General features: G+C 44.3%; 4 protein-coding genes and 1 long non-coding RNA gene across 5 annotated transcripts; 4 read left to right on the top strand and 1 right to left on the bottom strand.

Annotated features, from left to right (window-relative positions):
- The first annotated feature begins 25,215 nt into the window (after positions 1–25,215).
- LOC103696150 (kinesin-like protein KIN-7A) lies at positions 25,216–33,394 on the top strand. The gene is made up of 15 exons (XM_008777684.3): positions 25,216–25,477; positions 26,505–26,767; positions 26,890–26,979; positions 27,073–27,173; positions 27,346–27,459; positions 27,535–27,616; positions 27,736–27,803; positions 27,895–27,954; positions 28,043–28,167; positions 30,634–30,832; positions 30,957–31,088; positions 31,224–31,316; positions 31,417–32,349; positions 32,441–32,769; positions 32,896–33,394. Exons 2-15 carry the CDS (start codon positions 26,527–26,529, stop codon positions 33,221–33,223), a joined length of 2,895 nt encoding a protein of 964 aa, XP_008775906.2. The 5' UTR covers positions 25,216–25,477; positions 26,505–26,526; the 3' UTR covers positions 33,224–33,394.
- Positions 33,395–44,454: 11,060 nt separating this feature from the next.
- LOC103696147 (putative glutamine amidotransferase GAT1_2.1) lies at positions 44,455–46,627 on the top strand. The gene is made up of 4 exons (XM_008777682.4): positions 44,455–44,623; positions 44,768–45,501; positions 45,799–46,005; positions 46,103–46,627. The coding sequence occupies exons 1-4, from the start codon at positions 44,533–44,535 to the stop codon at positions 46,334–46,336; spliced, it is 1,266 nt and encodes a 421-aa protein (XP_008775904.2). The 5' UTR covers positions 44,455–44,532; the 3' UTR covers positions 46,337–46,627.
- A 3,313-nt stretch (positions 46,628–49,940) lies between these two features.
- On the top strand, positions 49,941–53,164 carry LOC103696148. Its single transcript, XR_602353.4, has 4 exons — positions 49,941–50,236; positions 50,982–51,088; positions 51,935–52,650; positions 52,805–53,164. It is a non-coding gene; the product is annotated as an uncharacterized LOC103696148 (long non-coding RNA).
- A 1,183-nt stretch (positions 53,165–54,347) lies between these two features.
- On the bottom strand, positions 54,348–60,320 carry LOC103696149 (LEAF RUST 10 DISEASE-RESISTANCE LOCUS RECEPTOR-LIKE PROTEIN KINASE-like 2.1). Its single transcript, XM_026800790.2, has 4 exons — positions 59,316–60,320; positions 58,391–58,495; positions 56,663–56,698; positions 54,348–55,521 (listed from the first exon to the last, which is right to left on the bottom strand). The coding sequence occupies exons 1-4, from the start codon at positions 60,244–60,246 to the stop codon at positions 54,488–54,490; spliced, it is 2,106 nt and encodes a 701-aa protein (XP_026656591.2). The 5' UTR covers positions 60,247–60,320; the 3' UTR covers positions 54,348–54,487.
- A 1,466-nt stretch (positions 60,321–61,786) lies between these two features.
- Positions 61,787–64,449, top strand: LOC120110655. Its single transcript, XM_039126235.1, has 3 exons — positions 61,787–62,656; positions 62,746–64,204; positions 64,385–64,449. The coding sequence occupies exons 1-3, from the start codon at positions 61,787–61,789 to the stop codon at positions 64,447–64,449; spliced, it is 2,394 nt and encodes a 797-aa protein (XP_038982163.1).
- Positions 64,450–70,717: the final 6,268 nt, after the last annotated feature.

The raw sequence follows: 70,717 nt of genomic DNA, 5'->3' as shown, positions 1-70,717 counted from the left end.
CCTTCGGTCTGAAGAACGCTGGCGCTACTTACCAGCGCCTCGTCAATAAAATCTTCAAGGAGCAGATCGGCCGGAACATGGAGGTGTACGTGGACGATATGCTGGTAAAGAGCCGCCATGCGGATCAGCACATTGCGGATCTGGAGGAGACCTTCGCCACCTTGCGGAAGTTTCGTATGAAGCTAAACCCAGCGAAGTGCGCCTTTGGTGCTTCGGCCGGGAGGTTCCTCGGCTTCATTGTCAACCAGCGGGGGATCGAGGCCAACCCGGACAAAATCAAGGCCATCCAAGATATGTCCCCTCCAACCAAAGTGAAGGAGGTTCAGGAGCTCGCTGGGAGGGTCGCCGCGCTCGGACGATTTGTGGCAAAATCGGCCGAACGCTGCCAACCGTTCTTCAAGGTTTTGAAGCGCCCGAAAGACTTCCTCTGGACGGCTGAATGTCAAGTGGCGTTCGACCAGCTCAAGGAGTACATGGCGTCTCCTCCCCTGCTGTCCAAGCCGCAAGAGGGGGAGATGCTCTACCTTTACCTGGCGGTCTCTCCAACCGCAGTCAGCGCAGTACTGGTTCGGGAAGAGGCAAAACTTCAGAAGCCCGTGTACTACACCAGCCGAGTCCTCCGGGATGCCGAGACGCGGTACACGAAGGCTGAAAAGATCGCCTTCGCGCTGCTGACTGCGACCAGGAGGCTTCGCCCCTATTTCCAGGCTCATTCTGTCACCCTTTTGACCGATCAACCACTGCGGCAGATCCTCAGCAATCCTGAGAATGCGGGACGGCTGGTGAAGTGGGCAGTAGAACTTGGTGAGTTCGACATCCGCTACCAGCCCCGGCCCGCCATCAAGGCCCAGGTGCTCGCGGACTTTCTCGCTGAGTGCACTGTGCAGGAGGCGGAACCTAGGCCGCCGGAAACACCCAGCCTCGATCTCCCGATCTGGACGCTCCACATTGACGGGTCGTCGAACCCTGAAGGTGGAGGGGCTGGGCTGGTCCTTACCAATCCCGATGGAGTGATAGCCGAGTATGCCTTGAGGTTCGGATTTCCAGTGACCAACAATGAGGCGGAGTACGAGGCCCTAGTCACGGGACTCAAACTCGCCAAGGAGCTCGGCATCCGGCGTCTGAAGGTCTTCACCGACTCCCAGCTGGTGGTCGGGCAGGTTCGAGGGGAGTTCGAGGCACGGAGCCCGACCATGCAGAGCTACGTCCGGAAGGTGCAAGCACTCATTCCCGACCTCGGCAGTATTGACATTCAGCAGGTCCCAAGGAGCGAAAATGCTAGGGCCGACAGGTTGTCCCGCTTGGTGGGCGCTGAGGCACACAACTTGTCAAGGGCGATATACCTGGAGACCCTAGATGCCCCGAGCATCGGCGAGGCTGAAGCGGTAATGGCAATTGATCCGGAACCATCTTGGATGGACCCGCTTGTAGCTTACCTCGCCGAAGGGATCCTCCCCGAAGATGAAGATCAAGCTCGGCGACTTGTTATGAAGTCCGCCCACTACGTACTCTACGAAGGGAGGCTGTATCGGACCTCGTTCACCGCCCCCCTCTTAAGGTGCCTCCGCCCTTCGGAAGCGGCTTACGCCCTCAGCGAAGTCCACGAAGGCATCTGCGGATCGCACCTGGGGGCTAGGTCCCTGGCACATAAGATCATGAGGCAAGGCTACTATTGGCCGACCTTATTGGAAGACTCAAAGGATCACGTACGGAAATGCGACGCCTGCCAGCGCCACGCCAACATCCAGAGAGTCCCCTCTGTTCCCTTGGCGCCAATCACCGCCCCCTGGCCCTTTGCACAGTGGGGAATGGATATCCTCGGACCATTCCCCATCGCTTCGGCCCAGCGGAAATTTTTGATTGTCGCCATCGACTACTTCACCAAGTGGGTGGAGGCAGAGCCACTGGCCACCATCACGGAGGCGCAAGTCCGGAAGTTCGTAAAGAAGAACATCATTGTCCGATTTGGGGTACCTCGGGTCCTCATCTCGGATAACGGTCGACAGTTTGATAACAAGCATTTCCGAGACTTCTGCGAGGAGTTCGGGATCGAACATCGGTTCACGTCCGTGTCGCATCCCCAAACCAACGGCGAGGCCGAGGTCACAAATCGGACAATCCTCCAAGGTATCAAAGCGCGGATCGGACGGACGGGGCAAGCTTGGGTCGAGGAACTCGAGAATGTCCTTTGGGCGTATCGGACTACGCATCGGACTCCTACCGGAGAGACGCCTTTCAGCCTAACCTATGGCACGGAAGCCGTTGTCCCCGTAGAGCTCGGACTTTCCTCACCTCGGGTAGCCGCACACCGACCCGAGGCCAACTCGGAGCAACTCCGAGGGAACCTGGATCTCTTGGAAGAAGCAAGAGAAATGGCGCAGGTTCGGATGGCAATGTATCAGCGGAGGGTGGCCCGATATTACAACTCCAAAGTCCGACCGAAGCTTTTCAGAATTGGAGATTTGGTGCTGAGGCGAGCTAAGGCATCTCAACCTACGGAAGGTGGGAAGCTAGCGCCGAATTGGGAAGGCCCGTATAAGGTTCGTTGGATAAACCGACCTGGCTCCTACCAGTTGGAAGCCCTAGATGGCCGAGAAATTCCAAGGGGCTGGAATTCCGCTAACCTGCGGATGTATTACCAGTAGAACAACAAGGCCAGAAAGACAATTTGAAAAGGTGCAACACTTTTCATTTCAATAATTTCTGGTTACAATGGCGTGCTCGTGTGATTACAAGGAATTCCCAGAGGGGAATTAGGGAGTAAAGAAAGCAAAGAAGAGGTGGAGAATCCGTGGAGCTGAGGACCGAGGATCCCAAACCCTCAATCCAAAGCAGCTGCAATCCCACCGGAAGTGGGTGCTTCTAACCGGAGGCGCCATCCAGCACCTCACCAAAAAGACGAGGAGCCGCCGCAGAAGAAGCTCCCGCTGCCCCCAGGGGAACGCCGCCTCCAAAGGATATTCCCATCCTCCCCAGTGGTAGGAAAGAGAAGGAATACGAGGGGGAAGAGCATATGGAGGCACGGTCCCGGACTGAGCGTCTGGTGCAGAGCTCGATCGGGAGGCTGAACTTCAAGGAGGGGAGATGTGATCCCGGATGAAACGCCTAGAGCGGAGCTCCGCCGGGAAGACCCTCCTTGTTGATCCCAGATGAAACGGCTAGTTGGCTGAAGTCGCAAGGGGAGCGTCTCCCCTTTCCTTCAACAGGAGTCTCTCAGTCATATGCCAAGGAGGAGGTCCGCGATCCATGGCAACCTGAACAGCTCCGGCTTGGCAAACTCCATCGTACCTGCACCTGTATTTATAGCCAAACTGCGGCCCCCTGGTCGTTCCGATGCGGGTGGCTCCAATAAATGCAGGCGCATTGAAACCGGAGCCGTTCCGGCTCCCGAGGCGTATCTCCCCGCGATTTCCTAAGCGTCATTCTCCTTAAACCGCATTCTTTGTGCAGGACAATCCGGGTGTCATGTACCCCTAGGTCCACATATCTCCGCTCGCGCCCAGGCCGTATCCTCCTCGAAGAACCCGCGTATCGCGGCCGCTCAACTAACACTCCTCGCAAGCAGCAGCTGGCGATCCGATTTCCCAGGTAACGCATTAATTAGCGTTTAATGCCCTTCTCGTGTTCCCCCAGGCAACGCTTAGAGAAAAGGAGAAACATGATCGCGGCTGGCCACGGAGAAACCCCGTCGGGCAGCGAGCGACAAGCGCACGACCAGCGAGCGGAATTTCCCGAGGCTCGGCCCTCGGATGCCTGGCTAGCCCGATGATCATCCCGGGAGCAGACTAGCCTGAAGCCCCGACCGGTCGCCTCGGCTTGCGCCAGCCTTGGCCGACCAACGAGCGGAATTTCCCGAGGCTCGGCCCTCGGATGCCTGGCTAGCCCGATGATCATCCCGGGAGCAGACTAGCCGGAAGCCCCGACCGGTCGCCTCGGCTTGCGCCAGCCTTGGCCGACCAACGAGCGGAATTTCTCGAGGCTCGGCCCTCGGATGCCTGGCTAGCCCGATGATCATCCCGGGGGCAGACTAGCCGGAAGCCCCGACCGGTCGCCTCGGCTTGCGCCAGCCTTGGCCGACCAACGAGTGGAATGTCCCGAGGCTCGGCCCTCGGATGCCAGGCTAACCCGATGATCATCCCGGGAGCAGACTAGCCTGAAGCCCCGACCGGTCGCCTCGGCTTGCGCCAGCCTTGGCCGACCAACGAGCGGAATTTCCCGAGGCTCGGCCCTCGGATGCCTGGCTAGCCCGATGATCATCCCGGGAGCAGACTAGCCGGAAGCCCCGACCGGTCGCCTCGGCTTGCGCCAGCCTTGGCCGACCAACGAGTGGAAGGTCCCGAGGCTCGGCCCTCGGATGCCTGGCTAGCCCGATGATCATCCCGGGAGCAGACTAGCCGGAAGCCCCGACCGGTCGCCTCGGCTTGCGCCAGCCTTGGCCGACCAACGAGTGGAATGTCCCGAGGCTCGGCCCTCGGATGCCAGGCTAACCCGATGATCATCCCGGGAGCAGACTAGCCTGAAGCCCCGACCGGTCGCCTCGGCTTGCGCCAGCCTTGGCCGACCAACGAGCGGAATTTCCCGAGGCTCGGCCCTCGGATGCCTGGCTAGCCCGATGATCATCCCGGGAGCAGACTAGCCGGAAGCCCCGACCGGTCGCCTCGGCTTGCGCCAGCCTTGGCCGACCAACGAGCGGAATTTTCCGAGGCTCGGCCCTCGGATGCCTGGCTAGCCCGATGATCATCCCGGGAGCAGACTAGCCGGAAGCCCCGACCGGTCGCCTCGGCTTGCGCCAGCCTTGGCCGACCAACGAGTGGAATGTCCCGAGGCTCGGCCCTCGGATGCCAGGCTAACCCGACGATCATCCCGGGAGCAGACTAGCCTGAAGCCCCGACCGGTCGCCTCGGCTTGCGCCAGCCTTGGCCGACCAACGAGCGAAATTTCCTGAGGCTTGACAACCCTCGGATGCCAGGCTAACCCGACGATCATCCCGGGAGCAGACTAGCCTGAAGCCCCGACCGGTCGCCTCGGCTTGCGCCAGCCTTGGCCGACCAACGAGCGGAATTTCCCGAGGCTCGGCCCTCGGATGCCAGGCTAACCCGACGATCATCCCGGGAGCAGACTAGCCTGAAGCCCCGACCGGTCGCCTCGGCTCGCGCCAACCTTGGCCGACCAACGAGTGGAATTTCCTGAGGCTTGACAACCCTCGGATGCCAGGCTAACCCGACGATCATCCCGGGAGCAGACTAGCCTGAAGCCCCGACCGGTCGCCTCGGCTTGCGCCAGCCTTGGCCGACCAACGAGCGGAATTTCCTGAGGCTTGACGGCCCTCGGATGCCTGGCTAGCCCGATGATCATCCCGGGAGCAGACTAGCCGGAAGCCCCGACCGGTCGCCTCGGCTTGCGCCAGCCTTGGCCGACCAACGAGTGGAAGGTCCCGAGGCTCGGCCCTCGGATGCCAGGCTAACCCGATGACCATCCCGGGAGCAGACTAGCCTGAAGCCCCGACCAGTTGCCTCGGCATGCGCCAGCCTTGGTCGACCAACGAGTGGAATTTCCTGAGGCCTAACCCTCGGATGCCTGGCTTGGCGCCGGAAGAATTTCCTGAGGCCTAACCCTCGGATGCCTGGCTTAGCGCCGGAAGAATTTCCTGGGGCCTAACCCTCGGATGCCTGGCTTAGCGCCGGAAGAATTTCCTGAGGCCTAACCCTCGGATGCCTGGCTTAGCGCCGGAAGAATTTCCCGAGGCCTAACCCTCGGATGCCTGGCTTAGCGCCGGAAGAATTTCCCGAGGCCCAACCCTCGGATGCTTGGCTTAGCGCCGGAAGAGTTTCCTGAGGCCTAACCCTCGGATGCTTGGCCTAGCGCCGGAAGAATTTCGGGAGCCAGGAGTCAGCAAGACGCTACCGAAAGTTAAAAGAAAAAGAAGGACGAAGGCGAGATGAAGAAACATTCAACTTGCATTAATTTTCATTGTTTCAGGGCCGAGGCCCATACAATTTGGCAAACCGAGAACGATTGGCACTGCGGTGGTCCAAACCGAGAACGATTGGCACTGCGGTGTGAACGGGGTTCCGTCTGAGTTGTCTTGGTTGGTGTTGGTTGCGCTCCACCTTCCGCCAAGAAACCTGCAAACAAGCCTTGCACCACCACCAGGGTGGTGATGGCCCTCCGACGGTCAAGTCAGAGGAGATTGGAGGAGGAGGAGAGGTGATAATCGCAAGTAAGAGAGTGCTCTGGGAGATATTGCTCACCTCCCCCCTTTCTCCCCCCAGCCGCATATATACCTGGCTGGGGGGTCTCTCAGGGGGGTTCGTTATCGTGGGGCACGATGGTGTGGCCACTGACATGGCCGTTATAGGGCGTCGTGGAGCAGCACCGGGTACGGCCACGTCAGGGCATAGTGGGGCTCCGCTTTGTACGGCTGATGCAGGAGATCGTGGAGCAGCATCGGATACAGCCGTTGCAGGGAGTAGTGGAGCAGGAGGCCGCGGCGTGCCTCTGGGGAATAGCCTGTCGTTATCAAGAGATCTCCGACTCGGGGTCGGAGCGCTGGATCAAAGGGCAGCCGACTCGGGGTCGGGCTGCGGAGCCGAGGATATCCGACTCGGGGTCGGATTGCTGGATCAAAGGGCAGCCGACTCGGGGTCGGGCTGCGGAGCCGAGGACGTCCGACTCGGGGTCGGGCTGCGGAGCCGAGGACGTCCGACTCGGGGTCGGAGCGCTGGATCAAAGGGCAGCCGTAGTCTTCCTGGGCGCGCGTGCCGGTCACGTGGGGCATGGCGGCTTAGTTCCCCCGTAACAGTAGCCCCCCACTTCCGAGCCTGGAACCAGAAGGGGAACAGGTGAAGGGAGTGATGTTTCGGGATTGCCGCCGTTCCTCGGAGAGGCGCGCGCGCTTCGAGCTCCCCGCCCTTTTTATGGCGTATGGCGGTTATTGCTGACCTGGCAGTCTGAGGACTTCGGCGGACATCCTTCCCTAATGGTGTCGATTCGCCTTTGGGGCGCGAGCGACCCTTCGGCAGCCAGGCGTCCTCTGGCGTCATTGAGGCGTCACTTGCCTTTCCGCCTATTTAATCGGGGGCCTTTCCCCGTCCGTCTTCTTCTTTACAGATATTTTCAAGTTTCCCCTTTGCGCTGCTGTTGCTGCCGTCGGACTGTTCACTCGTTTCTCCTTTGGCGCTCTCGGAGCCGTTCTTACCTCTTTTCCGGTGAGTTTTCCCCATTCTTCTGCTTAGGGCTCTCCATACTTTCCCCTCTTATACTAGTGTACTCCAGTCGCTCCGGTCTTTCCCCCCTTCCGGTCCCCGTCCTAACCGTAGGTTTATTGGCCATTAGGAATGGGCGAAGTGAGAGCAGACCAAATTAAGTCGGAGCTGGTCGCCACAGATTTAGACAGACTCGTGGCTCGGTACCACCTTCCCGAGGCCTGCAACGCCACGCTCCCGGGGCCTGAGGAGAGGATGTCCCATCCTCCTCCAGGGAAGATCGCCATCAATGAGGGCATTCTCCAGGCCGGGTTCCGCTTTCCCCCTTCGGACTTGGTCATGCAGGTGCTACGGGGTTTAAGAGTGGCACCGACGCAACTGGTGCCGAACTCGTGGCGGGCCCTGACGGTCTTCCAGGTTCTCTGCCGTATGCACGAGATCCCCGCCACCCTGAATGTTTTTTGGGAGTTCTACAGCCTGAGCGGCCACCCCCAGGACAAAGGGTGGTGGTGCTTCGCAGCGCGGCGAGGATGCGGCCTTGTCAAGGAGGCTCCTACCTCCATTCACAAATGGAAGGAGCGCTTCTTTTTTGTTGATGCAGATCCCTCTTGGGAAATCAGGGCGACCTGGGAGACCCCGATGAAGTCTCCGATCGGCCTATCGAGACTGTCAAGGGAGGAGTCCGATGGCTTGGCCGCCTTGAAGGGGTTGGTTGCCGAGGGCCAGCTCCCCCCGGTGGCCCGCCTTATTTCCGAGGATACTTTGGTGAATGTCGGTCTGAGCTCGGTCCCCACCGACCGTGAGTCCGCCACCGATTCTTTCTTGACTTTTTTCCCTTCTTTCGTCCCGTTCTTTCCTTTGGTTTCTCCGTCTCCGACTATCCCGTCCTTTTTGCAGAGATCGACGACGTCATGCGGTCGGTGAAGACAAAGGCTGTTGGTAGGGCGTCCCTGCTGGAAGCAGCCCAGAGGAGGAAACGAGCTCTTCCGAGCGGGGCCCCACCGGCGAAGAAGTCCCGTAAGGAGGTGCCTCCGACGCCGACCGACGAGTCCGGGCCCACCGATCAGGGAGACGTCGTGGGCACGGACCGGCAGCTGACGCTGTATCAGCCCTCCGGTGGTAAGATTGCCGCTACTCCGGAGGTATCATCCGAGCCTGCCCGAGACGGACGGGTCGGACGTGATCGGTCCCCGACCCGGCCTTCGACTCGGTCGGCTCCTGATGACTCGAGGAGGGACGCGCCGAGGCCCCGACCGAGCGGGACCCTATCAATTCCTGGGGTGACCCCCGCCCCGAGCGCGATCGGCCGGACTCTTCCCCAGGCGATGGATAGGGGTAAGGCTGCAGAACCACCGTCCGGCTCTGGGGAGAAATCGGGGTCTGCCTTCACTACCGATGGCGCCCGAAATCTCATCGAAACAGTGCTGCTGGAGAAGGACCGTCGGCGGGTTCGGGAGTTGGAGGTCTCTGACGTTGGGGCTGCCAGCTGTGTCTGTCTCATGTCGGTGAGTATTCTTCTGGCCGCTTTTCACCATTTATTGGCTCTGTTGTTCTCCGCCTGACTCCCTTATTTTTCCTATTTCTTAGCTCGCCCAGTACATGATCCGTCTGGAGGAGTGCTACAAGGAACAGGCGGGGCTTCTGGCGAAGGCCGAGGACCGGCTGAAAGCAGTGGAAAAGGGAGGCCAGGCTGTGGCAGGCAGGACAACCGGGGACTTCGAGGCGAGGCTCCGGGAGGCCGAAGAGCGGGCACTCGGCTTTGCTGCCCTCGAGAAGCAACTGTTGGAGGCTCAGGAGCTTGCCTCGGGTCTCGAGGGCGAGGTCAAGAAGGCGGATGAGCGGGCCGAGAAGCAGTCCCGGAAGGCTGCCGACTACCGGGAGAGGTGGGAGAAGGCCCAGCGGTCAGCCGACAACGCCCGCAACCGAATCCGGTCTCTCGAAGCTAAGCTGGGCGAATTGGAGTCGGCCTTGGAGAAGTCCCGTGCGAGCGATCAGGAGCTTCATTCGCGCCTGACGGAGGCTGAGGCTGCTCGCATTGCTGCCGAAGCGAAGCACAAGGAGGCTCGGGCTGAGCTGCTGAGGGTCTCCACCGAGGCGGAAGGCCGGATTGTGGCGAAGGTCTTGGAGGCGAAAGCCCAGATTATGGAGCGGGCAGAGGCGGCGCTGGCCGAGAGGAGTGTGGAAATCGGGCGTCAGGCGGTAGAGGCTTATCGCCAGTCCGCCGAGTTCGCTCATGATATGTCGGAGGCAGTACAGACCTATCGTCAGTCCGACGAGTTTGTCCGTGACGCGTCGGACGCGGGGGCCGAAGCCTTTATCTTAGGCTTCGAGGAGGGCCTGGCAAGGGTGTCGGCTAAGTACCCCGAAGTTGACCTGAGCGAGATTTCCCTTCTCGACTCCTCTCCGGCGTCATTGCCTGCCGGTTCTCCTGCTGCTTCCCTACCTCCTGCGGACGAGCCCGACGTTCCCGACCCGGGAGTTCCTCCAAGCTGACCTCTTGTACCTTTCGTTGTCTTCTCTTTTTTTTTGTATACCGGGGTTTTGCCAAATTGTATGGGCCTCGGCCCTGAAACAATGAAAATTAATGCAAGTTGAATGTTTCTTCATCTCGCCTTCGTCCTTCTTTTTCTTTTAACTCTCGGTAGCGTCTTGCTGACTCCTGGCTCCCGAAATTCTTCCGGCGCTAGGCCAGGCATCCGAGGGTTAGGCCTCAGGAAACTCTTCCGGCGCTAAGCCAGGCATCCGAGGGTTGGGCCTCGGGAAATTCTTCCGGCGCTAAGCCAGGCATCCGAGGGTTAGGCCTCGGGAAATTCTTCCGGCGCTAAGCCAGGCATCCGAGGGTTAGGCCTCAAGAAATTCTTCCGGCGCTAAGCCAGGCATCCGAGGGTTAGGCCCCAGGAAATTCTTCCGGCGCTAAGCCAGGCATCCGAGGGTTAGGCCTCAGGAAATTCTTCCGGCGCCAAGCCAGGCATCCGAGGGTTAGGCCTCAGGAAATTCCACTCGTTGGTCGACCAAGGCTGGCGCATGCCGAGGCAACTGGTCGGGGCTTCAGGCTAGTCTGCTCCCGGGATGGTCATCGGGTTAGCCTGGCATCCGAGGGCCGAGCCTCGGGACCTTCCACTCGTTGGTCGGCCAAGGCTGGCGCAAGCCGAGGCGACCGGTCGGGGCTTCCGGCTAGTCTGCTCCCGGGATGATCATCGGGCTAGCCAGGCATCCGAGGGCCGTCAAGCCTCAGGAAATTCCGCTCGTTGGTCGGCCAAGGCTGGCGCAAGCCGAGGCGACCGGTCGGGGCTTCAGGCTAGTCTGCTCCCGGGATGATCGTCGGGTTAGCCTGGCATCCGAGGGTTGTCAAGCCTCAGGAAATTCCGCTCGTTGGTCGGCCAAGGCTGGCGCAAGCCGAGGCGACCGGTCGGGTCTTCAGGCTAGTCTGCTCCCGGGATGATCGTCGGGTTAGCCTGGCATCCGAGGGTTGTCAAGCCTCAGGAAATTCCACTCGTTGGTCGGCCAAGGTTGGCGCGAGCCGAGGCGACCGGTCGGGGCTTCAGGCTAGTCTGCTCCCGGGATGATCGTCGGGTTAGCCTGGCATCCGAGGGCCGAGCCTCGGGAAATTCCGCTCGTTGGTCGGCCAAGGCTGGCGCAAGCCGAGGCGACCGGTCGGGGCTTCAGGCTAGTCTGCTCCCGGGATGATCGTCGGGTTAGCCTGGCATCCGAGGGTTGTCAAGCCTCAGGAAATTCCGCTCGTTGGTCGGCCAAGGCTGGCGCAAGCCGAGGCGACCGGTCGGGGCTTCAGGCTAGTCTGCTCCCGGGATGATCGTCGGGTTAGCCTGGCATCCGAGGGCCGAGCCTCGGGACATTCCACTCGTTGGTCGGCCAAGGCTGGCGCAAGCCGAGGCGACCGGTCGGGGCTTCCGGCTAGTCTGCTCCCGGGATGATCATCGGGCTAGCCAGGCATCCGAGGGCCGAGCCTCGGGAAATTCCGCTCGTTGGTCGGCCAAGGCTGGCGCAAGCCGAGGCGACCGGTCGGGGCTTCCGGCTAGTCTGCTCCCGGGATGATCATCGGGCTAGCCAGGCATCCGAGGGCCGAGCCTCGGGAAATTCCGCTCGTTGGTCGGCCAAGGCTGGCGCAAGCCGAGGCGACCGGTCGGGGCTTCAGGCTAGTCTGCTCCCGGGATGATCATCGGGTTAGCCTGGCATCCGAGGGCCGAGCCTCGGGACATTCCACTCGTTGGTCGGCCAAGGCTGGCGCAAGCCGAGGCGACCGGTCGGGGCTTCCGGCTAGTCTGCTCCCGGGATGATCATCGGGCTAGCCAGGCATCCGAGGGCCGAGCCTCGGGACCTTCCACTCGTTGGTCGGCCAAGGCTGGCGCAAGCCGAGGCGACCGGTCGGGGCTTCCGGCTAGTCTGCTCCCGGGATGATCATCGGGCTAGCCAGGCATCCGAGGGCCGAGCCTCGGGAAATTCCGCTCGTTGGTCGGCCAAGGCTGGCGCAAGCCGAGGCGACCGGTCGGGGCTTCAGGCTAGTCTGCTCCCGGGATGATCATCGGGTTAGCCTGGCATCCGAGGGCCGAGCCTCGGGACATTCCACTCGTTGGTCGGCCAAGGCTGGCGCAAGCCGAGGCGACCGGTCGGGGCTTCCGGCTAGTCTGCCCCCGGGATGATCATCGGGCTAGCCAGGCATCCGAGGGCCGAGCCTCGGGAAATTCCGCTCGTTGGTCGGCCAAGGCTGGCGCAAGCCGAGGCGACCGGTCGGGGCTTCCGGCTAGTCTGCTCCCGGGATGATCATCGGGCTAGCCAGGCATCCGAGGGCCGAGCCTCGGGAAATTCCGCTCGTTGGTCGGCCAAGGCTGGCGCAAGCCGAGGCGACCGGTCGGGGCTTCAGGCTAGTCTGCTTCCGGGATGATCATCGGGCTAGCTAGGCATCCGAGGGCCGAGCCTCGGGAAATTCCGCTCGCTGGTCGTGCGCTTGTCGCTCGCTGCCCGACGGGGTTTCTCCGTGGCCAGCCGCGATCATGTTTCTCCTTTTCTCTAAGCGTTGCCTGGGGGAACACGAGAAGGGCATTAAACGCTAATTAATGCGTTACCTGGGAAATCGGATCGCCAGCTGCTGCTTGCGAGGAGTGTTAGTTGAGCGGCCGCGATACGCGGGTTCTTCGAGGAGGATACGGCCTGGGCGCGAGCGGAGATATGTGGACCTAGGGGTACATGACACCCGGATTGTCCTGCACAAAGAATGCGGTTTAAGGAGAATGACGCTTAGGAAATCGCGGGGAGATACGCCTCGGGAGCCGGAACGGCTCCGGTTTCAATGCGCCTGCATTTATTGGAGCCACCCGCATCGGAACGACCAGGGGGCCGCAGTTTGGCTATAAATACAGGTGCAGGTACGATGGAGTTTGCCAAGCCGGAGCTGTTCAGGTTGCCATGGATCGCGGACCTCCTCCTTGGCATATGACTGAGAGACTCCTGTTGAAGGAAAGGGGAGACGCTCCCCTTGCGACTTCAGCCAACTAGCCGTTTCATCTGGGATCAACAAGGAGGGTCTTCCCGGCGGAGCTCCGCTCTAGGCGTTTCATCCGGGATCACATCTCCCCTCCTTGAAGTTCAGCCTCCCGATCGAGCTCTGCACCAGACGCTCAGTCCGGGACCGTGCCTCCATATGCTCTTCCCCCTCGTATTCCTTCTCTTTCCTACCACTGGGGAGGATGGGAATATCCTTTGGAGGCGGCGTTCCCCTGGGGGCAGCGGGAGCTTCTTCTGCGGCGGCTCCTCGTCTTTTTGGTGAGGTGCTGGATGGCGCCTCCGGTTAGAAGCACCCACTTCCGGTGGGATTGCAGCTGCTTTGGATTGAGGGTTTGGGATCCTCGGTCCTCAGCTCCACGGATTCTCCACCTCTTCTTTGCTTTCTTTACTCCCTAATTCCCCTCTGGGAATTCCTTGTAATCACACGAGCACGCCATTGTAACCAGAAATTATTGAAATGAAAAGTGTTGCACCTTTTCAAATTGTCTTTCTGGCCTTGTTGTTCTACTGGTAATACATCCGCAGGTTAGCGGAATTCCAGCCCCTTGGAATTTCTCGGCCATCTAGGGCTTCCAACTGGTAGGAGCCAGGTCGGTTTATCCAACGAACCTTATACGGGCCTTCCCAATTCGGCGCTAGCTTCCCACCTTCCGTAGGTTGAGATGCCTTAGCTCGCCTCAGCACCAGATCTCCAATTCTGAAAAGCTTCGGTCGGACTTTGGAGTTGTAATATCGGGCCACCCTCCGCTGATACATTGCCATCCGAACCTGCGCCATTTTCCTTGCTTCTTCCAAGAGATCCAGGTTCCCTCGGAGTTGCTCCGAGTTGGCCTCGGGTCGGTGTGCGGCTACCCGAGGTGAGGGAAGTCCGAGCTCTACGGGGACAACGGCTTCCGTGCCATAGGTTAGGCTGAAAGGCGTCTCCCCGGTAGGAGTCCGATGCGTGGTCCGATACGCCCAAAGGACATTCTCGAGTTCCTCGACCCAAGCTTGCCCCGTCCGTCCGATCCGCGCTTTGATACCTTGGAGGATTGTCCGATTTGTGACCTCGGCCTCGCCGTTGGTTTGGGGATGCGACACGGACGTGAACCGATGTTCGATCCCGAACTCCTCGCAGAAGTCTCGGAAATGCTTGTTATCAAACTGTCGACCGTTATCCGAGATGAGGACCCGAGGTACCCCAAATCGGACAATGATGTTCTTCTTTACGAACTTCCGGACTTGCGCCTCCGTGATGGTGGCCAGTGGCTCTGCCTCCACCCACTTGGTGAAGTAGTCGATGGCGACAATCAAAAATTTCCGCTGGGCCGAAGCGATGGGGAATGGTCCGAGGATATCCATTCCCCACTGTGCAAAGGGCCAGGGGGCGGTGATTGGCGCCAAGGGAACAGAGGGGACTCTCTGGATGTTGGCGTGGCGCTGGCAGGCGTCGCATTTCCGTACGTGATCCTTTGAGTCTTCCAATAAGGTCGGCCAATAGTAGCCTTGCCTCATGATCTTATGTGCCAGGGACCTAGCCCCCAGGTGCGATCCGCAGATGCCTTCGTGGACTTCGCTGAGGGCGTAAGCCGCTTCCGAAGGGCGGAGGCACCTTAAGAGGGGGGCGGTGAACGAGGTCCGATACAGCCTCCCTTCGTAGAGTACGTAGTGGGCGGACTTCATAACAAGTCGCCGAGCTTGATCTTCATCTTCGGGGAGGATCCCTTCGGCGAGGTAAGCTACAAGCGGGTCCATCCAAGATGGTTCCGGATCAATTGCCATTACCGCTTCAGCCTCGCCGATGCTCGGGGCATCTAGGGTCTCCAGGTATATCGCCCTTGACAAGTTGTGTGCCTCAGCGCCCACCAAGCGGGACAACCTGTCGGCCCTAGCATTTTCGCTCCTTGGGACCTGCTGAATGTCAATACTGCCAAGGTCGGGAATGAGTGCTTGCACCTTCCGGACGTAGCTCTGCATGGTCGGGCTCCGTGCCTCGAACTCCCCTCGAACCTGCCCGACCACCAGCTGGGAGTCGGTGAAGACCTTCAGACGCCGGATGCCGAGCTCCTTGGCGAGTTTGAGTCCCGTGACTAGGGCCTCGTACTCCGCCTCATTGTTGGTCACTGGAAATCCGAACCTCAAGGCATACTCGGCTATCACTCCATCGGGATTGGTAAGGACCAGCCCAGCCCCTCCACCTTCAGGGTTCGACGACCCGTCAATGTGGAGCGTCCAGATCGGGAGATCGAGGCTGGGTGTTTCCGGCGGCCTAGGTTCCGCCTCCTGCACAGTGCACTCAGCGAGAAAGTCCGCGAGCACCTGGGCCTTGATGGCGGGCCGGGGCTGGTAGCGGATGTCGTACTCACCAAGTTCTACTGCCCACTTCACCAGCCGTCCCGCATTCTCAGGATTGCTGAGGATCTGCCGCAGTGGTTGATCGGTCAAAAGGGTGACAGAATGAGCCTGGAAATAGGGGCGAAGCCTCCTGGTCGCAGTCAGCAGCGCGAAGGCGATCTTTTCAGCCTTCGTGTACCGCGTCTCGGCATCCCGGAGGACTCGGCTGGTGTAGTACACGGGCTTCTGAAGTTTTGCCTCTTCCCGAACCAGTACTGCGCTGACTGCGGTTGGGGAGACCGCCAGGTAAAGGTAGAGCATCTCCCCCTCTTGCGGCTTGGACAGCAGGGGAGGAGACGCCATGTACTCCTTGAGCTGGTCGAACGCCACTTGACATTCAGCCGTCCAGAGGAAGTCTTTCGGGCGCTTCAACACCTTGAAGAACGGTTGGCAGCGTTCGGCCGATTTTGCCACAAATCGTCCGAGCGCGGCGACCCTCCCAGCGAGCTCCTGAACCTCCTTCACTTTGGTCGGAGGGGACATATCTTGGATGGCCTTGATTTTGTCCGGGTTGGCCTCGATCCCCCGCTGGTTGACAATGAAGCCGAGGAACCTCCCGGCCGAAGCACCAAAGGCGCACTTCGCTGGGTTTAGCTTCATACGAAACTTCCGCAAGGTGGCGAAGGTCTCCTCCAGATCCGCAATGTGCTGATCCGCATGGCGGCTCTTTACCAGCATATCGTCCACGTACACCTCCATGTTCCGGCCGATCTGCTCCTTGAAGATTTTTGACGAGGCGCTGGTAAGTAGCGCCAGCGTTCTTCAGACCGAAGGGCATTACCTTGTAACAGTACAGCCCCCTGTCTGTTATGAAGGCCGTTTTCTCCTCGTCCTATGGAGCCATCATTATTTGGTTGTAGCCGGAGAAGGCGTCCATGAAAGACAGCAACTGATATCCGGAAGTCGCGTCGACCAGTTGGTCTATTCGCGGGAGCGGAAAGCTATCCTTGGGGCACGCCTTGTTCAGGTCGGTGTAGTCGACGCACATCCTCCACTTCCCGCTCGCCTTCCGGACAAGTACGACGTTTGCCAGCCACTCGGGGTAGCTCACTTCCCTTATGAAACCTGCCTCCAAGAGTTTGTCTACCTCCTGGTCGACCACCCGGATCCGATCCGGGGCACAGTGTCTCTTCTTTTGCTTTACTGGTCGGTGGGTCGGGTCGACGTTGAGGGCGTGAGAAATGACCTCCGGGTCGATCCCAGGTACATCGGCCGCCGACCAGGCAAACACATCAGCATTGGCTCGGAGGAATTCCACTAACCGGAGCCGAGCTTCCAAGTCGAGGTTGGCACCGACCCGGACCGTGCGGTCCGGGCGGCCTTCTTTGAGGGGAACTTCGATTACGCCCTCGGCAGGCTCCCCGTGCCGCAAGGCCACTTCGTCTCTGGCGTCAAGGGACTCGACGCTTAGGGCCTCCATGGGCTTCTTCCCTTTGAGAGTTGCTAGGAAACACTGCCGTGCGGTTGGTTGGTCACCTCGGACCTCTCCAATCCCGGCCGCCGTGGGGAACCGCATGAGCAAATGGTAGGTAGAAACCACCGCGCGAAGGGCGTTCAGTCCGGGTCGTCCGAGGATAGCGTTGTAGGCCGAGGGGACACGGACGACCAAGAACCCGAGTCGCACCGTGGCTTCTGCGGGTGCAACGCCCGCAGTCACAGGCAGCTCAATGACACCTTCGGCCGAGATAGCGTCTCCAGTGAATCCTATGAGGGGGGTGGATGTTTTGTGTAACAATTGTCGGGACAAGCTCATCTTTTGGAAGGCCTCGTAATACAAAATATCAGCTGAGCTTCCACTATCCACAAGAACACGCCTTACATCATAGTTCGCCATAGTGAGAGAGATCACCATGGCGTCATCGTGGGGAGTCTGAACCCCCTTTACATCTTCATCACAAAAAGTGATTACATTTCCGACCCGCTGCCTCTTCGCGACGGCCACTCCTGATGCTCCCGCCGAGCCCCCTGCGTTCCTCACGGGCCGAGAGCAGCCCCCAGTGATGGTGTGGATCACTCCCGCAACGGGTCGATTCTGTTCCCGAGGCTCCTGAGGGGCCGGGTCGGACGGACGCGGGTCTGCCGGGGGACGTCGGTCGTTTACATATCGACCGAGACGCCCTCGGCGAATGAGAGCCTCGATCTCGTCCCGAAGCTGGAAGCAGTCTTCGGTATCGTGGCCGTGGTCTCGGTGGTACTCACAGTACGCCCGAGAAGGCCTCTTCCCAGGGATCTTCTTCATCTGCCTCGGGACCGGGAGGTCCTCCCGCCCCTTGACCTCCATGAGGATCTGGGTCCGGGGGGCCAGGAGTGGGGTGTACCGGTTGAAGCGTCGGTGCGGAGAACGAGGGCGTGTGGCGCCGTGGTTCCTTGCTGGTGACGGGCTTCTGCGCCGGCGTTGAGGCGTCGGGCTCCTCCTCTGGGGTGCCTCTTTTCGCCTTTTCTTCCCGGGCTTTAGAGGGGCCTCGGCGGCCTCCTTGTTCCGGTGGGATGCTGCCTCCTCGGCGTCTGCATACTGGTTTGCCCGAGATAACAGCTCCGGGAAGCTCCGCGGCAGGCGTTTGTCCAGGGAGAAGGTGAGTCTGCCCTTCCGGAAGCCACGCTTCAGGGCTGAGAGAGCCACTTCCTGGCTCAGGTTCCGGACCTCCAGTGTAGCCTTGTTGAAGCGGGTGAGATAATCCCGCAGGCTTTCTCCCTCGTTTTGCCGGACATCAAAGAGGGAGTCGGAGACCAGTCGCCGCCTGCTACTGACGGCGAAATGGCTGATGAAGAAGCGGGTGAACTGGTCGAAGGACTGGATGGAGTTAGCCTCCAGGCCGGCGAACCATGCCCTTGCCGGGCCACGGAGGGTCGCCGGGAAGGCCTTGCAGAGGAGCGGATCCGATGCTCCATGGAGGAGCATAAGAGTACTGAAACTCTCCACGTGGTCCCGCGGGTCCGCCGCCCCGTCGTAGGGTTCGATCGCCGGCATTTTGAACCCCGGCGGGTTCGGGGTCCGCAGGATCCTCGAGGCAAGCGCCGGCTGGGAGGAGATCTCCAAGTCAGCGAAGGGATCTTTGGAGTGGCCCTTCAGGACCTGGAGTTGTCTGTGGAGATCGTCCACCCGCCGGTCCAGGGAGCGCGACCGGTGGGTGGGGGACAAGGAGCGGCGCGAGGGGGACCGACTGGAGTGCGGGCCCCTCGAGGACTGGGGTGTCTGAGAACGCGCCCGGGTCCGCCTCTCGTACCCCGCACAGCTCCGATGAGAAGGTCCTGGCAGAATGGACCGCACTCGAGAATCCTCCTCGCGCCGGCGCTCCTCTCCATGGGAGAGGAAGGAGCGCGGGTTGTGAGGAAGAGGCGAGTGCTCGGGGGCAGCGGCTCCTGAGCCCGTTGCGGCACCCGAGAGATCACACCCTGCAGATTCTGCACTGCCTCCGCGAGGGTGCGAACCTGCTGGGCTAGCTGGTCGAACTGAGCAGCTTCGACCGTCTGAATGGGAGAAGGGGCGGTGGAGTGCTGCTGAGAGTGCGTTGGGGACGCAGCAGCCTCTCGGCCGGAGGCGCGAGAGGCTCCGCGACCGGAAGCATCGGAAGCTCCACGACCACCTCGCCGTGCCATTACGATCGTTCTAAGATTCGGCCCTCCTTCTAGCGCCAACTGTTGCTGGTGGTCCAAACCGAGAACGATTGGCACTGCGGTGTGAACGGGGTTCCGTCTGAGTTGTCTTGGTTGGTGTTGGTTGCGCTCCACCTTCCGCCAAGAAACCTGCAAACAAGCCTTGCACCACCACCAGGGTGGTGATGGCCCTCCGACGGTCAAGTCAGAGGAGATTGGAGGAGGAGGAGAGGTGATAATCGCAAGTAAGAGAGTGCTCTGGGAGATATTGCTCACCTCCCCCCTTTCTCCCCCCAGCCGCATATATACCTGGCTGGGGGGTCTCTCAGGGGGGTTCGTTATCGTGGGGCACGATGGTGTGGCCACTGACATGGCCGTTACAGGGCGTCGTGGAGCAGCACCGGGTACGGCCACGTCAGGGCATAGTGGGGCTCCGCTTTGTACGGCTGATGCAGGAGATCGTGGAGCAGCATCGGATACAGCCGTTGCAGGGAGTAGTGGAGCAGGAGGCCGCGGCGTGCCTCTGGGGAATAGCCTGTCGTTATCAAGAGATCTCCGACTCGGGGTCGGAGCGCTGGATCAAAGGGCAGCCGACTCGGGGTCGGGCTGCGGAGCCGAGGATATCCGACTCGGGGTCGGATTGCTGGATCAAAGGGCAGCCGACTCGGGGTCGGGCTGCGGAGCCGAGGACGTCCGACTCGGGGTCGGATTGCTGGATCAAAGGGCAGCCGACTCGGGGTCAGGCTGCGGAGCCGAGGACGTCCGACTCGGGGTCGGAGCGCTGGATCAAAGGGCAGCCGTAGTCTTCCTGGGCGCGCGTGCCGGTCACGTGGGGCATGGCGGCTTAGTTCCCCCGTAACAGTTATCACTAATGCTAGTAATCCAACTGGCATCAGTATAACCCTCTAGCACCCCTAGAAATTGATTATAGAACAACCCATAGGATTTAGTCCTTTTAAGATATCCAAGAACTCTTCCTATAGCTTTCCAATGTCCAGTGCTAGGGTTGTGAGTAAACTTTGAGAGTTTGCAAACCGCAAAAGCAATATCCGGCCTAGTGCAATGCATGGCATACATTAAGCTGCCAATTGCACTTGCATGGTCAATTTGACTAATAGACCTACCTGAATTCTCAACTAACTTGTTTGTAACATCTAGGGGTGTATTAAATTCTTTTATACCTAAATGATTAAATTTAGTTAGCAACTTTTCAATGTAATGAGACTGACATAAAGCATAACCCCCACTATGTTTCTTAACTTTGATTCCCAAGATAGTATCAACTTCTCCAAGTTCCTTCATTTTGAATTGAGAAGTTAAATACTTCTTGGTTTCATTTACTCCTTTCATATTGGTCCCAATGATTAACATATCATCAATATAAAGGCATATAATCACACCATATTCTTTAGTAAACTTTGAATAAACACACTTATCTGCACTATTGTGATTAAAACCATGTGACAGAATTACTGAATCAAATTTTTCATGCCACTGTTTTGGTGCTTGTTTCAAACCATACAATGATTTAATCAATTTACAAACCTTTTTCTCATTTCTAGGTAACACAAAACCTTCAGGCTGCTCTATGTAAACCTCCTCATCTAAATTACCATTTAGAAATGCTGTTTTAACATCCATTTGATGGATATACAAATTATAAATTGATGCTAAAGCAAATAATATTCTTATGGAAGTTATTCTTGCCACCGGAGCATATGTGTCGAAATAATCAACACCTTCCCTTTGCTTAAAGCCCTTGGCTACTAACCTTGCCTTAAAGGTCTGTAAGGATCCATCGGTATTGTAAATACCCATTTACAACCAATGGGTTTAAAACCAGGAGGTAAATCCACTAACACCCATGTATTGTTGGATAACAAAGAATCCATTTCATCCTTGATTGCTTTTTTCCAGAAAGCAGAGTCTCTAGACGCCATAGCTTCCGTATACGTTTTAGGATCTTCCTCAACTTGCATGATTATTGGTATTTTATTAAGCACGATATCTCTATTCCTTTCGACTAAAAATACTATAGCTTGTGAAGATATAAAATAATCACCTAAGTTCTTCTTCTTTCTAGCTCTTTGACTCTCCTAGGTTCACTAGGAGGGTCAAGTGCTTTCCTTTTATTGTAAACCGAAGAGCTAGGGTCTAAACTTGTATCTTGTGGTACTGAAAGCTCATTACTATTCTGTATAACCATGGGTGTTGGATTGACATTTGAATCGTTAATAAAACTTGTTTCAATAAATTCAACATCTCTAGACTCAACAATTACATTTGAATCAATATCTAACAACCTATAAGCCTTAGAGTTTTCTGCATATCCCACAAATATACTTTTGAGAGCTCTAGGACCTAACTTGGTCCTTTTAGGATCTGGAATTCTGTAATAAGCTATGCAGCTCCATACCCTCAAATAGCCTAAATTAGGCTTCCTTCTTCTCCATCTTTCATACGGAGACTCTTTCATTTTCTTGAGGGAATGCGATTGTGCACATGACGAGCCGTTAATAAAGCCTCTCCCCATAAGTTAGTTTGCAACTTGGCATATAGGAGCATGGTATTTACCATCTATACAAGTGTTCGACTTTTTCTTTCAGCCAATCCATTTTGTTGTGGGGTGTATGGTGCACTAGTTTGATGAACTGCACTATGTTCTTCACAAAAACCAAAAAAATCATTAGAGAAATATTCCCCACCTCTATCGCTACGTAGAGTTTTAATCTTCTTCTCTTTTTGATTTCCACCATAGCCTTATAACTCTTAAACATGTCAAAAGCTTGATCTTTTGGTTTCATTAAATATACAACAGTATACCTAGAATAATCATCTATGAATGTGATAAAGTACCTATTCCCTCCTCTAGTTATAAGTCCATTCAATTCACAAATATCAGAATGAATTAGTTCCAGAATATTAGTAGTTCTTTCATTCTTAGAAAAATATTTCTTAGCCATTTTTGTTTGAATGCAAGTTTCACACCTTTTATCACTATGATCAGAACAAGAAATCAAACCATGTTTGGACATGAACTTTAATGATCTAAAATTTACATGTGCTAAACGATAATGCCATAAAGAAAATGATGAATCAACAATATAAGTAGAAACATTCACTTTATTAATATTAAGCTTGAACATTCCATCACAAGCATATCCTTGTCCAATAAATACACCATTCTTAGAAATAATTAATTTTCCAGCCTCTATTACAACTTTGAGACCCTTCTTGCAGAGAAGACTTCCAGAAACTAAATTCTTTCTAATATCCGGAACATGATGAACATTAGTAAGAATCAATTTCTTTTCAGAAGTAAGTTACAGTCCAACAGTTCCTTTTCCAACGACCTTTGCAGTGTCATGATTACCCATCAGAAGCTTCTCTCCTTGTGGCAAATCTTCATAGTCTTTGAATTTAGACTTGTCATTGCACACATGAACCGTTGCACCAGAATCATACCACCATTCAGAAGACTTCATCATTGTTGCCATGTTCAACTCAGTTATCATACTAATTTTTAGATCAGAAATCATAGCAATAATTTTAGAAGTTTCTGGTTCAATCATGTTGGCTTGCTTACCCTTACAATCATTCTCAGTTTTCAGTCTCTCATAAACCTGGAATCTCTCTTAAAATGCCCTTTCTTTCCACAAAAGAAGCAGGTCTTATTTTTCTTACTTGCACCAGGCTTACTTGATTCTGGATATTTTCTCTTATTTCCAGAATTCTTTTGGACTTTCTTGGGGCCAGACTCAACATTATTCACCTTAATTCCAAACTCGTTAACACCCTTATTCTCACGGATCCTTGTTTCTTCTTCAATCCGAATGTGATTAATGAGTTGGCCAATGGTAAAATCCTCTGAAGTGTGCAATAGTTTCTTTCGATAATTATTCCAAGTTTGAGGCAATTTTGCAATAATTGCTGCAACTTGAAGAGGTTTAGAAACTTCCACTTTCAGATCCTTGAGTTTGGAGACCAGAACTTGCAGATCGTCAACTTGATTCATAACAGATTTATCATCTGTCATTTGAAACTCAAAATACTTTAAGGAAATAAATTTGTCAGTACCTTGTTTTTCTGAAGTATACTTGTCCTCAAGAGCAGCCCAAATTTCCTTTGGAGACTGGATAGATCTAAATAGATCGTAAAGTCGGTCTGACAAATTGTTCAGAATGTACCCTCGACAGCGCACTTCATCATCTTCACGTTTCTTCCGGGCAGCCTTCACTTCGTCAGAATCATCAGGTTGTGGTTCAGGCAGTGGTGATTGATTCAGAACATACACTATAGCCAATTCAGTGAGGAGAAAGAATATCTTATCCTTCCGGCGCATAAAGTTCGTCCCATTAAACCTTTCCACCTTGTAAACATCTTGATTAATCACCTTGGACTCCATTGTAGAATACAACAAAAATTCGCTTAAGATTATTGAAGCAGGAGGAACTCTAGTATTTGAAACCGGTCTTGAAGCTCACATTAACACTGTCCTTAAGCGAATTTTGCCCCACTATGTTGCTATTGGTGATCCAGCAAATTCGCTCCAGGATACAACAAAACCAAAATAGAATCCTATCCAGCAAAACTAAGATTCCCCAGAACAACGAAATGAAAGATTTTTTTAAAAGAAGTTGTATTAATCTGTGAAGGATATTGGCAATTTATAATCCTGAATTAAACTCCGAACCAACACAACCTTTGGAATAGTGTCTGTTCAAAACATAACTGCTAGTGCAGTTATTTTGTGCAAAACAAATAAAAACTGCCAATATGAATTTTATTTTATACGTGCACGTGCCACGTGTCCAAGTGCTAATCTTTGATAATATAATATTGGCTTTCCCTCCACAACTTTCCACTAAAAAGTTACTTTAACATGTGTAGGATATGAATGCTTATAAAACTATCTAAAAAACTCTACACAAGCAATGTGGGACTAAAACCCCTCTCAACATTATAAACTATTAAAGGAAGGAGACTTTCAACACTTCACCATGCAAGGCAACGTGAAAATAAAAGTTGAGCATAATACGTTTAAGAAAAGAAACACTTATAATTGTTATTTTTCTCTTGATCATGCAATTTTCCTAGGCTCTTAGCTCTGATGATCGGACTATTTGCCTATGAGCCTCTGCACAAAGACTTCTAAGGGGATGGTAGCGGGTGGGAGAAGTAATAAAAATGAAGAAAAATAAATAATTTTTTAAAAATAAATATGACATTTTTGTTTCAAATGAACAAATAATTACCATGATTGTTATTTGTTTTTTTAGCAAAACCCCAACTTTTACTTGTTATGCCGCCAATCTTTAGATATAACCAGGAACTCATGACAACCATTTAAAAAAATAATTAGATGATTCTCACATGCATGCAATAGATATTGAGGGCTTCTACACAGATGATCATCATGTGGATCAACTCGTCGCACTTGCATTACGTCTGTAACCATATTCCATCAAAGATCCAGACAAGTTTGATGATTCATGTTAGGAACAAGTTTTTAAAAACTTTGACAGTGTTTGTCATACCCCCGCCTGTGTAGGGCACGTGAGGCACCCAGTGCCCATATGGGGGCCACATAAGGAGGAAATATGGAGCTTTCCGGCCAGATATTGTCCATTTTCGATCTGATAGAGGAGTCGTGTGTTCTCTCCTCATGTGGCTCCCACGTGGGCATTGGGTGCCGCATGTGTCTCACGCAGGCGGATACGTGACATTTGGTATCAGAGCATGTGACGGCTCTTGTCCGATGGTGGAAAGGGTGTGAGGCCCAATAGTCCAACACCGGAAAGACTTGTTACAGAGTCTGGGTATATGAGGCGGGTGTCTCCAAATTCTACAGATACGTTTTGGATGGAAAATAAAATCGGAAAAGGATCTGAGCGATACGTGCGGGCTCCGGAACTAGACAATATCTGGCAGGGGAGCTCCGTCTTCCTTCTTCATGCTGCCTCCATGTGGGCAGTGGGTGCCGCACGTGCCCTATGGACGCGGGGCGGTGACACTGTGTTATTTAGGTGTGTCTCTGCTAGTCCGAGCAAGTCCACTGATGAAGTTGGAAAATGGTTACTGCAGGCGGATGGATGCCACGAGGATCCTGAAGCAGTGTCCGGCAGCCCCATTGAATTATATCCCTCTACTTTGTGTGCCAAATATGATATGTGTCGCTGGATTCGTTACTGGTGTCTCGACACGCTTAGTACTCGGCGATCTTAACAGGTTTCTAGGTCCGTTAATGTCGGCAAAAGTACAGCCACCTCCCCGGCGTTATGGGACCCGCTTTAAACCCAGCCAAGCGAGCCTCACGGCGTTGTTTGGGTCCCGACATTTCGCCTTCGCGAAACTCATTGAAAGAGGCAGGGATTTGGAGCGGTGATAGGAATATAGGATCGATTCACGCGTTTCGTCCGATACTTATACCGAAACGGAAATCTCGGCGTGTAATTTAAAACTTAACAAAACTAGCCGTTGGAGCCCCCAGTTCAAACGACCGGTTTTGTCCTCTCTCTCTCCAATTATTTTTTTTTCTCGCTCACCCAAAACCCCTTCCCACGATGAAGCTCTCTCTCCGCTTGGAGCCCCCAGTTCACAACGTTCGCATTTCTCACGCTTTCCCGTTCTTTAAGGGCAAGAAACACTAATTCCCCCCTCCCCGGCCCCCAACCCACAAATTTTGGAACCCAATTCTTTCCTTCTTTCAGTTCGTGGATCGATTCAAGAATCTCTCTGTGCAGGAATTGCTGGTTCGGGCGGCGTCTCCTTCCCTAATCACCTCCGTGAGTGCTCTTACCTTCTCTTTCAATCTCGGATTTCTCTTTCTTGCTATTTATGTGTCTTTTCTTGTTTTTTTGGGGAAGTTTTTCTCTTTTTTCTTTTTTTTTTGGTTGATTGAGGGAATGCTGCGGGAATTTCGTTACTTGGCTTGTTTTTTCTATCCCGGTCTGAGAAATGGCATCGTTTTCTTTGTTTTCTTGGATTGTTTTATAGATCTTGGTGGCTTTCTCTTTTTTCTTGGTTTATTTCTTGAAATCTTAGCTCTTTTTCTTCTTCAATGAAAGGATCGAGGGGAATCCTACGAATGGACTGTTTTTTTTTTTTTTTTGATCCTTGAACACGAAAACTGTTCGAAAAATTTTGCGAAGGTTTCGTACATGCGAATAGAATGGAAAGGAAGAGAAGCTATTACTCTTTCTTGGTTGAAATCAGGGTTGGCTCTATAAATCGATGGAACTGGAGAAAACTTGAGAATGGAGGCATGTGGAAGATGAGGAAGAAAGAGGAGGTGGAAGAAGTGGAGATGGAAAGTTATGTGAGTTTTATCTTTACAGGTTATGGTTGTGTTAAGAGGAGAAATCATAACAAAAGAATGTTCCCCCCTTTGTCTATAATTTTTTTTCTGGAACTTCATTCTGCTCTCTTTGGAAGCGTTTTAGTTTTAACAGCAGCTGTTTCTGTTCATGGCTTAGTTGAGAAAGTCAATACTCGGTCATTGATGATTTTGCGTTACAATATCAGTATCAGAAGTTGGGTTGTGGTAGAAAATTTACCTTCCATGTGGTGGATCCGTGCTTTATTCTTATATGATCTTTCACGTGGCGTTTTCTGAAGGCTTCTCTTTTGCCAAATTTTTATCTGTTCCCAAGTCCTGTCATTATAATTTCTGATTGAAGTCAGGTTTCTCTAGAAGTTGATTAATAAATATGAAACTATAACATTGTAAGTTTGTTCTGGTTCATTGTCTTCGCAATGTCCTTTCCAATACCTCACTGCCTTTCCCTTTTTCCCTTTTTTTTCTTGACATAGTTTAACCCAGTGCTCGACCAAGATGACAGCAGCAAGGACTCCTGGTACCCCAGCTTCAAAGATGGAAAGAACACCCGTATCTACCCCTGGAGGCTCCAGAGTCAAAGACGAGAAGATTTTTGTCACAGTAAGGATGAGGCCGCTGAGTAAGAAAGAACTAGCACTAAAAGATGAATTAGTGTGGGATTGTATTGATGACCATACCATCATATTCAAGGGCTCAACTCAGGAGCGTTCAAATTCACCGGGCTCCTATGCTTTTGGTATAGATTAGATGAACCTTTGGATTGTTTCTGATTAAGTCATTTGAGGTTCGAGATGCGAAGTTGCAGTTTTATGCTCACAAAACAGACATAAAAGTGATTTGATTTTATCTTCTGTATAGACAAAGTATTTGGACCTGATTGTTTAACTGAGATTGTCTACGACGAAGGAGCTAAAAATGTTGCATTATCAGCATTGACAGGAATAAATGGTAAATATCAAGAGAAGGACTTTCCAGCTTGGTTTCCAACAATAATTTGTCTTTCTAACTGATTGAACTTTGTGTATGGCAATTCTTTTGTAGCTACCATTTTTGCTTATGGACAGACTAGCAGTGGCAAAACATATACCATGAGAGGGATCACTGAGAGTGCTGTAAATGATATTTACAAGCACATAGAAAATGTAAGTTTCACAGAAAAATTTTCTCTCCTCTTATTCCCCCTTTTGGTGGAGGGGAGGGGGTGGCGGGGGAGGGGTTCAGCTTTTCAAGAATTTATTTTTGAATATCTATATACTTTGACTGCTCTGGAGGAAACGTCTCAAGCTGATTTATGTCCTTATTTATTATCTGCAGACTCCAGATAGGGACTTTGTGATTAAGATTTCTGCTATGGAAATATACAATGAGATAGTAAGGGACCTGTTAAAAACAGATTCTGGTCCTCTTCGGCTGCTTGATGATCCAGAGGTATTCTGCAGTTCTTATTATCTATTAATCTTTTTGTTATGTGATGTTCATCCTCTTATTTCACTGCCTCTACAGAAAGGAACTATTGTTGAGAAACTGGAAGAAGAAACAGTGCAAGATATTCAGCATCTGAGACATCTGATCGGCATTTGTGAAGGTTGATTTTTTGATTTTTTGCAGATGTCATATTTACTATGACTATTTTCATTGTTATTTCCAAACCTGATCATTTATTTCATAGTATACTTGAAAAGATTGTTTTTTAATGCTTTACAGCACAAAGGCAAGTTGGTGAAACTGCCTTAAATGACACCAGCTCCAGATCCCACCAAATAATAAGGCTGGTAATTCTAATGATTTCAGTTGCTTTTAGAGTTTTATATTGAAAATTCAGAAAGAAGGGGGAAACTGAATTCCTTTTGGTTACACATCCAGACAATAGAGAGCAGCCTACGTGAACATTCAGGCTGTGTGAAGTCTTTCGTAGCAACCCTGGTAAGTCTTACCTTGTCATTCTACTGTAAAATTCCAAATTAAATTTCTGAATGAATAGATACTAATGCTTAAGGTTGGCATTCTGCAGAACCTTGTTGACCTTGCGGGAAGTGAGAGGGTTTCACAAACTAATGCAAATGGTGTTAGACTAATAGAAGGCTCCCACATAAATCGTAGCTTGTTGACTCTTACAACAGTAATCAGAAAGCTCAGGTCCAGTTTTTCATATACTGCTACTTTTTTTTAAAAAAAAATAAAAAATTATTCAGTCAATAATCTTATCAAAGTTCATGATGTAGCTTGAGTTTAATTAATTTAATTAGATGGATGTGAAGTAATTGGAAATTAGAAAAATGACAGGAAAGCAAACTGTCATGTCAAGAGACAAGGTAAACTAACTGATGGCATCACATTCAATGGTAAATACTATAAGCAGAAGGGTTGAACATAAAGAACTAGAGAAATAAAATAAAACTTTATGTGCTCAGTATGAAGTTGAGTCTCTCCCTTCTACACTCACCAGCCTTTCATTTGTATAAAAACTCTTCCGTTGGCCTATCAAAGGATATGAGATCACATAAAACTTTATCGAGGCACTATATACAAGGGAGAGTATCATATATAATTTGAGTATATGCCTATTAAGCATAACTAATGAAATTTATGAGATTATTTTGACCAGTTGACTGAAATTCTTGTCATGTCCAAAGATTTGGATAGGAGCCACAAAAGTTTGTTGCCTAAGATGAAAGTTGTCCTTATTGTTCAATTATGTGGGATGGCATATCTGCTTGCTCTGGCAATGCCAAAGAAACAACTCTTTCTCTTCTAACAGGGATCTAGAATAGCATACCTCCAGGAGAGAGAGACCTGCATTCATGTGGGTGCCCTGGATTTCTCCAATGAATTAGACACTGAACAACATGAGAGAGGTCAAGTTGTTACAGAAACAGAGACAATAGACAATGCTTGACTCTGGAGAGTATACTGAAGCATCAAAAGTCAGATGAATAATAACCACAAATATTGGATTACCAAATGAATATTGACAAAGGCAATGACCATTATAACTCTAGTTGGCCACCCCACCTCTGCCCTGGCAGTAGAATAAAGAGAAAAACAGACAAGGACTTCTGGTTTAGATACTTCTGATTGATGTATCAAGGGAGCAAGAAGGAACAGGGAATTACTAACATAACTCCTTTGGATGCTAATGCAACACTTTTCAGCTATATGATATCTACTGAACCAGGGTTAAATGTTGTTTTGGTGACAGCAGTTCCAGCGATGCCAATAATTTTGGATCAAAGTTCTGAAGATTTAGATAAGAATTCCAACAATGTCAAATAAATTCGCAATTTAAGGGAACCAAGCAGGCATTACTGTTACGTATATTTTATTGTTGTGCACTTTGTGACATATCGTTATTGTGGTTCCAGAAACATTCATCTTTTTACGTAAAATGTTAAAAACGTCATGTTTAGAGTGTAATAAATCATTTTGTACGAATGATGAAGATGGATTTCCAATTACCTGAATAATCATTTTTCCCCAGTAATGTGACTGAAGCTCAAGGAAAACTAAGGGAAACTCTTACCTTAGAATGAACTAGAAAGGATAATCAAGATTGAGGAGTAGAAGTAATTTATAATGTGCTTTAAAAGTTGGAAGACTTGAAACAGGTGAGAATATAGATATTTTAATTGACTAACAGGTTCATTTGCAAGCTTATAATAGTGCCACTGGTTTGGTGTTAATATAATAGGCAGAAAAAACATGGAGACTGATGGAGAATAGACAAATAATAGATAAGATTATATATTTTTCCCAAAAATGAATAGGTTTACATGTCAAAGCTGTGCAAATGGGTTGATCCTTTTGATGGTGACATTGGAAGTGATAGTACTATATTAACAATCAAACTTTTTTAACTGGTTTGATTTCCTTTCCTAGATTGGGTTGAATTTGGAATGGAGGATATGGGACTGGGAGTTGACTGCTTGTGATTGATCGTGGGAGCAAACATGTCATTCATACTTGCAGAAAAGAGTTTGCTTCTGGGAATTGAATGACACAAGTGACCTAAAGAACAAAGGGAGGCAAATCCATTGCATAAGAATCTCATGCAGGGGCTTATTTCATGCCTCCTATCAGAAGCAATTTTAACTACATATGAATGGCTCTTATATTTACATATGCATGATGGTGCATATGTTCTCAAACCTCAAATTTAGTAAAGGTAGAATATGTCACTCTATTTTAAGCTTTACATAAACGATAATATGCTATTGAACCATCTTTAGTCAATTTTGTTATGTTTCTTCAAGATCTGTCCTTGCACTATAGCCTTGTTAACATCTCTTACCTCATCTGCTTAAGAATAACTTTCCTGATTCCTCTATATTTGTCTTAATCATATTGTTTAATAAACTTATTAGTGCCATAAGCTGCAGTATCACTTTCTTTCTTTCTTGTCTGAATCACATAGTTGTCGCACCACATTTTTGCCTCATAATGTCTTAGAGAATTGTACACGCACAAACCACTTGTATAAAGCTCTTTTTAAACTATCATGATCTTAAATGTTATAAAGTTGACTCTTGCTAAAAATTGTTGCTTATGGCTGTCTTGAACATTTTTAAAACTGGTTCTCTAATGCCACTGACTTTCACCTTGCAGTGTTGGGAAAAGAAGCGGCCATATACCCTACAGGGATTCAAAGCTAACACGTATACTGCAGCTTTCTCTCGGTGGAAATGCAAGAACTGCTATCATATGTACCATGAGTCCAGCACAAAGTCATGTAGACCAATCTCGCAATACTCTCCATTTTGCAACTTGTGCCAAAGAAGTTACAAATACTGCACACGTTAACATGGTAAGAGTCAAAATAAAGTGAGATCTGCTGGTTGGTTTTTTGTTGTTGTTGCTGCTGCTTCTGTTGCTGTATTGTATCATGTTTTTTGTTGATAAATTGTGCAACTGACCTTTTGGTCAATCAGGTTGTGTCAGACAAACAAATGGTCAAGCATCTGCAGGATGTAGTTGCCAGACTTGAAGCAGAACGATGCACCCCAGATCCTTCTGCGTGTTCGGAAGCCCTTCTAAAGGAAAAGGAGTTGAAGATTAAGGAGGTAAAATTAATGAATGTCAAATTTGAAAATTTCTTGCATTTGAAGATACAAACAATCATTAGTATCATTAGTGTGAGACAAAGGAGCTCTAGATTAATGGGTCGGTCATATACCTTGTTAACTGGTGATAAGCAGATGGAAATGGAAATGGAAGAACTGAAACGGCAAAGAGACCTTGCACAGTCTCAACTGAATGAACTGCGAGGGAAATTTAGTGCATATCAGATGGTAAGGGAATGAATCACTTTCCCCTTACACTAGCATTTTCATTTCAGCTCCTTTGGTAGTTGGCATTATCTTGAAGTTCTTTTCTCCTATCACTCTCCAGGGTTCGAATCCATTTGAGTCATCACCTTGCCAAAAAGTGGCCAAGTGTCTCACCTTTTCTAGCCCATCACCATGCAATGGTGACAAGGGGCATGGAAAAGGTGACAGGATGAGAGACACAATGAGGCAGTCATCAGCTTCTCCTTTCATGCTTGTGCATGAAATTCGCAAGCTCGAACAATTACAAGAGCAGCTTGGAGAGGAAGCACACCGAGCACTCGAAGTGCTGCAGAAAGAGGTGGCTTGCCACAGGCTGGGGAATCAAGATGCTGCTGAGACCGTCGCCAAACTTCAGGCAGAGATCAAGGAGATGCGTGCAATTAGATCTCTGACTAAAGAGGTTAACATCGAAGATGTGGTCACCAGGCAAAGTGCTGGAGCCAACCTTAAAGAAGAGATAACGCGACTTCATTCACAGGGCAGTACCATTGCCAACCTCGAGCAGCAGCTGGAAAATGTCCAGAAATCTTTAGATAGGCTAGTGATGTCTCTTCCGAACAACTTGCAGCCTAACGAAACCACTCCAAAGTCCTCGAAGAGTCAATCGAAGAAGAAGAAGATGCTTCCTCTGACCTCAAGCAACAACGTCAACCGACCGCATCTTATAAGAGCACCGTGCTCTCCTCTCTCTTCTTCCCGGAAGATATTAGAGTCCGAAGTGGAGAACAAGGCTCCAGAGAATGATACAGTATCCCATGAGACCTTTTCAGGATCTGAGAAAGCTACTCCAACCAAAAGCGAAGCTGGCAGCGACGCAACGTCCAGGGAAGGCACACCATGCTACGGACGTTCCAGTTCTGTGAACATGAAAAAAATGCAGAAAATGTTCCAAAATGCTGCAGAGGAAAATGTAAGGAGCATAAGAGCGTACGTCACCGAGCTGAAAGAACGTGTTGCCAAACTTCAGTACCAAAAGCAGCTTCTTGTGTGCCAGGTATGGATTCCTTTTCTCATACTGCTTCATTTTGATCTTCTTTATAGAGCTAGCATGTTTATACCTTTGCTTTGTGACATAATGTCGTCAGGTGTTGGAATTAGAAGTAAATGAGGCTGCAGGGCACGACGTAGCAGCAGAGGCTGATGAGAATATATCAGAATTACAGAGCTCCCCTGATACATGGGATTCTGTCTACAAGGAACAAATGCAGCAGATTATTCAACTGTGGCATATTTGTCATGTATCAATAATACATCGGTCGCAGTTCTACTTGTTATTTAGAGGTGATCAGGCAGATCAGATATATATTGAGGTGGAGCTTAGGAGATTGACCTGGCTGCAGCAGCATTTCGCGGAAGTTGGCAATGCAAGCCCAGCTCATACTGGAGATGAGCCTCCTGTTTCTCTGCCATCAAGGTATTGGAGTATTTTGAGTAAACTTTTAAGCAGTTATCTGTATCATTTAATCTTTAACGGCAAACTGTTTACCGATCTTGATCGTATATTAGTGATTTAACAGCCATCTCCCCCTCTAAATTGCAGTATAAGAGCACTGAGGCAGGAAAGAGAATTTCTTTCCAGGAGGGTTAACTCACGTTTGACAGAAGAGGAAAGAGAGCTGCTCTATACCAAATGGCAAGTTCCCCTTGAAGGGAAGCAAAGGAAGCTTCAGCTGGTGAACAAGCTATGGGCGGATCCAAACGATCCAGCACACATTGAGGAAAGTGCTGATATAGTGGCGAGATTGGTGGGTTTCTGCGAGGGAGGAAACATCGCCAAAGAGATGTTTGAGCTGAATTTTGCACTGCCAGCAAGCAAGAAACCGTGGTTTTTGGGATGGCAGCCCATATCAAATTTGCTGAGACTGTGATGCTGTGAATTACTAGAGACGCAAGAACTGAGCATTTATTATTAGGTTGTTTCTTTTTTCTCCTCCATTTTTTTAATAATAAAGGCATTTCACTTGTATACCTTATAAATATTTGAAATTACATGTATACTCTTATAAAATCACTATTTATATGTATACTCTTATTTCTCATTACACGTTTGTCCTCAGCGTCGCAGTCGCAAGGCCATGTTAGTTTAAGTATTATGTTAGTTAATTGTTTTTTTCAAATATACGCTTATAAATATCTCACAAATTTACTATTTAGATGTATGCCATTATAAATTATTTTTTTATGTTTACTCATTAAGGATATTTTAGTAATTTTAATTTTAAATAGCTTATTTTTCATGGTATTAGATGACATGTTGATTGTAAGGTAGACATACAAAACGGAAAAAATTAAATATAATCATAAATAGTGAAATTCTGAGGGTATACTTGTAATTTTGGATATTTATGAGAGTTTGCATGCGGAAAACTCTGGTAATACTTACATTTGTCCTAAAATACTTGCTAACTAACCTACCAAACGAGGAGTCAGTTGAAAAGTTGATCCTGATTGGATTGTCTTATTATAAACATCTAAGAAACCTTATTTCAATGGGATAAACTTTAATCTAGTAAGTACTTCAAATACCTTCAAAGAATTTAGTGGAACTATTAAGGTTTCCTAGATGGCTGCATGATCTCTGATTTAATTCACTTCAATTGGTTGGAGGAAATCTGAAATCGAGTATAGTTATTTTAGATTCACATGATAGTTCAAAATGGATATAATTTTGATATCTTGATTTTTTTTTTTTTTTTTTTTTGGGGGGGGGGGGGGGGGATGGATAGTACTATGTAACAACTAAATTCCAAATAAATCCAAATACCTTAAATTACTTGAATCAATGCAACTAAATTCCAAATAATTCCTTCTAGTTAGTATATTCTCTTGTGACATTTTGGCTATTTTCCCTTGAATCAATGATACAAGTTCCTTGATATCCTGCATTTCTATACTAAATTTAGATTATTTCTTTAAGGGTTTGTTTGGTTAGGGTATGTCAGGTTATGGGGCAATTTTACGATTCCTAAAATTATTTACCTTGAAACATGGTTGCAGGAAAAAAATAAATTTTCCATATTTTATTAGTGGAAAAATTACTCCGCAAAATGGTATTGAAAAAAATACTATATTTGGTTAGAGGTAATCATCTTATATGTGAATATTACAAAATTTTAAATAATGCTTTTGAATAAACAATTCAAGTAATGATATTTATAGATCTCAGTAAAAAAAGATGGGGGCGTTTCTATCAAGCAATGATAATTTTAAATTACTTCCATTCAATAATCTGGCATGAAAAAAATACCATCCTCATAGTGGTAGTTATTTTACCTTCTCTCTTAATAAAATATATGTGGTTTATCCTCTTTAATATGGTAATATTATATGGAATTTATTTTTTTCATGCTGGGTTACCCACAATGAAATGAACCCTAATATTTTCTTTAGATTGATCTACATGGGCATGAGAATTAGATAACAAAAGAGAGATGTTAGAAAAATACATTATGATAATATAATATAATAAAATAATGTATAATTGCAACAAAATATATTATGTTAATTTTATTAGAAAATTAGAATAATATTAGATGTATATATAATATTACAATAATAGTTATAATTGAATAAGAAAAATGTAATATCAGTTATTACAATGCTTATGATAAATAATATGTCTAATTATTATATATCAAATTATTTTTTTCCATAATTACTATACTAATTATTCTTATACTAATCCAACAATAGTTTAATAGTAATATTATTCTTTCATTATAATTTCAAAAATAATATTATAAATATTATATTACATTAGAAAACATGAATAATTCATTGTTTCCGACATGGGGGGAGAGGGGAGGGGGGGGGGGGGGGGTGGTTCACCTAACTGACTCCATTATAATGTAACTATGGTCTTGTTTGGCAGAGCTATTGGTAGTAGAGCTTTTATAAAAGGTTGTTTGCTGTTTGGTAGCTATATTTCTAAAGTATTGTGAAACTTTAACATTTATTTGGTAAACAACTGAAAAGTACTTTTGGTATGACAAAATGACAATAAAGGACATTGCATAGTATTATACAACAAAGCATAATAAAATATAATATGTATTAATATATAAATATATGATATAGTATAATATTACTAAATATAATATATTATTATTATAATATAGTATTATAATATTATATACTATAGCATAATAATTTAATATAATATTAAATTATTTAACATAACATATTAATGTATTGTAATATAATATAATATATTAATATTTATAGTATAATACAATAATAAAGGTATAAAATATTATAATTATTTGCATAAATTAATTTTCCATCCTTCCGAGATGACTGTGGTATAATATAACATAATATTAAATTATTTAATATAACATATTAATGTATTATGATATAATATAATATAATATTATATTTATAGTATAGTACAATAATAAAGGTATAAATTATTATAATTATTAGCGTAAATTAATTTTTTACCCTCCCAATGACCATTTATCTTTCTAACAAATTCTCTAGTTAGGTGATAAAATTGGTTAAACAATTACTAAATTTTCAAATAAAAATCACACAGATGAAAAATTGTTTAACATATTTGTATGTACATAATTTAATAAGGCTTGTCATACACTTTGTATAGCCTGGCATACAGTTAAGTCTTTCTGGCGCACAGTTAAGTAAGCTTGGAACACGGTTAATATAGCCTGGCACATAGTTAAGTCTTTCTAGCACACTGTTAAGTCTTTTGGCACACAATTAAGTAAGCTTGGTACACAGTTTAATAAGGTTTGAATACAATTAATCTAGCCTGGTATGCACATAATATATTTTGGCACACTATTAATCAAGGCTTGTACACAGTTAATATCCTATCTAAACTTTACATTGTTCCCCCTTTTTTATATTGTTGATGTAGTAGCAACAAAAATATAAGATGCAACATTTATGTTTGCTCAAATACAAAATAAAACAACCAGCTCCTCAACAATTTCATAAAGAAAAGAAGTCAATGCAAAATATCCATCTCACGGATTACCCAATATTTGGCTTGGCTCTGCACTAAGTTCTTCCTGCGGTTCATTAATCTCTAAACAATCAGAAGGCAGCAGATTCTTATTATCATCATAAGGTTGAAACTCAAAATCTTTGATTGTATGATTTTTAATAAAATTATGAAAATGATGCCCAATGGGGCCTATATTTCTTTCCATATCAAACAATTAAACAACTAGCGTTGTATTTGCAATTTTCAATTATAGACGACTAAATAAAACCCCATTGTCTGACTGCAACTGTAATTGAAATTGCATGCAATTGAATTGCAGGTAGCCAAACGACCCGTTAAAGCACTATTTAAAACACCTATGTCCTGTGAATGGCACATAATATCCAGTTCTTCACTCATCTTAGCCAGAGAGATGGGGGTATGTGAAGCAATACTTGTCTCTTTTTGAATTAACAAACCAATCACCTGATCCATGCCGCCACCAAGCTGGGACAGATTAGAATGGTTAGGTTACCATTAAAACTAAAAAATGCCCATTTTTATCAAAAAATAAAAAAATATTTATTTTATAGTATAATAACAATATTAATGGTTTTAAAACCGCGTTTCCAAGATTCACCCTTTGATGTTAGAGTCATTTCATAATTTTACAACTTTACCTAAATCCTGTTTTGGTTTGGTTTTTTTCAAATACTTATAGCCAGAAATCCTTTAGGAAGATTAATAAACATGGTAGATGATGGGCTGAAAATGATGAAGACCTCACATTGTTCATTCATATCTGTAGGAAAACAGCTATTGATACCTGCATCTGGACCGTCGATCATGAGCTCGAATGGTATTATATCTTGCTACTTGCATGAGATGTTGAGAATTTGTTACTCAGCAGGGGTGACGTTTCTTCTGGCCCATGTATATACAAGTCTTGATTCCCTGAGCCTTAGACTTGATCAGCCTAGGAGCTTGGGTTCCCACCTAAATGGAATTAGTTGGGTTAAAGCGTGGGGTGGCTTTAACCCTCTTTTTAGGAGGAAAAAAAAAATTAGTTTTGCTAAAAATTAAATCCTTCAATTTGACGTGTTGGAGATGATTGATGTTGAAAAATCGTAGAAGCATTTTGAGATGATTGATTGATTAAATCACTGTCATTTAGTTGCAAGTTACAAATTCTGAGAAGTTCTGATGGCTGGCAAGTGGTTCTTTCCAGTAATTTGTTGTCAATTAAAAAATAAAAAACTGGAAAATTATGAGAACATATAATACTTTAAAATAGACGAAAAAAGAGTGCAAAAATACTAAGTTCTCTGTGATGGAAAGATGAAAAAAGAAAACAACCACTTCTTAAATAATTAGAGAGTGGAAAAAAGGAGGAAAGAGAAAAAAGAGAGAAGGTTAGCACATAGCTCAATGAATGTGAGGTATTCATGCGTCCTGATTCCTGAAAGGTTAGCACTTCTCCTATTTTTCTTGGAGTTTTTCTCTGTATATTTGATGATGTGTTCGGGTAAAATTCAGGCGATCTCCCTTTAAAATCCTTGGACCAATCAATCTTGTTGTTGGCCGACAAATATTGGAAACTTCAATTTTACGAAATACAAGAAGGAACTAGTTGAGATGTGTTCTTTTGTGCTGCTGCCTGTCTTAGAGCAAGCTACTACTACCAAATACCAATTACTGGAAATAGTTCACATTCAAAAAAAAAAAAAAAAATGGAAGTAGCTCATGTAGCGTTTTGTGTTGCTTGCCTCTTATAGTTCATATTGCTCGATCAAATTTAGTTGCATTTTCCAATACTAACGCCCTGTTCCCACATGACACCAGGAAAGCACGTTGCAACACCTTGCATGATGTTCTAGTTTCTTATATTCTAACGTCTGTATTTTTTTTTTTTTTTTTTTTTTTTTTGCTAATGCGGGTGGATCAGACCTGACGAGACCGGATACACCCAATAAAGTCAGAAAATAAAATACCTCGGAGTGCCAAAGGCAGCTCCCCATCGCAACTCCATAAGGTGCCTCCGGAGTGAGAAGCTACATACGCAGCTACCCAATCCGCAGCACCATTACCTTCACGGTAAATATGCTTAGCCTGAAAGGCCCATCCATCCCTCGCCATAACCCAAATGTCACGGAGCAGGGGATGGTCACACCCGCCACGCCTTGGACCCCCCTGGATCCAACTGACAATGGTGGCAGAGTCACCCTCCAGGATAATGGACCTAGCCCGTAAGACACACCGGGCATGGCGAAGGCCTGCCCAGGCTGCTGTCAGCTCCGCGCTGGGAACTGAAGTGTCAAATAACTGACTGCCACCGGCAGCCACAACCCTGGCACACGGGTCCCGGATAACAAAACCCGCGCCTCCCCGCGTGCCACCCTCCAAAACGTCTGTATTTGATGTGCCATGCTTTCCACAATTAAGTTAGTACTAGAGTAAAAATGCTACTGAATGGCTCATTCTACGCGTGTCCCATGTTTATCATCCATCGACTCGGAATCCTCGTGGACGTAGACCCAAAGTTGCGAGTTGGGAAGTCGCCTTCTAGCCTTTAGTCGTTTGCAGGACGCTACATCTAGCTGTCGCTTGCGAGGCTTCACACTGCCAAGATTAGTAGTTCATAAACACGCCGAGCACGAGCTTCACGGCGGGAGATGACGACCAAACAGCGTAGGTACTATGCAATTAGATAGGGTCACATGCGGTCGAATCAAATATTTGTTAATTCGAAATTGATCTGTTTGTTAAACATGTCAAAATTTTAGATATAGATATGATCTGTTTATTAAATAGACAACCCGACCCCACCGATATAATCTGTTAAATATATCAAGTTAGGCTAAATGGATTAAATAGGTTAAACATGTTAAGAAATAGAATAGAAATAGGTTAAGTAGGTTTTAAACGGGTTAAACATATCTTAAATACAATAAATAGGTTGTGTTATGACTTGGCCTAATTATTAAACATGTAAAAAAAAAACTAAATTTGAATCCGACTTATTTAATATATAGGCTTATATTGGTTGACTCGTTTATAACTCAAATTTATTTATGTCAAATCCGATCCTACTTAAAGCAGGCCGTTCATGGCTTGAGTTGATGGATTAAGTCATAAATTGCCATCGTAGATACGTGACGGTCATTCTTTTTCTATGTGCGTTGTTCCTCAAGGTACATCATCTTGATCTAAGTATCTGCAATTATATCATTCAAGATTCAAACTCACCTTAGAATTTTCTTTCAATGGAGGAGGAATGCAGATACTAGAGAGTTAGCTGTTTCAATTATTTCCATTTTCAGTTTATTCCACGAGCACAATTGTTTGCTACTATACTGTAAGATTGGCTTCTGAGTAGAACAATTTATGTTGCAGTTGTTATAATAGGAAGTGGCAAATGATGCATCCCCATTTTTATCCTTGCCTTTTATTTTTTTTCTTTTGTGTTGTTAATGATGAACAATAAATCTTAGACAAAAGTTTATTTGTTATTGTCAATCCATAGGTTTACTTTTGTCCTCCATGTTGAAAGGTCATAGTGCATTTGGATATATTTTAGGCTTTACACAGCCATTGGAAAATATATCTAACAACTCTTACATATATGTTAAAACTCATATGTGGTTTTGATGTTTATCTAAAGATCATTGGGCATATGTGTGCATTTCTACTTTCCTTCTATCAATAGATAACTAGATAGACTATTAGAGTTTTGCATCAATTAATTAATTAATTTTACTTATTTTGTTTTGAAAATTAGGATAGTTGGAAGCTCTGCACAAAGTGGAGCGACAATACGATTGAACCCAGGTCTCTTACATCAACATAAGAGAGCTTTTATTTATTCTTAAAGATTAGCTATGTTTTGAGGCTTCTAAATACTCTTGATTTTTTGATAATATCAAATCCCTAAAACTATAATCGACGTATAGGCTGACGTTGAAGTCTATAATTTGATTAATTCACACTTTAACTACTTTCCACAAGCTGTAATTAATCTTTAACATATCTCATTATAACAACCGACGAAAAGTAGGTTAATTTCCTTAAGGCTTATGGATTGATTCAAAATGAAAACGATTCTTTTATGTATTTTGATTGTTTTATGTTCTTAATGACCACATGCCCTGGTTAGTACAAGTTGCACATGGATGCTAGTGCTAAAGGAAACGCTATGCTTAGAAAATCTCTCTCTTCAGGTTTTGCCTCTTCCAAGCTAAAAAAAACAATATAAATAAAAGTCAAAATTTTTAAACAATGATGCTGCTATGCAAACTTGTTAAGAGACTTTTATATCAATAAAAAATAGTTAACCATCTCAAATAACGATTCAGATGCTCAGTCCAAACACTCATTCACTTTAAATGGTCGAAGTGCGTGAAAAATGCACAGGTACAATTCACACTTGCGAAGTTTTGCTTCAAAACTAGCTACATAAAATGAATTCATAATGAGTTAAGAAAAATTTGGAGATAAAGAAGGGGGTAAGTTATCTTGTTTGTAAGTATCTTGGTGGTTGTACCAGGGATCTAGGTTCAAATATTGGTTTGGAATAGTTAAGGTATTTGAGGCATTATATAGTTTATTACCTTTGAATCTTTGCAATTTGAAAAAGCTAAAAAAAATAGACAAGACTGTGTGTATTTCTACAACATGTAAAACATACAGGTTGATTTAATAGTTTATTTTTTTTGTTAATTCTAAATTACCAACTATTTGCAACTAGAGATCATGAGGGAAAACGCTTCTTGCCACCCATTGTTGCACATGAAATGTTCCTGCAGGATGCATAGCTTAAATACAACCACCACCATAAATCACAATATTTTTCATTAGTTACCCCAATCCTCTCATGCCACATGGCATAGGATTTTTTTTTCATGTGTACAAAATAAGCACCCATGGCATTATTCTATGATGAAGTAGCACCAAAAAGTTAGTTATTTCTCCAGGAAATAAACAAATTTTCAATTAAGTATAAACATCCATGTGGCTAAGTAGTATAAATGATGGTCTTTCTCCATGAGAAAGAATATCTATCCAATAATGGAGTAGTAAGGTAGGAGGAAGAAGCAACAAAAAATATCTCTCATAAAATAATGGAGAATAAAACTATAAAATTTAATTAATTCAAAATGCTTTTTACAATGGCTAGGCATCCTTATTTATGGGTATAGGACCACATGAACTTTCTCACAAATATATTTACGAATATTTCTTGCAAATAAGGAGAAAAAAAATAGGAACATTCCCTATAATATATCTCTTGATAAGATCTATGACTCATTTTGACATTAATTAATTAAATAAGATATATGGCTAATCATTAATATCACTTGATTGGATAAGATCTCTAACTCATCTTAATGTGGCTTGATGGAATAAGTTCGTTAGAATTATTTTATAATATGTAGCAACTTTTAAAATTGACTTGCCTAATATTGAATAGCTTTTGACATATAATGATTCAAGTACATATTAGCTAAGTCCATGATAAATGTATCATTAAGATGATTGTGATTGGTTGAAGTTTTATTTAGACAAAAAAATATTCCTTGTTAGGGTTGAAATTGGATCGGATCCATATTCATATTTATTTTGTTTGATGAATACAGGTACGAATATGGATGTTAGTCGGATATTAAATTTCATATCAATATTTATTTTAAACGGATATGAATATAAATCGAATACTGAATATATATATATATATATATATATATATATACGGATGACCATAAAATTAAAGATATTACTAAGTGGATGATAAATCAAATTAATAGTATACTAATATGGTTATTTTTATTTTTCTTAAAAATTTATAAGTGACACATAAAATTAAATAAGGTTACAAATAAAATATGATATTCAGATATGAATTAAGTAATTGTCTATCCATATCAATATCTATTTTTTTTATGGAGATGGATACAGATATGGATATTAGTCGGATATTCAAATTTTTCCATATTCAAATAAATTCAGATAGAAAAATAGATCCAGATAGATTATCTGATCCACTTTCACCTCTATTTCTATGTGAATATCTATAATATTTGCTTGATTGGAGGGGAAGATATTTTACTTAGATATCCTTAATCCTCGCCAAATTTGGCAGCAAATCTTTAATAACATGATCTAGAAAAAGCTACAACGCTACCATATTAGTCCCCTGTTTGATTGGTTGCCTGACATAGTCCCCTGTGCATGGCCAATCCAATTTACCCCTGTTTTGGGAATAAAGGGTCCGAATTTTGTCCCACATTGACTAGATAGCGGAGAGGTCTTTTTCTTAAATGGAGGGGGGCTACCCATTTCTCTTCAGAGGCGCCTTTTGTGGGGCAAAACCGTGCATGGGGAAGAGACTATGAAATCCCCCAAAGTGGATAATACCTCTGAGGAGAAGCCGTCGCTTTCGCTATCTGAGCCCGGTGGAGACTGAGCTCTGAGGTTCGGGGGATGCCCTCGGCCTCATCAATGGTGCTTTCATTGAGAGCGCTTGACCCCGGCACAGACCCCTCCATTGGGGGGCTATGTTGTGGAAATAAAGAGTCCGAACTTAGTCCCACATCGACTAGATAGCGGAGAAGTATGTTCCTTAAATGGAGGGGGGCTATCCCTTTCTCTTCAGAGGCGTTTTTTGTGGAGCAAAACCGTGCGTGGGGAAGAGACTATGAACCCCTCCAAAGCAGACAATACATCTGAGGAGAAACAGTCGCTTCCTCTGTCTAAGCCCGATGGAGACTGAGCTCCGGGGTTTGGGGGATACCCTCGGCCTCATCAACCTCAGAGGAATCTTATCTATCTCCTCTTGCGAAAACAATCTAGTAAGTAGTTTGGTAATTAATTTCGGCTCCATATGCAATATAATTTATAGGGTAATCTTCTGCAAAGAACTCTCTAGCCATATCCGATGCAATCTTTAAATATGAGAGGATCTCAATCTCAGGCGCTAGACCCAGGATATGTTCAATTTGAAAACACTGGACATGATAATATTTTTCATAACTTCATACGTCCCTCCATTGAAATACATCCAGTAATAAAAGAAAACGCCATGCAATGCCACTTGGTCACCCAATCAGCTTATCATGTTGATATGTGCGAGATGTCATGAAATCCTTATGCAGCATTAGCACAAAGAACCAAGGGGGTAGCACAAAGGTGCTCCATATTAGTACTCAAATAACAATTAACAATAATGTTAAAGGGTTAGTTTCAGTTTTTCAAGCGGCTAAGGTAGTGAATTTAATAGATAGGAGCGGCGGAGAGCAGAGTGACAAAAGCATATTCCGACACATCATCGTGTATTTGTAGAATGGCACATAAATCGATTGCATCGGTACAAGATATAAAATAAATACCAAACAAAAAAATAAAAAAAATATTAAAAAAAATTAAAAAATATATTTTATTAAAAAATTAAGCCACAAATCTCTTTTCAGTCAAGAAGGACAACTTTTATTTTTTTTTCCTCTTTTTTTACGCCATACTAAAATAGATACCAAAAATTTTATCAAATAAACCATTATATAGATGGGATATTATATTTTTACTCAAATTCATAAATTGTCTATTAAAAAATAAGATTTGACCACTACTAAAAATAAGAATAATTATTGTAGAAAGAATAACTAAACAGAATGAAACTAAAAATGACTAAAAGAGAAGTTTAATTATTTTAAAAAATAATTAAACAAAGAAAACTAAAAATAAAATTTTAGAGTCATTTAAAACTAAATAAAATTTTAAGGAAAGGACTTGGTAATAAAAGTCCACAGCCTACACGTCGCACCTGCGCAGGTCGGACCGGTCCTAGATAGTGATGTTCCCAGATACGCTGGCGATTAGAAAATCTATTTCCAACATCGGAACACGTGGCTTCTAAACCAACGCCACCGCTTGTAGCCTTGCATCCAACTGCGGAACGATCCGATACGCGGGTCCCGAGCAGCACCACCGACTTCCACAATCTCGCCGGACGACATGTCACAAAATTGCTGAGAAAATATACACGCGTCGCTCGTCGAGACGTCCACTGGGTCCACCTTATCGTACGGGACGGTTGCAACTGGGCTTCGCTGTTAGCCGGAGAGTGGAAGTAGCTTCGAGGAGAAAACCGGAAGGATCGGCGACTCTCAAACATTTTCCCTATAAATTCGCCCGTAAGGGGAAAGGGAAAGAGCACGGCGAGAAGAGAAGACAGCGAAGATGGCTTCCTCGCAGCTGTCTCAAATCCTCCCTCGTGTTCTCATTGTCTCTCGCCGGACCGTCCGCAAGAACAAGTTCGTCGACTTCGTCGGTGAATAACCTCAACATTTGATATTCGATTCACGATTTTTCTTTCCGTTTCTGCAAACGTTTTTACGTATAAATTTCTGCATTCTTCTTCATAAAGAAGAGACAAGATGGGGTGATGACGGATGCTTGCCTCTCTGTTTTGCAGGGGAATATCATCTTGTTCTTTTAGTCGGCTATGGGGCGGTGCCGGTGATCGTGCCACGAGTTTCCGGCATCCACGTGCTTCTCGACAGCTTCGAGCCGATCCACGGAGTCCTCCTCTGCGAGGGGGAGGACATCGATCCCTCTCTATACGAGGGGGGCGATGTCGCCGGCCTCTCCCCGGAGGAGGTCGAGGAGGTCCGGCGCCTCCACGCGAGCGACACCGCCATCGACCGCGAGAAGGACTCCATCGAGCTCCGCCTCGCCAAGCTCTGCCTCGAGCGCAACATCCCTTACCTTGGCATCTGCAGGGGCTCCCAGGTCCTCAACGTCGCCTGCGGCGGCACTCTGTACCAGGACATCGGAAAGGAGCTCGCCAGGAAGTGCAGGCCGGAGGATGCCACCGTCCACATGGACTACGATCATTACGACGGGCACCGGCATTCCGTGAGGGTGGTGGAGGACACACCGCTGCACTCTTGGTTCCGGGAGTCGTTGGAAGAGGGGAGGATGGAAATTGAGGTCAATAGCTATCACCACCAAGGGGTGAAGAGGCTGGCCGAACGGTTCGTTCCCATGGCGTTCGCGCCAGATGGATTGATCGAGGCCTTCTTCGATCCCGACGCCTATAATCCTGAGGAGGGCAAGTTCATCATGGGCTTGCAGTTCCATCCGGAGAGAATGAGGCGGCCGGGGTCGGAAGAGTTTGATTACCCAGGATGCCCTGCAGCTTATCAGGTATATTACAGCTTAATTTTGCATGCATCATAGCTTTCGCGGAGGAAGTTCTAGTTCATTACTAATACAAATTAACAGGCATTAATGCGTATTTAAAGGTCTTTCACGGTATTTCATATGGTTTTGCGCATTTGGGTCCTTGTCGCCATTGTTAATCCTGATGGTATTAGTTGTTTCACTGCTTTAGGGAAAAACTTTTTTTTTTTTTTTCGACATTATTGCATATATGCTCATGATCTTAACAATTCAAGTCAGGGGAACTCAGTTTTTGGTGGCGGCTTCTTTATTTTCATACAGGAATTTGTTAAAGCAGTGATGGCTTATCAGAAAAAGGTCAATAGCTCGATGAATCCGCAAGATGGCCTAAAATTGGATCAGGAAATGGAGAAGAAGAGGAAAATTATTGTTCGAAGTTTCTCACTTGCGAAGCATATGTATGTTTCTGGACATGACATGCACCCATCCAAAGAACAAGATCTTGAAGCAGGAGCAGAATTCCTTGAGGTAATTCCCATCAGAAAAAAACAGAAAATTTAACCATTTTGGTGGCCTGTGAGATTCACAGCGTTCATTCTTATTTGCCTTTGCTTCATGTCTCTAGTCAAATACAGCATTGAGCCTGCAGCAGGAGAAGAGGCTGAAGCAAATGGGTGCGACGGTGAGGAATGCGTCCTCCTATCTAGAGAGGCTTAAGATGAATGAGCAGCGGGAGAAGGCAGCAAAGAATGTGATGGGGAAGATGTCCATTGAGCAGTTGTCTGAACTGCTTTCTTTTTATCACATGATGGGGCAGATATGCTCAGAGGTGTTGGAGAAGAAGCTAATGGCCACTTGAAGTAGTGATCAATTCGATGTAACATGGCAGGGATCTTGCCTCCTTGGAAGGAGAGGCACACTCGTGTTTCTCTTGCATGGCTGAAACTTAATCTGGTTGTCATCCAGCTTCTTTCACCTTCTTGTTAGTTGTTACACTAATTTTTAGTTTCCAATATAGTGAGCAATCAGGAATGTAAATTTCCTCGTTTTGCAGAACTTAAGCTACAAGTTTTGCATGGTGCATTGTTTAGTAATAAGAATTTAGAGGCTTTTCAATAATAACAATTAGAAAGAAATTGGCCATGCATCATTGTATCAGAAAATTGGCCATGCACTATTAAAAGGAATCTCACCAAAGACCTGTTTACAGTGGAATTGTCGGAAAGGATAAGATGAGCCTGTGATGGACCATCTAATAACATTAATGGAAGAATAGGAACCAAGAAATGATTTTGGGATAAATCCACTAGAAGTCGGATCAGGTAGTCTCTGCACCCCACCTTTTTTTTTTTTGAGCAAAACAGCGGGTGAGGCCACTGTACATGAGGAAAAAAAAGGACAAAAGAACAGGGGAGAAAGGAAAACAAGAAAGAAAGATGGGGAAAAAAAGAAAGAAATCCCAGACGATCATCGAACAGGAGACATTCTCTAGTTCCAAAATTTCATCACACATAGCTGGAATATAGTCTGGAGTCATCAGTGTCCCGTTTTTCTCAGATGATACGATCAAACTGATTAACATCAAGGTTACTTTGATCAAAAAATAAAAATTAGGATTGGAAAAATCAACATAACATGATATAGATAAGTGCACAGAGAAGTCAAATGCAAAGATGCCAATGCTTGATCGAATTAAAATATTTCTGTAAGTAGGAATACTGCTTATTATCTTCAAATCTTGCTGTATTGGAAGCCATCATTGCTATCATTGTCGTGGTTATATTCTAACTGACCATCCTTCGCCAGTTCACTGCAAATTTCACTGAGACATGCTCTTTTGTATTCTTGTAGTGATTTCAACTTCTAGTTCCAAGTATACGTACTCAATAATTTCTAAAATATTTCTATTTCTTTATCAACACCGCCCATGGCATGCTCTTCTCTACTAAAGTGACCAACATCATCCTCTCTTTACTACTCGCTGCTCATAATATTGTAACAACCAGAATTTCATCCAAAAAAGTTAGCTAAAAATATGCAAATTTCTGCTTAAAGTCATGATATTTTTCATGACTTCTAGAAAAAAAAAGTCGTCAAGCCATCAAAAACTCAACAAAAACACTCTTTCGCCTTCATTCCATCCATAGCATAACGTGCATGAAACATACGATCCTAACACAAATCTTAGAGATAATCAAATAATAATAGTAATGCTCTTTAGACCTTACCTCTTCTACGCAAAAGAGGGATTGAAGATGCTGATAGAAGAGAAATTACAATCTTCTTATGCACCGGAATGACCTAATCAATATAATAACAATTATTAAAAATAATCTGAACGCATGAATTAAATAAATAATAACAGCCTATACTCTTTCGTCCTTGTCCCAATGATTCTTTAGATAGATTGAAGATTTTAGGAAAGAAGAAATACATAATCTTTTAATGAAAGGGAGCTACTTGTAATCACCATTATTCTATTGAAGGTGCATTTCATGCATTTAGGAAAGATTTCGTCCTCCGTCATCTTCTCTTCGAATCCGTGGCGACGAGTTGAGGACCGCTCTCCCCACCGTCTCGACCTTCTCTACTCGTGAGTGGGTAATCGATCTGAACGGCAAAATCGACGGCGACTTTTTGAAGGCGGCGGCCAAAGGGCTCGAAACTCTGGCGCTGTTTTGATCGGGAAGACGCGTGCGGAATTGCACTTTGGCGTATGCGTTTAGGTGAACATGTGCGGACACGCTCATAATACTATATATGCGGAAAAAGGAAATCCGCATAAAAATACGTATGCAAACATATACGCCTGAATTCGATGGGCATATAATTTTTTTTTTTGTGCGGAACAAGATCCGTATATAAATAAAAATATGCCAATATCTGTGCGCGACCTTGGAAAAAAAAAATTTGTCCCAGGGAGAGGAAAACTTTTTTTTTTCCTTCTGATGATGGCAATGAGAGAGGAAAACTCATAAATAAATGGAGATTCCCTGCAGGGGCGCATAGAATATTTATGCAGATCAAAATCCACATTAAAATTTGAGATCCTACACAGATGCATGCATATTTGTAAACCCATTACAAAGTGGAAGTATGAATAGATTATTTATGCAGATATAAATCCGCATAAACGTCTCCGAGGGACAACTAGCTTTTTAGGCCCTTATAAAGGGCGTACATAGATGGCCAGGCTTCACATGTTGGGTCACGATCCTACTCATAAATTTTTCCTTGACGGGGTAAGATGCGGCTAAGGAAACTCTGAAATCTGAACGCCCAATCCACGAGCCCTAACCTCCTCGTCCTCCCCCTCTACCCCCGTCGGTGCATGAGATGGTGGCCCGGCGGTTGGTGGTGGAAGGAACAACTGGCGGCAGGAATAGAGGCTAGAGATGCGACCCTTTCAACTCTTTTGGGGATTGTTTCTTAAATCGGCCCTATATGGCTTGGATTTGCAATCCCGAATTGCCTAGTCATGGATCAGTGAATATGGAAAGAACTCAACTGCTTATCCACAAATCACATGATCATAATCGCGTAGATTTTCATTCTCTCTATAAATACCAGATATGGAGATTCCATGGATAAAGGGAAACTATGCCCGACTTAAGTATCGGAGGGTTCTCAGTCGGACACGTTTTGGCGACCCCTCGACTATAGTTGCAGAATAGCTCCAATGTTGTGCTACATTCCTCCCATTTAATCGAACAAAGCAGTTTGTTCACGTGTCAGGGATTTGAGCGACAACGCTGCCATTTTCGTAATTTTCCATCAATGGTTTGGTATGAGTTGTATTTGAAGAAAGGAATCATATAATTATCTCGTGTGTTTTTGTTATATTTCATACTCTGTTCTCCGAGGAAAATATTATTCATGCTTGGAGACCCACTTAACATGAAGACTTGACCCTGGTATACTTAACACAACTCACCGAGTTTATGGTTCCATTTGTGTGCTATTTTTAGGACTTATATAATGTAGTAACTCACTACATTAATTCACCATCATGTTTCCTGAAACATTAGCTCAACACAGTCACTGCCCACATTAACTCACAGAACAACTCACTATATTTATTTTTTAAGCATATTTGTCAGAATTCATTGATTGATTACGCTAAACTTAGCCAGCCATATTAAACTTCACCTTGATTAATTTGTAATTGATTGTGTCAAACTTTATCGGCCTTACCATGTCAGCCTCCTATTCTATATAAAGACTGCTCATGTACATTATAATAGACAGGCAGAAATACAATTTTCTTATCTTATTCAAAATTTTCAACAATATTGATGGATTTCGATGCCTCGTTATGCTTCATCAATTCATTTCACTGAGGTCGATATGTGCCTTAAACATTGAGGCCATGCCTTCCCAGTTCCTTGCTTCTAGTTTCACTTCGTGATGTGAGAGCGCATATTATAATTGTAAGACCCCGTTTTCATGGGCCTGGCCCAGCCATTGGGCTTGGGCCGCTGTTTGGGCCATACGCCAAAACCTTGAGTCAGGGGAGGAAGACTCCCGATGGGAGTCATCTTCCTCCCCGAGTCCGGCGCAGAGGAGGAGTCCTAGGGCTTGCCAGACTCTGGCGAAAGTCCTAGGACTCGGTCTATAAAGGTATCTCCCCTCTTCCTTCGAAGCGTCGCTCACAAATTTCGAATGAACCTCGTTGGATTTCCTTCCCTTGCGAATTTTCTCCCAAATTGTCTCCCCTGATTCCTCGCCAGAAACGCCGCCGGAACTTCGCCGGACTGAGGTGAGCATAGCTTGCTTTCCTCTTTTTCTTTTTCTATGTCTATACGTTGTCCTTTTTTGGGCTTGAGCTGGCTGGTCACCGGGATTCATCCGAAAATAGAGCACCCTATTTCAGCTTCTTCTTCCGAGCCCCGCCGCCGCCGGCCGCCGGGCTTGAACCACTTCCCGAGAGCTCTGAGTTAATAGTGTCGTCGGTTAGAGAAATCAGCCATGATCAGGCCGATTTTGAGTGGTTGTTTGATACTTTGATGGTCTTCTTCTACTTTTCTTCCTCTCTTCTTCTCCCATGGTGTGCCGGCCGACCATCGTCGCCGTGGTGACACCGCCGAAGGGCCGCCCAAGGCTGTCGTCGCCGGGGGTTGGGCTACCTTGGCCGGCCGCCCTCTGATCTGAGAAGAGGAAGGGAGAAAAGGACTCTCCCCTGAGGAGAAAGAAGAGAGCATTCTCTCCTCTTCTTTCTCTCTCCTTGGGTTTTTCTCTCATGTTTCTCACTCTCTCTCTCTACTGAATTTTTCCTCTCTACTAAATTTTCTCTCTCTACGAGACTTTCACTCTCCAGACATTCTCTCTCTACCTGAGTCCTCTCTCAGTTTCTCTCTCTAGTCGGAGTTTTCTCTCTCTAAACTTGGTTCCGGAAAGATTACTGTTTTGAGGACTTTGGATAGTCCTGGAATGCTAGGTTCTAGAGGATCCTTTAAAGGATTCAGATATCTTAGGTAATTTTTAATATTGACTTAATTCTGTAGGGAACAATCTGTTGGACGGAAAAATATTGAGCAGGGTTCTGCGCATCATAGTTCATAGATCGCTGTGAGGGCGGGTGATTAGTCTGTTTGAGTTTTTCAACAAGAAGGTAAAAATTCTTGTACGCCAACCTACATGATATAAATATTTTTGCACTTATATATGTATGATATGCTATGATTCAGATAAGTAAAAAGCAAGAATAATTTTATATTAAATTGTATTTTGATCGTATTTGCTTGTGGTTGGTATCATGATGGATGCATATATGCGCATAACCTACACCTGCATAATTGGATTTATGGATGTGGTGCTATAGACTAATCTTGTTATTATTGGTTGCCCCGTCATGGGCTGGAAACGTGACCGTGGTTAGTCTAAAGCTGAAAATAAAAAGAGATTGATGTGTGAATGTGAAATTGATTAAATAAACATGGACTTTGGACCATCTTGTTACTATTGATTTGCCCATCACAAGCTCTAAGTGTGACAATATTGGTTTGCTCATCACGGGCTCTAGGTGTGACAATACTGGTTTGCCCGTCACAGGTTCTAGGTGTGACAATACTGGTTTGCCCGTCATAGGCTCTAAGTGTGACATTATTGGTTTGTCCCGTTACGAGCTAGAAACGTAACCGGAATTTGGCTTAAAGTCGAAAAAATAATTGATCCGAATTAAGTTTAAAAGGAATGGAATTAAAAATATTGAAAACATTGATGAAGATATTTGAGATATTTTATGACATATTTCACTTGAGTGACTGGATTTCTGCTGATATTTGATTTGCATATTTATACTGATTGTTTGAGCCTTTGATAGCTGGTTTATGAATTCATGAAATGTGCATCGTTTTCTTGTAGTTTCCAAATTCATATTATTATTGTGTTGGTATGCATGTGTAGGAATTCTTATTAGGCTGTAAAGCTCACCTCTCTTTCTTCTTTTTCTTTTCAGAGTTGCAGGATGCATAGACATGAATGGGTTGGGCGTGGAGCTCGAGTATCAGAGTTATTAGCTAGTTAGTTGGTTTATCTTTCTTCGCTGCCGATGAGCATTTGAAGATCTTGTAATTGAACCAATTTGATTATTTGGACATGTTGGAGTTGTCTATTTGAATTAATTAATAATTATGGATTTATTAGATATTTCGTTTATCTTAGGCCTTGCATGATCTTTGGGGCACTGCTCTAGAGCTCATACGGCCGATCGCGTACCGGACCCGAGTGCTGGGTTCAGGGCCTGACAATAATACCAATGGATAGCCATTTCGGGTCTGTAGTCTCTATATTTTAAAACATTAGCAGTCCTGTTCATAGTTTCCGAAGTTTCCTCTCGACGGCGAATGCATGTGACAGCTTTTGCCATTGCCAGCATGACAAGAAGAAGCCCCAACGGACTTATTCCAACGGACTTGAAATTGAGAAGCTTCTGAAGAAGCTCAGAAGCTCAAGCCAGCAGAAAAAGATAATATTGCTTGCTACTAGTTTTAGTGTTTTCCTTTATACAGCTAAATTTAAATGTCTGATGTCATTTGTTTTGTTGATGATTTTGGAGAGTAACTTTGATTGTATCTGGTTTTGCAGAGGGAGGGTCGTGATATGGTTGATTGCGCTGAGATTTATAAACAACCAGCCTTTGATCATCCTTTATTAAAGAATCACACTGCCATGGTTAGGATTTTTAATTGTTTATTCTTTTATGCCTTTTACTTAGGCCAACTTTATTCTATTGTTTCTTCTCAAAAAAAAGTCTTGTTCTGTTGTTATTAATCATGATTGATAAAAGAGTCATCTGTTCTATAATACACAAGACCTTCTTTGGTAGTTGTCATGGAACAAATAAGGCAGAGAAGTGGAAGTTGCCCAAACGGAACAGTTCCTGTTCGAAGTATTCCAAAGAGTGACCTTTTTGGAGCTAGCTCTTTGGAACATGATGGTGTGAATCATGACGAGCCAAGGACTGATGGAATAGAAGTCAGCACAGTATGTGGCTTCAATTGTTCATCACTAAGATTAACACATTTATAATGATGAATGAATACCTACTATGAATCTGTACACCATTGTATATATTTTTAGATTGCTGGAGCAAAAGCAGGTCAGCAGCAAGGCCAAGCACATAGTAGTTGATCAGATCCACTTGTCATAATTAATAAATGGAGCTCAAATTCTGTTGCAGTGGTAAACGGTCAAAAATATGGTAGAATTTGGATCGGGGTAAGCCATTTTCTTGTGGAGGTTTGTTTTGATTTGCTTACTCTTAGATAGGATGGGAAATTAGCTTGAAAACTCTTAAAACCCAATTTTCATGTATCTATAATTAATTAGTTGGCAGTGGCTATCCATGCTTAATTATAACTCATATTGCAATAATTTAGGATTTTATCCAAAAAAGCTAGTCAGAAGATATTATTTGGATTTTTTGATCTTGTACGAGTATCTAGGATTTATCTATTGTATAGCTGATGTAGGACTAAACACACACTTGCACGGGTGCTCACATACTTTTTCTGTTTGAGCTCTGGCATCTTCATCAAGCTAAGGATCCGAAATCCATTCAAATCCAATTACAAGAACCATAAATTTAATTTAGTCGCATGCTGTAATATCCTCTAGTCTGTATAAGCTATCAGCTGGTTCTGCTGTAATACCATTTATAACAATTTGGGTTCTTATCTAAAAAGGCTAACCAAAATATATTATTTGAGTTTTTGGTCTTGTATAGGTATCCAGCACATGCCTTGACCTATAATTCACATTATTCAAGGTGGTAGCAAACCAAATAGGAGCAAAATTGAAGCAGAGAATATCTGTCTGTGTTTGTTTCCACATCCGAATCTATCAAATATCGATCCAAATTTGAGTATTCTACTATCCATATCTATATCCATACCTGTCACAAAGGAAAACATATATGCACATGGTATGTAGCTACCTCAATCTTTTCACAAATATTCGGTTCTGTTTGCTGTCCTATTGAGTCTTGTACAATATAAACATTTTCTTAACATAATTACCTTTGATATAGTGAAATTTTTAATTTGTTGGTTCATAGATTTTAATTATCTAACTTATATCTGCATTTGTATCCATGTTAATATATGATTTGCATCTATATCCATTTAAAGCAAATAAGGGTATGAATTTTAGCATCCAATTAATATCCAATTAAAAATGGATATAGATATGAATATAATGATGACTGATCCATATTTGATTCAGCCCTGAAACCAAATCACTTTTTTTCCTAACCATGTTCTTCTAAACACAAAGCTTCAAAAAACAATATTAAGATCCATTTATATAATATGATACAATATAATATATACTTATTGCAACAATAGAAGCAGCAAAATAGATGAGATTAACCATGTTATTTCATGGCAGCTTAAATATGAGCTTAGAGATTATTATTTAATAGAGCCAAAATGTACAAAGAGTTTTGCACTGCAAAGAATACAAGTTATTGAAACATTAGAATTATTGATGATTCTAAAATGAAAATGAACTATGGTTTTGGTGGCATTTGCAAGTCACTAATGCTTCCTTCCAACATATTCACTACTCTACTTATTGAAGGTCGATCTGCAGGCTGCATTTGTATGCACCATAACCCAACTATTATCATCTTTTTAGCAATCACTTCAGTCTCATTAGTCACTCCACAAGCTTCTAGGGTATCATAATGATCGAGATGGTCATAAACCCAGTGTGGAAAATAAATTTCACTAGTATTCTCTACTCTTGCATTTATATTTTTACGACCACCGACCATTTCTAGCACCATCATTCCATAACTGTAAACATCAGATTTGCTGGAGACAACTCCAAAATTTCTAGAGAAGACTTCAGGGGCAATGTACCCAACCGTTCCCCTTGCACCGACTACTGAAATGATGCTCTCTTTCGGAGGGCATAGTTTTGCCAACCCAAAATCAGAAATCTTGGGACAAAAATCTTGGTCTAGTAGGATGTTGTGGGGCTTGATATCAAAATGTACTATGCGAGTGCTGCACCCACGATGCAAGTACTCTAGTCCTCGAGCAATACCAATTGCAATCTCATATAATTTTTCCCAACCAAGTTTAATCTTTGCATCTGGTATCTCCGTGTATATAAATTTCTCGAGTGATCCATTTGGCATAAATTCATAGACAAGAGCTCTCTTCGACCCCTTTAAACAGAATCCTAGTAGACAAACAATGTTTACATGGAAAGTTCTGCCAATGCTAACAACCTCATTGATAAATTCCTCGCCATTACCTTTGGACTCATTTAAGACTTTCACAGCTACCAGACGGCCATCACAGAGATTACCCTTGAACACATTACCATAACCACCTTGCCCTAACTTGTGACTAAAGGATTTGGTCATCCTCTTAATTTCTGAATACTTGTACCTTTTTGGCACCAAAGATCCATATTTATGTAGCAATTCTTCAACATTTTGCACATTCTTTGAGTGAGACTTTCTGTAACGAAGAAAATAGACTAAAAGCAAAAAGAACCCCAGAGATAATCCTGCTGCGGCAGTAATGGCACCTGCGAAGGAGAAAATGCATAACTGCCATTTGAATGTTCCATGGAAGTATTTCATACATTACTTCAAAACTCTAGCATTAATCTCATAATTTGCATATAAACACAAGCAACATTAAACATATCATTTCACATCTATAAAATTATATGAGCACTCAAGGCTATAATCTTGAGAAAAAAGGCATCCAATGATTGAGATTTTGATATTAAGATTTTCCATCACGTGCTTGCTTTTAAAGTGATTAACTAATTATCACTACTTAACATTTGATTTTTCACCCCCTTTGTCCACTATTTCCCCTTTGGTATACCTCTCATACTTATGAATGCTATAACTTTTGACCACTTGGCAAATTGCCAATAATTTCGAGCAAAGTATGGCTATAGTTTTCTAGATGTGCTTAAGCTGCAACTCTTTTTAAACTATACAATTTAATCTGAAGAAGTCCTTATCATTTCCAATACGACGACCCATAACTCTTTTCTTGGATTTGCTATCACTTATTTCTTGGCCATAAATTATGTAGCACGGCCATAAGGAAAAAGCTCCTAGGGGTTTAACATGATGTCAGGATGCTTGGGCTCCGTCAAAGTTGAGTTACGCCATTGAAATCTTGATGCAATTATTGTAATGAATAAGGTGGCAAACCTAGGAAATATGGAATAAGGTTCAATGAGGGGATTAAAGGAATTTAAAGTGCCTAGAGTTACTGTCTTGCAGTCCTATAATTAGGAGTCGAGTTCAGTTTACTAGTGAACTGGCAAGGTTGACTTAACTGAAAGAAATAAAGATGACTAAGTTAGGTTTTCGAAACTTAGAGTTAGGCTGCAAGGGAGACATAGGGAACTTATAATTTATCGACATAAGGCTATTATAATCAATTGACACAGCCATAGAGCACTCATAATTTATAGAGTCATGGAACTAGGCAAGATGGCATGGCCCTAGAATGAGGGGAGGGTGAATTATTGCTAGGCTATCCAAAAAGTATTAGACAGATAATTTTCCAACCGGTACTTTGGATAATGCTTGATTTACTTCATTGAGTATCATGAATAAACAAACCAGAAAAAATATTGTTTAATGGAACGGAAGAAGACGAAAGCCTTAAAATGGTAGGTTTAGGAGAGGTATGTTGGTTACCTATCATGATTCCCGTCTTCCTCGGATCGTGACTTCCTGCAGCATCAGAAAACAATTACCTCCACTGTCAGAACTCAACCCTCTTGATTAAGAAAAATATATAATTACATCGTCTGTTATTCTATAAATATTCTGTCAAAACAACCATTTTTCATGAACAGAGACATGCATTTAGAATTGTGCTTTTAGAGAAAACTGAAAAGAAGGAATGAGAAACCGAACAATATTGCTAGAATTAGCAGGGACACTAATACAAAGAAGTGAAGTCCCTAGATCTTTCAATGATATCTACTAGAGGCATGATGTTGGTGTCTACTAGCTCCTCTTCCATTATCATTGCATTGTCTTTTACATTTAGAAGTGGAATTTCTATTTTAAGTAAAATGATGTATGAGTGGAATTTGTTGCAGCCGGCGCCCTACTCCTATAACTGCCACTAACAGTTCAGCAACTAAAGCATTCCAGGTGGATCGCCCATTACACGAGAAACCAATGGGGGCTGAAGGTTGAACAGTGAGCAGGAAGATCATGCTTTGGTCAATTCTCTATATAGTATGTAATATCTAAATAAGAGATTTCAATCGTTGAAAAGAGTAGAACCATTAATCTCATGAAAGGTATTTCTGATAATAATCATTATCTTTCTGGTCGCAGTTGATGGGTGGAGACTTGTAAGTAGGGAAAGTTGGCTACAATTAGCGCGAGAGGCTCTCAAATTGTATAGGAGAATTAAAATTATCTTGCAGAGTAAAAGAAATTAAGGTCATGAATGATGAATGGCTTTTTTCAGGGAATGAGATGCTTTTCAGAAGGTACAAGCAAACTAGCCCAATTAAATCGTTTGGAGGTGTCAACTTGATACACTTTATGCAACGAAACTTATGCAGCTGTTTTGTTTTTGAAGAAAGGTTAATTAACCGATGTCACAGATTAGATCTCCACAGCACACCATGTTGCAGGACAAGAATGAATGTTGGATAGAGGAAGTAGGGAGGAAGAAAAAGAAATCTTCTGCAGACACGATATCGTCCAGACACTCTCATTATCATTATTCTTTTGAAAAGCATGCACACTCCGCACAGAAACACTAAAGAAGAACTAAGTATGACCAAGAGGACCAAGCCATGAAGATTAAGTGTTTGACGGGGAATGCATGCTATGCTTATAAGATTGAAGATACCAGAAGCAGAGAGGATTTTTAGTCATTATCAAGGGCATGGTTCCTAGGCTTGAAAACTGTCATGAAACATATAAAGGTATCAATTGATCAACCGAAACCAATCAGCATCCTAGGAAATACTCCGAGATCAATAAATTAACTCATCTTTCCATCAATCTCTGTGAAATTCTTACAGCTGAACCGAACAGAAAGTAGTCTAAAAAATGATCAGGGGGATTGATCAGGGAAGATACACATAAAATAGGCTTCTTGTCATTATCCCAAGTGGGATTGATCAGGGAAGATGCACATAAAATAGGCTTCTCGTCATTATATTTTTAGATGCCTAGGAGGAACCAGTCATAAATCGACCACATGCATCAACTTTATAAACTAAACCATGCCATGTAACTGCTACATCTTATGCTTCAAAATGTTCAAATTCACATGTAAAGATATTATCAGCAGAGGATAAATAAAAAACCTGAGTGAGGACCAAGGAACTATAAAGTAACATCTATCTTGACATAATCCCTACACGAAATCCTTTAGGGAAGGTGAGGACTCACTGCAACTTCTCAGATGGGTTCTATCACGGCAGATACACATGAAACTCCTCGTGTTGTTATCGTATCCACATTGGCCACCGCTTGTGATGCACTCTGCGCAATCCTCTGCGGTCCAGTCCAACAAGAAACCATCAAGGTTGATAAAAATTAATTTTAAGCTTAAAGATTCAGATTAGACTTGATTTATTTATCATTATTTTAATCTTGATTCAAGTTTAAATTCAAACCAAGCCAAACCATCGTTACAGATTGATTACAGAGAGAGAGAGAGAGAGAGAGAGAGAGATGCATTTACAGATTGATTATTGACAGCACAAATATCAACATGGACATGAATAAAATTGTTAAACTTTATGAATCATCGGATCAAAAATATCACAATATGAAAGATGATTCAAGTTCAAGATACTAATTTTGTCACTTACTTTATTTCGAAGTTCATAAAAGCTACATAAGACCAAATAAGATTGCAGATATAATTGGATATTTTAGTAGACTAATACAGATCAGATGATTGCCTATTTATATTAGCATCTATTTTTTGTAAACCAAAGTGTATATATAGATTTGTTATTATAATCAAATATTAAAATTTATACCCATGTCTGGTTGGACCCAAACATGAAAATGGTTTTGGACAAATATTATCCCGTCCACTTTTACGATTTTACCCTAGTAATAAAGATGCGACTTGAATCAGAAAGACCATCTATTATACTACTTGGCCATTAATCAATTACCTATATTTTAATCTTTTACTTATCAGATTTCTGACCTTCAAATCCATTTGAGCCTCTGGCTCTGATTCTTTGAACATAACTTTTTGCCCACCGAATTAATATATTTGGTATTAGGATTAAATAAGATGTAAACCAATGGATTTGAGGAGGGAGAGAGAGAGAGAGAGAAGCCTCTAAAGGCATACCTGATCTATTTCCTGAAAGACATGACCCAAGAGCCGAACCATTAGGACAGTGGCTGTTCTTCACGGTGGCACTGTAGTTGTTCTGCTCATCGTAGTACCTGTTCCACACCATAATCCCGCCATACTTCGCCGTGCTCTTGATCGCCGGAAGCACCTGAGAAGTGAGCGCGCTCGGGGGGATGTACCCACTGCCGGCAACAGCAGTCGACGCCGGCACCCCCAAGAAGAAGTTGGTCGCCGTCACGCTCGAAGTCCAAGTTTTCCACGCACTGGTCAACTTGCTGATGTCCCCCGACGTGTACTCGCACGGAGGGTTGTTGTAGAACTGGATCCAGACGTAGTCGAAAAGCCCGGTCTTCAGCGCCGTGTTAACGTGCGCGTCGGGGTAGGGGCACTGCGGGGCCGCCGAGAGGTAGACCTTCTTCTTCCGGCTGCTGAACTGCGACAGAGCCTTCGCGAGGTCGTCGAAGTAATCGCCGTTGGTTGCCTCGTTGTCGAAGTCGATGCCGTCGAGGACGGCGGCGCCGAGGGGGCGAGAGGAGGAGCTGCCGCCGAGGTAGTTGTTCCAGAGGTAGTTGGCGACGCTCTGGGCGTCCGCGGCGGAGGTGAGGGAGTAGCTGCCGGAGGAGCCGCCGAGGGAGAGGAGGACCTTGACGCCCCGGGACTGGCAGGACTGGATGTCGGAGGAGATGGTTTCGCAGGTGCCGTCGGAGGGGCTGCAGTGGCCGGCGAGGTTGAGGACGGGGGTCTGTCCGTTGCCGAAGGTGGTGAGGAAGGCGATGTTGACGTAGGAGTAGAGGCCGGTGGCGCAGGCGGATGCGAGGGTGCCCTCGTTGCCGTTCTGGCCCCAGTAGACGGCGATGCTGCCTGCGTGGGAGCCGCCCACAAGGGCGAGGAGAAGGAGGAGGGGGAAGAGGAGCTTGGAGGCCATGGTGAATGGAAGAGGAGTGGAAAGCTAATGGGGCTTCTCTCCTGCAAACTGGGTTGAAGGGAATGGATGGGAGGTCTTGCTTCTTATATGGAAGAGAAGAAGAGGAAGAGGAAGAAGAGTTGGAGAAGTGAAGAAGTTGAAGGTGGAGGGGTTCGTTGACTGGGGTGATGATGTGACACGTTCCCCCCTCGCCATTTCTAATTGTGGACCAGTCGCCGTTTGACTAAGCCTGTAAGCCAACGAAACGGACTGAACAGACATAAAAATAATAAAAAAAAATGGGTTTTTTTGCATAGATACCCTTCTAAATGTTAGATTTTGTGTGAATACCCTTCCAAAATTGATATTTGCATGTATACCCTCGTAAAACTCTGTTATTGTACAAATATCCTAATGTAACGGTTGTTCTAACGGTGTTTAAAAAAATTGTATTTATATTAATTAAAATAAAAATAAAATTCGAAATGACATTATTACCCTTAACTCTTCTACCTCCACACCCCCGCGCCTGGGTTCCCCGCGCCACCCCCCCCGGCCCGGCTTCACCACCCCCCCCCGGCGCCCGGCTTACCCACCACCGGCGCCCCCCCCCCCCCCGGCGGCTTCCCCACCCCCCGCAGGCTTCCCCCCCGGCGCCCCCCCTCCCGGCGGCTTCCCCCCCCCCCCCCCCCCCCCGGCGGCTTCCCCACGGGGCTTCCCCCCCTCCCGGCGGCTTCCCCACCCCCCCGCGGGCTTCCCTCCCGGCGGCCGGCTTCCCCAACCCTCGCCCCCACCCCCCGGCGCCCGCCCGCCCCCCACGAATCGGGATCCCGATCGCGGGCGTCCGCGAGATCGCGACGTTATCGCGGGCGTTCGCGAGATCGCGACGCTATCGCTGGCGTTCGCCCGCGGGAGACGCGATCGTGAGATCTTGGCTGGTTCGCCCGCAGGCGTTCGCGATGGCGAGATCGCGATCCCGCGGCACATGGCGAGCGAGAGCTGCCCGAGATCACGAGGCGCTCGCTCGGGATCTCCGACCCCCTTCCTCCCTGTTCTGGAACCCAACAAAGAATAAAGAAAAAAAATTTCTGGGTTGTAAATCTTTCCTCTCCAAAGACGCAATCGATCTTTCAAACCTTCAAAAACTCTGCCATCTGTTGATCATAAACAAAGTTGATCATAAACAAAGGTATTTCAATATCATCTTTTCCTCTCTTCTCTTTCGTTGATTTATACTATTTTTCTTCTATTAATTTGAACCAAAAAAAATAATCATTACAAGTGTTGGAACAACAATAATGATTGTTGTAGCTGATTTTATTTCATTCCTATTTTTCGCTGTGAACCTATATTGAAACTCTATTTTTTGGTTTCTAACTGTATACCATATACTTTATTTGGGGGTAAGAAAGACGAACCCATTTTTGATTGATTGTTGAAATATAATATGGTTGTATATTATTCTTTTTTTCTTTTATTTTGTTAGAATACATTTGGTTGATAAACACTCTCTTACAATTTATATCGTGTATATTTATTTATTCAATGTACAGGTTCTTAAATGGAGCAACAACTATTCAAATTGAAGGTAAAATTTGGAGGATATTTTAAGAAGGTTAAGAATTCTACAAGACTTAAGTACTACTTTGGAAGACAAAAGAGCTGGTTAGTTGATGTTGACTGTTATTGCTATAAGGACCTATATGATGATATAGTGCATACCTTCAATTTGAAGCTTGAAGAGACTATAAAGATTTGGTCTGTGATTAGACATTTAATGCCTAAGTCTTACATGATATTAGACACAGATCAAAAATTAATGAGTTTGTTTGAGGAGTATAAGGATTTAAAAGAGTGCTTCATATTTGTCACAAAAGAGACCAATATTATACAACTTTCTCAATCAATACTAGGCAGCCAAGATCAAATTGAAACATGTAGAAGCACTGCAACTGCAATAGAAGAGATTCGAGAGGATGAAGTAAGAGAAAACCAAAGGTACAATGAAAATGAGCATCTAGCTACAATAGGCATTGATACTTTAGCTACTGCTATTGAAAATAATGACTTTGTTGGGGTAAATGATGAAACTTTATCTCAAGAGGAGCAGGAAACAGATACTGAAATTTATGGTTCTGAGAGTAGCTATCACAGTATTTATAATAGCGATTCTGATGATGATGATGAAAATATCATAGAGTATGAGGGAGAGACATATGAGATGGACATTGTGGATCCTAACATGGCCGTAGGGACAAAATATACAAGTCGAGAACAGTTCAAGGTGGCACTGAGTCAGTATGCTATATTGAATGAATTTGCCGTAAGAGTTCTCAAAAGTGAGCCTGGTAGAATGACAGTGAGTTGCAAAGATGAAGCTTGTAATTGGAGACTTCATGCTTCACTATTATGTGATGGTCATACATTTCAGGTATTATGGTTGAAATATGTTAGCTTTTAATTACAGGGCTTATGAAAAATATTGCATATATTAATATATTATTTTGTTTGTATGTGCAGGTCAAAAAATTGAAGGAACCTCATACGTGCTCATCTATAAACAAATGTGGCAACAAGATGGCCACACAATTTTGGATATATGATAGGATCATTGGTTGGCTACGAAAAGAGGGTGACCTGTCGCCTATTGAGTTAAAAAGGAGATTGTTGCAATTCTATCATCTTGAGCTTCCATACCACAGAGTTTGGAGAGGAAAGGAGCTTGCCATGTCTATGATTCATGGTAATTGGGCAGATTCTTTTGAGAGAATGGAGGATTTCAAGGAGGAGCTTTTGAGAAGAAACCCAGGTAGTGTAGTAAAGCTAAAGTTAGATGTGGTTGATGACAAGCATTACTTCCACCGCTTCTTTATTTGTCTGCAAGCTTGCAGTACGGGCTTTTTAGCTGGTTGTAGGCCTTTCATAGGCCTAGATGGTTGCCACTTAAAGGGAAAGTTCAGGGGTGTGATGATGGCTGCTACATCACTTGATGGAAATAATGGTTTGTTTCCAGTTGCTTTTGGTATTGCAGAATCTGAAAATAGTGATAGCTGGACTTGGTTTTTGGAGGCACTTAAAGAATCAATTCAAACTCCAGAAGGTCTGGTACTTGTATCAGATCGACAAAAGGGACTCGAAGAAGCAGTGCAACATATATACCCTCAAGCAGAGCATAGAAAATGCATGAGACACTTGTACAAAAACTTTCAAACAAAGTTTCCAGGAGACTGGCTTAAAATTAAGGTATGGGGAGCTGCAAGGGCATATACAAAAGTCCAACATGACGATATCATCAATCAAATTAAGGAGGCTAGCTTGGAGGCATTCAAGTATCTTAATGCTGAAAATATTGGCTTATGGAGTAGATCTCAGTTTGGCATCACAGCTAAGTGCTCCTATATAACAAACAACCTTTCGGAGTCATTCAATGCTTGGATTTCTGAGGCTAGACATAGGCCAGTTCTTGATTTATTAGATGTCGTAAGACAAAAAATTATGGTGAAAATGGAAGCAAGAAGGAGAATGGCTGCCCGTTGGAAAGGAAATTTAGTTCCTGTGGTAATGAAGTATGTAAGAGACATTAGCCTTAAGCTAGGTGATTATAATGTTTATAGAACCAGTGATTATAGAGCAGAAGTAATTGAGACTAATGGAAGACATGAAGTAATTCTAAATGAACAAAGGTGCTCTTGTCGTCTGTGGGAGGTGTCGGGCATTCCTTGTGTGCATGCTGCAGCTTTTATTTGTAGTATGAGAGGTGCAAATTTGGAAAATTATGTCTCGGAGTACTTCACTGTTGCCAAGTATAAGACTGCCTATGCATTAGAAATTGGACCATTACCTGACAAGGTCCAATGGATAAAAGTTGATATTGGATATAAGGTATTGCCTCCTAAGCTCAGTCTAAGACCTCCAGGAAGGCCTAAAAAGAAGAGAATTAGGGGTACAGATGAGAATACATCGAAGAAGATGCACAAATGTAAGCGTTGCGGTGATCTTGGGCATCATGCAAAAACTTGCAAAAATTCAGTAGTGGAGGAATCTCAAGCTTCAATGTCCTCTTCTTCTGCACCGAAGAGGCTTGGGAGGTAACATATAGCACTACTCTAACTTAATGATGTTTGTGTTTTATCACTTGGTTATCATTAAAATATTGCAGGCCTAAGGGAAATGGTTCAAGAGGAAGAGTGTCATGTTCAGGAGGCACATATGCAGTGTTCGTAGCACCAAGAGGAAAAAAAAATAAAGGACGACCCCGCAAGCAAACTAAGAGAATGGAAACTTTAGTTAGAGAAGATAATGCCTACCCACAATCTTGATTGGTACATGTTGGATATACCTATCCTAACGTTTGCACCTTATTTGCTTTCAAGTTATTTGGATCACTTTTAGCATTATTACTAAATATAATTTATTTGTTGATATAGAGTTAATTCTCATACTTATTCTTTTTCATTTTTTTGCTAATTGCAGATTTGATCGCATGTTTTGCTGGAGCAGTGAAGATTATGTTGGATATAGATTTGTTTTTTTTTCTCTAGTACAAGTAGGTTGGTAGAATTAATGCTATTATTTCTACTCCTACCTATTCATCTTGGTTGGTGTTTAATGCAAATCTTGGTACAAGAATATCTCTTCTTTACTACAAACATGGTGACTGTTTTGTTTTGTTTTTTTTTTTAAATTTGAAGAACTATTGGTGCTTTTGGTTGATGTATAACTATAGGATAAGGTGGTTTTCTTCTGCATATTTCCAAATTACTGCTCATAGATTACGTATGAGAAGCTGAATGATTGAGGAGGTGATCGCAGAGGGGAAATATATATATATATATATATATGTGTGTGTGTGTGTGTGTGTGTGTGTGTGTGTGTGTGTGTGTGTGTGTGTGTTTTTTTTCGTTTTTTCAGAGATTCTAAAGCCATAGCATGTCGGAATGAATTTTAATCTGATAAGATGGGATTAGGTAAAAGAAGAGAAGTTATCATATATTGTTTTTAAATAAAATATATAGCCCGGCAAAACTAGAGTACATATGTTTCCCAGTATTCCATTAATTACTTATTTTGAGCATTCTTATCATTCTTGGTCCTTGGATGGGGGACTGTGGGATGTACTCTTCAACTATAATACTATATACACCAAATTCGTTTACTTTGAACATCTTGGGATATCTACCTCCATTTGTTACCCGAATTCGTAGATATCAGGCATACCTTTAGCAAATACATACAAAGACACGTGTGTGTGTGTGTGTGTGTATGTGGAGATTGTTTTGTTGTTCCTCAAATGATGACAACCATATTAACGTATCTAAATTCTTTCCATCTACTAGGACCGGGTGCATTTCCTAATAAATACAGAATTATAAAGGCTATCACATTAATTAATGTATCTAAATTCTTTCCATCTACTAGGCTTTTTTTTTGCATATATACCCTTCTAAATATAGGAAATTGTATGAATATCCTTATAAAGTTACTATTTGCTTGTATACCCTTATAAATTTTTTTATTTGCACGCCTACCCATTAAGGGTATTTTAGTCATTTTAATTTGAAACCGTTAATTTTTTAACGGTGTTAGATGGCATGGGTACATATGCAAAAATAAGAATAAAAAAGGATAACATAGCAAAACAAGTATTTTACGAGGGTATACATGCAAATATCAATTTTGGAAGGGTATTCACGCAAAATCTGATATTTAAAAGGATATCCATGCAAAAAACCCAAAAAAAATCAAAGGATTAGGATTTGGAAGAAGGAAAGGTCGATGCCGACAATGCGGGTTACTTTCTTTATATATGCACAGGATCAGGAAACAAGGAGTTTAAAACAAAAATTATATTAACTTAGTATTTCTTTCATGGATTGGTCTATCAATTAGTGAAGATAAGCATGATGCTTAATGAGTAATTTGGTTTATTAGATGATAGTCTTGAGTCAAAGTCTTCCCAATTGTCTTTTTTGCACCGTGACTCTGTACAGGGCCGGCCCGAACCCTAGGCGACCTTCTCTGGGCTAATAGAAGGCCTCCGGGAGACTGACCAAAAGAAAGCAAAGGCCCCATATAAAACGGAACAGGAGCTGGCTACGAGTCTTGACCCTTGATGGAAGGGAGGTGGAGAGTTTTCTGGCCTGCAGAGGGGCACTTTGGGAAGTTGGGGACAGTAGTTTTGTTTTGGGTGGAGACTGGAGGATTTGGTTGGCTTGATACACGTCTGAAGCCACTCTTATCTTTCATCCCTTCTCTTTTTTTTGTTTTGGTCTTGGTTTTCTTTCCCTCACATTACTCCTGATCCAGCTGGGCCATCAGGAAGAAAGATAGGGGGATTGGAGATGGACTTCTTGGAGGGTAGAGAAAGAAAAGGAGGGAGGGGGGGTTGAATGGCTGCTGTGCTGTGATGTTGCAGCGGCTGCTTGGGTACTCACTTGAAGGGGAGATGGTGGGATGGGACTTTTTATTAATTAGATGGAGTGAATTTCCCATAAAGCCCCTACTTTCTCTCATCCTTTTTGGACAAATTCTTTCCTTTACCTTGACCATGAAGCGCCATGGGATAACCTTTTCCTACCGTGCTCTTGCTTCACATGGTAAACAGTACCGCAAAGCATTATCTCAATTATTTAATCAATTTTATGGGCCCTTCCTTAAGCATAATTACTTTTTCGTGCTTTCATTCAAAAATTATATTAAACTGAAATTTTTTTTTATCTGTCTTTGGTGCATAGATGCATTTTTGTTGGAATAATGTACTTGATGACTATCTATTTTTATATTTCTTTTCTAAGTATTTTATGCTTATTAAAAATTTTTATTATTATAAAAAAGGTCTCATTCATTAAATCCGTCTTAGACCTCCAAATGAATTGGGCCGCCCCTGACTCTGTACATGTCACTTTCATTGAATAAGAAAATTTGAACTACATCTAATCTTATGGGAAGATGTTTGTTTGCATCCACTTTTTACAGTTGGCTTGAGTGGAGAGTGAAAATGATCATAAAATCGATGAAAACAGAAGGAATTGGTTTTGAAGAACCGGAGAACATATGACACCATTATCTATTTAAATTGTTTATGCTACATGGATGGGGAAGATACTAAAAGATATCAGAGTAATTACAGAGAATATAGACCAAGAAATTTTTTGAATATTCAATCAGCCCACAATTTTCAACAATTTGTTTGGGAAAAGCAATGATATCCCTAGGAGATAAAGTATAATATGAACAAATTTAAATATGCAAGTGAGTTAGTTTTGGCAACACAATTTTATTCATTGCATTATTTAGTGCAAATGTAAGTTAGGGATCCTATGGTATGAAAAAGTTTAAAAAAAATGATTAGTGGATAGAACTTTCAATTTAGATCTATCATGTAGCATGCAAAAAACATTTATCGTTTCATGTGTTTTTCCATATTTTTAGATCCAAAAGCAATGGTCAAGTATATTAGTACTGCTCTGTATTATAAGAAAGATAAAAATGATAGATTAGTTTCTTTTTACCCTAAGATTCAGAACTCCTATCTCACAAAATTCACATTAACATGTGAAGTACTTCGGGCATATTACTAATACTAGATTTAATCCATGTCATTTCTCTAAGTCAGTGTAACTTCTCATTTATTTCTACTCTTTTCTGTTACGAAGTCTGTTTATTACTGTGACTCCTAGGAATCTCTTCCTGAAAGGGAAAAAAGGATAGTAGATAGCTCTTATTTTTTCAGTTCGAAGGTTTCTGCTATTTTTTGTGGCCAATTCAGGATTTAGATCACATTTCAAATATCTGTTTATTGATTGATGACAGATGGTTCATGAATCAAACATTCAAACGAGAGAAAAATTTAAACATATATATCAAGCTTGATAATGACTGTGTAGCCAGGCATAAACAATTGAAAAGGTTGAAGAACAAAAATAAAGAAGCAAAGAAAAACAAAACAATTTGAAAGTAAATTTTAAAAGCCACGGAATAGGCAGTTGATTACAGTGAAATTCCATTAATAAAACTGACAACCAAATTAAAATACAGATCAAAGGGAAATTAAACTTTTACATCAACATGATATTTAGAAGTAGTTATCTGTTTCTTCCTTGATTCTATGATTTTGTTTGCACATTTCGAATGCCAGTACAATAGATCAACCAATTGATAATATAATATTTATAAACTAATAGTTTCTATTATCTGATAATTTTAGAGAACCAAGTTGGTTTCAGGGTTGGTAACTAAAAATACCTTATATCAACTAGGTATCAGCTAAGTTTAACTTCTGAATAATTAAGTACTACTAGTTATTAATATCGGATTGGGATCTGCCCAAGCTTTCCCTCAAGACAATACTATTAGTTACTTGTTGAATGTACATAAGTATTCTTCTTTATGTCCACAACAGTTTTTCATTTTTTGTTATTGACACCATATATGAAGTGTCTTCTATGCAGCAGAAATGAAAAGCATACAAGAAACCATTTATATCTGTGATAGTTGTTTTTGTGGATTTTAACATTTAGACATCTGATACTTGGACATTGATGTCAGTCAGTTAGCAAGCAGAGTGCTTAATGGCAGAACACATGGACGTCAATCAAAGAAACAGACAAATATCAATAGAAACATTTGAATGGAACAGGAACTAACAAGTGAGAAACAAGGTTATTAAGAAGATATTTGGTCATCAAATGAATCAAGAAACAGTCATGAGTAAAACAATACGGGAAAAGCCAACCAGACTTATCTCATGTGGTTGACATTCCTTCCTTTAATAGAGAGGTCCTAGGTTCTTCATCATATCTCTCTCATATATATACATATATATCTACACACACACACACACACACACATATATATATGGCAAGAGGTCAAGAAAAATAAATCTTCTGTAGACATGATATTGTCTACTCCCTGTCATTATTATTATTCTTTTGAAAAACATGCACGCTCCACACAGAAACATATATAGACACAAACAGTAAAGAAGAACTATGTATGACCAAGAGGACCAAGCCATGAAGATTAAGTGTTTGACGGGGAATGCATGCTATGCTTATAAGATTGAAGATGCCAGAAGCAGAGAGGTTTTAGTCATGATCAAGGGCTTGGTTCCTAGGCTTGAAAACTGTCATGAAACATATAAAGGTATCAATTGATCAACTGAAACCAATCAGCATCCAAGGAAATACTCCGAGATCAATAAACTAACTTCCCATCAATCTCTGTGAAATTCTTACAGCGGAACCGAACAGAAAGTAGTCTAAAAAATGACGACTTCCCAAGTGGGATTGATCAGGGAAGATCCACATAAAATAGGCTTCTTGTCATTATATTTGTAGATGCCTAGGAGGAACCAGTCATAAATTGACCACATGCATCAACCTTATAAACTAAACCATGCCATGTATCTGCTACATCTTATGCTTCAAAATCAAATTCGCATGTAAAGATATTATCAGCAGAGAACAAAGGAACTATAAAGTAACATCTATCTCGCCATAGTCCCTACATGAACTCCGTTAGGTGAGGTGAGGACTCACTGCAACTTCTCAGATGGCGTCTATCAGGGCAGATACACATGAAACTTGCTGTTGGGGGAAAAATGGATCACTCAAAGCACGCGGTCAAATCGTCGGCACTTGATGACAAACGTGGCGACAACAAGCATACTCTCCAAGCGCCCGACCTCAGAACATTCGGTTTTGGCACCGGCGACCCTAGAGCTCACAACCTCGATCTCGGCTGAGTTAAGCCCGATTGACCTCAAAGCCAAGGAAGACCTAGTCAAAGGGAGAAGCAGACCTCCCCACTCCACCGAAAATCAAGTCCTCCTCCTCATCCGAGATCAAATCCTGCGATCTCTGCCTCAACGATTGTCAACATTTAAATGCACACGATCTCAACGGATCACTAGCCAACCCAAAATCTCGGACCGTTTACGGCAACTCATTAATTCGCACGATCACGTCCAATCGCTACAGCAACTCATTAATTCGCACGATCACGTCCAATCGCTACAGCAACTCATTAATTCGCACGATCACGTCCAATCACAGGTAACCCCTACACCCCCTCCTATAAAAAGGGAGGAGAACTCGAGGCAAGGGGATTCTCTCTTTTCCCTTTGCCCTCAGCCATTATTTTTCTCCATTGCTTCTCTCCATTACTTCTCTCCATTAAAACCCCCTCCGACTTAAGTATCGGAGGGCCGACGCCGGAACCCCCGGCCACTGGCTTCTTGCAGGTCCGCCGGTGACAGCTGTCCGCCGCCGCACCACCAGTCGGAGCTGCTCCTCCTCGGTCCGGGGTCAACCTCGAGTCCAATTTCCAGCAACAGTTGGCGCTAGAGGAAGGGCCCAAGTCGTGACCATGAGATTAAGGAGCAGAGGAGCCTCTAATGCCCCTCGGCATCGCGCACCAAGTTCTGGCCACTCAGTCCAGAACCCGCCACCAAGGCCTCCGGCGGATCAAGTTCCTCAGGTCCAGCCAGAGC

This window comes from Phoenix dactylifera, chromosome 4 (genome assembly GCF_009389715.1).
Source record: "Phoenix dactylifera cultivar Barhee BC4 chromosome 4, palm_55x_up_171113_PBpolish2nd_filt_p, whole genome shotgun sequence".
NCBI lineage: Eukaryota > Viridiplantae > Streptophyta > Magnoliopsida > Arecales > Arecaceae > Phoenix > Phoenix dactylifera.
The sequence above is the reverse complement of the archived record's forward strand: the minus strand, read 5'-3'. Positions and strand labels throughout refer to the sequence as shown.

What these genes read in the sequence shown, in the direction of transcription:
- LOC103696150 (XM_008777684.3), top strand. Translation starts at nt 26,527, where the DNA reads ATGACAGCAGCAAGGACTCCTGGTACCCCAGCTTCAAAGATGGAAAGA. An exon ending in GGCTGCTTGATGATCCAGAG is followed by an intron (nt 27,460 to 27,534) that starts GTATTCTGCAGT and finishes CTGCCTCTACAG; the next exon opens with AAAGGAACTATTGTTGAGAA. An exon ending in AATTTAGTGCATATCAGATG is followed by an intron (nt 31,317 to 31,416) that starts GTAAGGGAATGA and finishes ATCACTCTCCAG; the next exon opens with GGTTCGAATCCATTTGAGTC.
- LOC120110655 (XM_039126235.1), top strand. Translation starts at nt 61,787, where the DNA reads ATGGAGCAACAACTATTCAAATTGAAGGTAAAATTTGGAGGATATTTT. An exon ending in GTGATGGTCATACATTTCAG is followed by an intron (nt 62,657 to 62,745) that starts GTATTATGGTTG and finishes TTGTATGTGCAG; the next exon opens with GTCAAAAAATTGAAGGAACC. An exon ending in ATCGAAGAAGATGCACAAAT is followed by an intron (nt 64,205 to 64,384) that starts GTAAGCGTTGCG and finishes AAAATATTGCAG; the next exon opens with GCCTAAGGGAAATGGTTCAA.
- LOC103696147 (XM_008777682.4), top strand. Translation starts at nt 44,533, where the DNA reads ATGGCTTCCTCGCAGCTGTCTCAAATCCTCCCTCGTGTTCTCATTGTC. An exon ending in CAAGTTCGTCGACTTCGTCG is followed by an intron (nt 44,624 to 44,767) that starts GTGAATAACCTC and finishes TCTGTTTTGCAG; the next exon opens with GGGAATATCATCTTGTTCTT. An exon ending in GATGCCCTGCAGCTTATCAG is followed by an intron (nt 45,502 to 45,798) that starts GTATATTACAGC and finishes ATTTTCATACAG; the next exon opens with GAATTTGTTAAAGCAGTGAT.
- LOC103696149 (XM_026800790.2), bottom strand. Translation starts at nt 60,246, where the DNA reads ATGGCCTCCAAGCTCCTCTTCCCCCTCCTCCTTCTCCTCGCCCTTGTG. An exon ending in TCTTTCAGGAAATAGATCAG is followed by an intron (nt 58,496 to 59,315) that starts GTATGCCTTTAG and finishes ACTGGACCGCAG; the next exon opens with AGGATTGCGCAGAGTGCATC. An exon ending in AACCCATCTGAGAAGTTGCA is followed by an intron (nt 56,699 to 58,390) that starts GTGAGTCCTCAC and finishes CTGATGCTGCAG; the next exon opens with GAAGTCACGATCCGAGGAAG.